The following is a 72,089-nucleotide window of genomic DNA, read 5'->3' on the forward strand; positions in this document are numbered from 1 at the left end:
ATCCTCAAATAAACTTTGCATTTAGAAATGATTGTTTCCATTGTGCAGGTGAGGGAACAAATTCAGAGATGGTATGTCATTTGGAAGGATATAGGACACAGTTGTTGTGAGTATAGGCTTTGTACTTGGACAGACATGGAGTTTGTTTTGTTTTTACTACCTGAAACATAACCTTTCTCAGTCTCATTTTTACGATCTGTGACATGCCTCATCATGTCACTATAAAGATTATGTATGATCATGTCCATAAGATCATGAATGTATCACTGGACCCATGGTAAGCATTCATACATGGTTGCTCATATTAGGGTTAAGCTGATGCATCAATAGTATGTCAATCTATATTAAAGCGCACATTTGTCTGACTCCAACCACCACCATTATTGACAACCATGTTTATCTACTCATAAAAACATATTGAAATTAAACATTTTTATCAACCATTTCTTTTTTAAATTGATTTCTAGAGAGAAGAAGAGAGAGAGAGAAACATTGATTTGTTGTTTCACTTACTTATGTATTCATTGGTTGCTTCTTGTATGTGCTCTGATTGCAGATCGAACCTGCAAACTTGGCATATCAGGACCACTAACCAACTGAGATACCCTGACTGGTGCTTAATCAGCCATTTCCTAATTAAGATTTAATTCTCAGGATATAAAGTCTTCTGTGTGTCTATACATTTATAGCATCAGACTGAATTGAGAAATCTGTGAAACAAATACTCTTACTCTCTAGTGTTTCCTACTGCAAAATATGAGCTTAAATATGTGCCAAGGTGATGGCCTTGACTTTGTTCTCACATGGAGAGCAGGTGCCCACAGACCACTTAAGTTTGTTGTTTTTCTTTCTAGAATAGAAATGGCTGGAGAGAGAGCTTTGATTGCAATTTTTGATGTACTATGAAGCACTCTTTTATACAGTGGGTAGACCTTAACCCACAGGAGGTTAATGCATTATAACATCAAATCAAGAATGACATACTCATTTTCACACCAAAAGCATAGCAGCAATATTTATCATAAAAGAATGATTGATTTACACTGGATAGAAGCAATATACTTTTTTACACACAGGCACTCACTCTCATATAAACTTTCTAAGCTTTAACATAATTATCTTCTAAAATATTTTCAATGAAAAACATTCTTAAACAGCAAAAACTAATAGGGAATGTAACTATAAAATGTTTTATTTTGTTATATTAATAGATATGTTATGAAAATATTCTTCAGGTAAATTTGTCAAAAATGATGTTTCCAAGAAATAATCCCATCATCTGGAACACTGGAGTCTACTCTGACTCATGCTAAAATTACTCAGCATATGACATGCCCAAACCATTTTATTTATAGTGCCACATCACCATGATTCCTCCCATCAGTGACTTGAATTCAGAATACTCGAATAAAGATTGATGTCTCAATAGTTTAGTTTTGAAAAATTCATACATCATAAATGATAACATGCTTTTGTGAAATAATCCATTTCAGTCACAGATGTACCACCTTTTTCAATAACTCTGAAATATTCAAACTTTTTTCTACCACCATTGTTAAATTCTATACCTTCTTATAAATACTGAACATTGAAATGATACTTAGAAATGAGTGAATATTACACTATCTTTCCTTATTTATTAACAGTTTCCTTTTTTTTATATGTGACAAAGGAAAACAGTCATAATCAGGAATATTTTTAACTTAATTAATATTTTCATATTCCAAGTACTATGTTACTTGTTGAAACTTTCAAAATAAATTACCTATTGTTCTTGACCCTAACTTTTCTATTTAAACCAGCTACAGAGAAACAAAACAAAAAAATCAAATATATAATATATATTTATTGGTAGAATGCAAATTTACATCAAAATTTAAGTATATGAATACATATTGCTTCAAATTAAGTAAATTATATTATGTACTTAATATAATTTAATAACAGAAGTAGAATGAGAAAAGGGCAAAAAAAATAAGAGAACTGAGGACATAATACTCAGATTCTTTTGCAAACTTACAAGTGGTCTAGACAAATCCAGCTATAGCTGTAAAATGTAAGCATGCCCATTACAGACCAAACAGACCAATTAATCTTTTATGAGAAATTAATGAAAGGCAGATATTTTATTTAAATTTCCAAAATATTTTGAAATATTATGACATATTGACTTGTCAACTATCTGAAATTTTTGCACTTAATTTTGCAGCTTCCTTGAATGCCTTATTTTCTTAAATCACAATTTGCATTTTGAATTTTCCCTGATGTTGAAAGCTCAAACTATAATGAAAAATAGAACTGGTATACATGCTCCTCAATTAAAAACATTCAGAATACAAGACTGGACTCAAAGTAAATATTGGAAAGGAAAATAGAGACAACCTACGCCTGAGATTTTGAAGAACTAATCACTGGGAAATACCTAAAGGATTCCACAGCCATATTCAGGAAATTAAGCCATGATATTTGTTCTTAGGTAGCTCATTTGCAGTTAAAATGTCAAGGAGATTTTTCTATTAAAAGGCAAATGTTAACAGTAGAGAAATTAAGGGGGAGAAATGTCTAACCCTTGCTCAGAACCGATAGTATTTAGTTTTTGAAAAAGACAACTTTGTAATTTTGAAGTTTCTACAAATACCCTTTCAAATCAAATTGGAAAATGATGCCGATATATGTAGTTTTTGATAAAACCTTAGTATTTCCAATGAACCGATACACTTTGGTTAGGGGGAAGATGTCTCCCTCCCGTGATGCAAGGGGCAAACTAAGACAGAAGATGTTGAGTTTTTAAATATGATCACTCTGGCATATGAATCTGTCAATTCAGTAAATAAAATAAATCAATCAGAACAATGTAAAGTTTTATTTGGGTAACTTTTCTCCTCCAGTTGGTCAATGTTTAATATACCACAGCAAAGCACCCACAGCTCCGGAGTAGTTTTCCAACTCAAAACTCTCAAAAGGAGTCTAATATCCAGATACATTTAAGGGCACAGCATGCTCTATGCCCTTTGAAGGAGTACGTTGCACATGGTCTCGTTCCAGATCTGAGTGGCTCAGCTGTATGGACACTTCGTAACCGCATTTGATATAATCCTATTTGACTACATGACTGTTCTTCAAGTTAAAGGATCAGGATCAACATACTATAGAAACTGCATTCTGTGAAACATTTCTGAGATATGCTGTTTCAAATACAATCATCCCGCTAATAAAAAGAGGTATGCCGCGCTTGAAATTCCAGATCCTTCCCTTTAGTTCAACATTACTGTTTTCACTCCGCTTCCCTAAGTGGCTGACAGGCTCTTCACGGAAAGCTTTCTACCCCCTGACTTCAGGTTAGCCAAGGGTGGACGCCAAGAGGAGCTCAGAGAATGGGAGAAAGGCTCAGCTCTTAACCCGCCTGTCTCCTGACCAGATCACTGCGGGTTGGCCGGGCCCCTTTACCAAAGACCAAATCTGCTATCAGGTGGTGTTTTCCTACGATATCCTCCCTGGGTTATCATCACCACACCTCCCGTTTCCCCTCAGACCTATGAGTAGTAACTTTTGTCCACTGTTGTCAGACCTAGGGTGCTTCACCACTATTCCTGTAAAACCTGCTCAGTGCAAACCTTTGTAAAGAGTTCCTCTGACTGGCTCATCTCTTTCCTATTGTATCTATGAATAGCCCTAGGAAATAGATACTCAAAAGGAGAATGGGATTAAGCGGCTCACACACTAAGGAGTCCATGAATAATCCTTTACAGAGGAGAAGTAGGATCTGCCAGGTCATGGCATCACAACTGTTGAAATTTTCACAAACTTTACAATATAATGTATCGGATGAAGCACAGACAGATGTTGGGAGATCAGCTGTCTTTGATCTTCAGGCTCTGTGGAATAGAAATCTGATTATTTATTTATTTGTTTAAAATTCCTACTTTCTCCAATCCCTCAGAGCCTGGCCCAGGATCAAATACAAGATCTTCACTTAATGTACAAAGATTCTGGTCTATGTGGGCAGTCCCATTTCCTGTCACTTTCATGAAAATGCGCTGTTTTAGTTTGCTCTGGGATGTGCAAATTACTCTTGAAAAAGTCACCGTGTTGTTTTCCAGGGCCTGCTTCACACATGCTCAGCCCTCGGCCCAGGTTGTGCTTCCCCTTTGTCCTCAGTCTAGCTGTCTGTGTTTATTCCACAGTGCGCGGCAATCTAGGCGATGTCACTGCCTCTCCTTGCATCCCCCAACCGGCTGGGTTTCTTTCTCCTCTGTGCTCCTTCAGCTCTTGCACAGACCTCTAACACTGCAGTTCTGACACTCTGCTTTTAGTCCGTTGTTCCCTGTCAGTCTTCCTTGCTGGACTAAAAGATCACTGGTTATGATTGTACTGTTTTTTTGTGTGTTTTTTTAAACTGTGTATCTTCTGTGCCAATCCCATTCTTTAGCATGTAGGAGAAAATCTAGGGGCTGGAGGAATGATGTTGATTTAAATAATAAATTAGAATTCCATTTTATGATATGTAAAAATTAATATATGTATGATTTCTTTATACAGTGTTTATATGTGGGTAAATTCTCATTAGATTTAAACATTTTTAAATATACAAAGAAATTTATATTTACATTCATAATACAGTGAGACTTTGTCTAAGATGATTTTCAGGAAATTTTGTGCCAAACAAAATAGAATGCACTATTATAAAGAAGATACTTTGGGCATTATTGCTTGGCTGGCAGGAAATCATGGGCATATTAACAATAATTGTGCTTTGGAGTATAACATCGCCATAGGGCATGGCTTTCTTAACCACAACAGACCGAAAATATGTATGAGATGAATGATTCATGCTAAGCTTTGGCTACCTGGTTGGATGCTCTACATCTTATGTGGTTAATTCTAGATGTACTATGTGGTTGTTTGTACATTACTGAATTTGGTGACTCTCTAGCTGCCTAAGACTGTAACTGAAAACATTGACAGGCTGTTCCAGATGCAGGTCTTCCACATCTTCCCTGGTTCTCTAAAAATACACCATTAAACTTAAAAACTGCTACATGTAGGCATATTTTCACATGGCTGTGAGTGGTTAAAAGCATCGTAAAAGCCAAACAAACATTCAAAGTCTCTAAAAGGACAATGGATAAATACATCAATGTCACATCGTATTTCTTGGTTTGCTCACTAGGCCACATGTGAAATTTGAAGGGAATAGAGGAGGAAGCAAGATAGGCAAGATATTTTGCACCTGTTTTTAGTGGGGCACTGTAATGTACAGCTTGCTGCGGAACGTGTAAATGTTGAAAATCCCGTCTTCAATATGGAAAGTCTATGCAAAGCATTTCCTGAGAACAAGCAGGAATTCGGCATACTTATGTTTGAATACTGTGATTTGCACTGTTAGTCTAATAGAAAGCAAGGGGACAGCTCTATTAACTACTATGTCATGAAATTCTGATTTATGTTTCATGCTCTAATTAAAGTCCAAGAACCCTAAAGCAGAGATATATTATGTATAAATTTACTTTAGCAATGAGATGTCTATTAGATGATGTAAATGTCACGGTGTAATTGGAAGACCTTTCCTTCAACATGAAAAACAGAAATAAGCTTCAGCACAGACAGAACCAAACCATTTCCAAAGGACAGACAGAAGGACCCAAGAAGCCTGAGCACCTGAGGCAGCAGCCTGCGCAGGGGTTCATGTATATTTCTATGGAGGGAGCCAGCAAAAGTTACTTATGTGCCCCCTCAAGCCATAGCTGGGGAAAGGGGGCAAGCTGGTGTCCTGGCGATACGTTGGCTACACGAAAATCCTCAGAACAGAGTCCACTTTAATTCAGCCTATTCATCGAGGTCACTGCCATATTTAATAATGTCGTTAGCACTGTATATTACTAGGCTTGTTTAAATTAAGGTATTCAGCTAAGTCTTTCAATGGGAAAGGAAAGAAGTGTAAATAACAGAGAAGTTATTTTTAAAACTAAATTCTAAACTCCCATCTCTAAATTGTTTCTAACTTTGAATCAGGAAAATAGCCCTCCTCACTTTAAAATAGCAATCCCAGTTCTCTGTTTTTAAGGATCCCCACAAGGTGCTTGGCTCTGATTATACATGGAAATATAGAGGGAGAAAGAAAGTCAAGGGGAACTCAAGAACAAAGAGAAATTGCCTGGTAGGCAAAAATAGGAGGTTTGTCTCTACACCTACGCCTTTTTTGTACAAACTGCATGTCACTCACTAGTCATGCACCTTGAAGCATCTCAGTCAAGGATGGATGGCATATAGTACAGTGGTCCCCTAAGATTATAATGGAACCAAACAACCCTATTACCTACATCACAGCACAAGGCATTGCACAGGTGTTTGTGTTGATGCTGGTGTAAACAAACTTATTGTGCTGACAGCCATTTAAGAGCATAGCAAGGACAAATACCTAGAATTGATTTTAACTGAAGTATAAACAAATGATCAATAGCTCCTTAACATGCTTTTAATCTTAGTAGATATGTTTTAATAAAATCCCAAAATACAAACTGAAGAAAAATTACTCTTTTGGTAGAAAGTCATACATGTCTTCTAAGTGATGGTTGCTTCTCAAATATTTTCTAAATCCACCTGTGGAGCCTGAGACTGAGCATTAATAGAGGTAATGGCAGATGGGAGCACAAATTAATCCATGTCATGTTGGGTCATAAAAAATATGAACATTAAGGTAATCATGCATTTTTTACAATGTCTGTGTATGCCATTTTGCTTATTAAGGCCCCCTAGATTTTTATACATTTTTAACACATTCCAGTATTACATTAAATAGTCACTAGAGCTGTCTCAAGGAATTAAGCTCTTAGTTTATAAGACAACAGTAGAAATGTAGGAGATTTGGTTGAGTTCCTCAATTTGACCATAATCTCCGAATCTTTTTACATAGCTAAATTAACACTTTGGCCCCTGGAGTATACTATTTGATACAACCTAGAATCTAACCAAAAGTCACCTTACACTGAAAGAGTTGTTTGAGTAAATTACTAGGGGACTTTGAGATTTGTGAGTAAGAAACTGCATGTGTGCTTAATTTAAACCACAGTCATTTAGATTATATATCACACGATCCAATGTTATTGAGATCTGTATGCTGCTGAGTCCTTAGTAATTTGCTGAAATGTCTCGAACTCAGCAGTTTAGAGATTTCTTGCTAAGAATGCTGTTCTTCATATCACAGACCCTCTCTCATTTCTGCCACTTATGGGAAACCCTATGAATGAAGTGCACAGAGCGGGAAAGACATTCACAGATCTCCATGTAGGACAAACGGAGTTAATTGAGTTCCATGTCCCTCATTCCAGTGTATAGCTTCTGATATACATCTGTAGTCTGTAACCTCACCCCAAAGGTCTGCCTGGAATGTAACAAGATGAAATCTACTATAAAATACCCAATAAATTGAAAAGGAGGAAAATAAATCCTATCTAAACTAGTTATATTTCTCAAAGACATTGGTATAGAACTCTTTCAAATGTAAAGCAGTTCCATTTTTAGACTGATCACTCCTTCCGGGTGCCAGTAATCATCTGAATAGCAGCTATTGCTTCTTAATAATGACCATTACAGGTCTCTTGTTCAGTTCTTCTACTCTCAAACACAGTGTTCAGAATGTCAAGGTTGACTGTTTCATGAATAATTCAGTATGATCAGTTCCTGAATTGCTTTTTGTGGTCCAGGGGTGGGTTACCTTTCAAACTAGTTCAGTGAGCAGCTCACCAGAATACATCTGAAAGCGAGCCAGGATTCTGGGTTTGTTTCTTTCTCTTTTTTTCTTCATTTTTTCTTTCTTTTTTTATTTTATTTTTTTACTAACAGTGACATTGTAAAAAAGAAAGAAAAAAACTAGGCTCAGAAGGAATGGGTTTTCTTATGGAGAAAGGTTTCAACCACTAACAGCATCAAGCAGCGCACATGGATTTTTATATAAACAATCCCACTGCACCATACTCATGTTTTCCTCCCCATGCTCCCTCCTATGAAAAATTCCCTGGCAGTCTCTGCATGACCATTTTCTCAACCAGGGGTCTATAGCTGCAGGTCCAGGCTCAGCAACTGAAAAAAAAGCACTTACTAAGAAAGAAACTCTTTCCAATAAAAGCAACAGGGTTTAAGTGGACTGGCCAAACCAATTTCTGTTTTGTATAACTGCTCAGGTTCAAACAGTTCTTCTTAATTTTTTCTTTTTTTCTAATAGATTGAACAGCTCCTTTTTACTGCTGAGCTATAGCAATGCAATCCAGTAAAAATAGGCAAGTGTCTTTCTGTACAACCTTGTAATTTCCTCTTCTCTGAGGTTATTTTCGAAATAAAGGAAAGTTATAAATCAAAGAAAACTATTGTCTTCCTCTTTCTTCAGCCCCTTCAACCCTAGTTATTCTTATAGCCTTAAATTCAATCAGTTTGATAAAATTCAATTTAAGAAGGTTTTATTAAACACTTGATACCTAGGGCTTAAATAATCACAAAATATAGTCTTCCATTTAAGCTTTTTTTTTTAAAAAATATTAGGACTATTTCAGGAAAGTAAATCAATTCAATTAGACTAAAGCAAAAGCAAAGTTGAAGTGAGAAAAATAGAAACCTATAGAATCAGGACACTGAGAGGTTCACAGACTATGAAGCGGATGGAGTTTAATAGGGAAGGCCCGTGAAGATCAAGATGCTGCTTTGTCCAATAATGCCCTGAGAAATTTAAATGCCTTTAGAATTTTATTTCTCCGTGCTTTTTATTCTCCCCCCCCCCCCCTTTTTGCAGTTCAACCTCTTTTGAACAGGAGAAAAGCTGGCTTTGACACCTGTCCAGATTTACCTGTTAGGCTCCATTACCCCCAGGGAAAGGAATGACTGGTTTATCTACGATCAGGTGCCCCTAAAATTTAAGTCAACTGAGAGGAGTCACACAAAAACAACACAGCTCGCACGGGAAGTGATGGCTGAGAGCAGAAAGGGGTTTCCTCTCGGAAGGAGCCATGCTTTGTTGCCTCGATAGTTACAGCACAAAGCAGTAGGTGTTCGTGCCCAGTTATAAGATTAGTGGTCAAGCCTGAAGCCTATTTTAGATATAATCTAACATTAGGTCCAGTTGAAAAAAATTCACAGAATCAACCAAAAGAAAAATTAGGGATGACTTTCTCTTAAGGAGCCTCATTTTGCCAGAACAATAGGATCTGCCGCCCTGATGATAATCGCTGCTGTTACGAGTGATCAAGGTGCTGGGTCTCATTCTCTGCATCATATCAACACGTGCAGCAAGTGTGTTCAGGAGGCAGATAAACAGAGTGAGTCTGACCCCTTAAGACGATGCCCCAGGGAACTGCAGAAATGACAATTTTAATAAAAACAATAATAATATCAAAATGGCTATCATTTACAACTGCTTTTAAGTTTGAATCAGTGTGTATCACTTACTGGCTGTGTGACCCTCAGCAACAAGCTGAACTTCTCTCATCTTCATATTTCTTATAGAAAATAAGTATAGTAAGATTGTCTCCCTCATAGGCAAGATAAGAAAATTAAATAAGATGGTATATATGTATGGCAATGAGGACTATAGTAAGTCCACAATAAATGTTTACTTTGATGATTATTATGACAGGATAATCAATATGCTGATGATATATCTACTTAAATTTTTGATTTTCCATTTACTTCAAATGGAAGAAATAAAACTTAGAGTATCTTTAAGGTTTCTTTCCTTTTAACTTGTGAATATATATGTGTGTGTCTGTGATGTGGTGCCTGTTAATAAAAGTAGCATTAACTGAATGTACCAAAAAGCAAGCTTATATGGGAAAAAATATTTTAAAATTGTATGAAAAAAATAAAAAACCCAAAAGACTCAAGGGCATTTGGAATGATAAAAAATTGTTTTTGAACAAAACTCACCCTTAATTGTTTTCTATTATTTTGACTGAAGTAGTAACTGGAAACTAATCATATTTGTTTCTGATCTCAAAAATAGAGATCTTAGTTTTAATAATACCAGTTAGTCCTACACAATAATCTTTCGCCATTTCCAGTCAGTTACTAATACTAATAGTGACTGATTCTTTGATGGTGCTATTAGGTATTCTGCTCAGCGTCAATCATTAGAAAGTACAGTTGAACCTTAAACAATGTGGAGGTCAGCGGTGTCAACCGCAACTCCCTCACACAGCCAATATTTGGGTATAACTTTTGACTCCCCAAAAGTTTAATTTGGGGGAGTCAAAAGTTTAAGTTGGCCTTAAGTATTCCCAGTATAGAGGTTTCAGGACACCTCCAGATAGCAAAATGCATAGATGCTCAAGTTCCTGTGTAAAATGGCATAAAACAATGAATACAGTCAACCCTCCACATCTGTGGATTCCCTACAATGAATTGAAAATACTCTTTTTGATCTGCAATTGGCTTAATCTGAGGATGTAACACTGAGTGTATTTATTGAAAAAAATCCACGTGTAAGTGGAACTGCACAGTTTAAGCCCATATTGTTCAAGCGTCAACTGTGTTTCATGAGTATCTAGAAGAAATGAGAGAGACAAAAATATGTGAGACAAGATCCATGTCTTCTGGAAGTTTCCCTAATATAATGAGAATTATTGTCCACCATCTGATTCAGAATATAATTGCATAAAAAAAAAAGAATTCAACCGATATAGATGGAGAAATTATTTCAATGAAGAGTGGAAGTCGAATAGGTTGTCCTTGGCTTGGTGAGAGTTCAGTGTGTAGAAGGGAGAAAAGACAAGATTTAAAATAAGGAGATAAATAGTATAAATGAAGACATGATGGCAGGATGAAGCAAGGTAATTGTACTTAGTTTCACTCAAATGTAAGTACATGGTGTGTACTGCAGATTGCGGGAAATTAACTTGGGGGTTATTGAAAAGCATTAGGTACAAAAGATGTTAAAAACCATCAGGGGAATTTTAAATCAACCTTTAGGTAATGGGAGGAACTGAGGTCTCTTGAGAAGGAAACTGTTTAAATTAGTCATCTGCGTCATTAGGCAGAATTCTGGAGGCAGAGAAATGAAGGCGATATTTAGATCTGAGAGTACAATGATATAGACCAAGGTGTTTTGTTGCCCTTCTGTATCTTTCTATCAACAATTTTAGTAATAACAGGTGTTTAATTATGAAATTGATTTGATCCCCAAGTTATGTTCAGGTTTCAAAAAAGCAAAAAAAGAGGTAGTTTCTCCCGTCAAATGTGATCTTTATTTCTAGCAAGATTTTCCCCTAAATTATCGTACCCTTTTTAAACTTGTCAACCTTATGAGCAACCTAGGAAAAAACCCTGAAAGTTTAAAATAAATCTTTCCATTAAAGCATTAGAAATTATCAAGCTGCTTAATACTTTCCTCAAGAAAATACCCTGATCATTTTATTTTTTTCTAATCCAAATATCCTAGAAAAGGACAAGCTCTTTCAATTATGAACATAATGATCCAATTCTTTTAGTATATAGAATAATATAAGAAAGCCCAAAATGCAAGGGAATTAGAAATATGAATAAATAAAATGGAGAAATGTCAAATTTAAAGCCAGAAAGTTCATAAAAGTATGTGACTTTATTAAATGGTTTAACTCTAGAGAGAAGCACTGATCTGTTGTCCCACTTACTTATGTGCCCATCGGCTGCTTCTTGTATGTGCCCTGACTGGGGAACCCACCACCCTGGCTTATTGCGATGATGCTCTAACCAACTAAGCTACCCAGCCAGGGATATGGTTCTATTTATTTAAACTTAAGAGGCAAATAGCTTGTTTTATAATTGCTTACTCTCAAAACATATGTTTTAAATAATGAGTATATAATATAGCATGTCTCGTGATAGTGTCTTATTTAACTGTAGTTGGATAAATAGCTTTACAAGAAACATATTTAATAAATTAGATTCATCGCTCCAGAATGACTATCTACAATGGAGGTGTAAGATCATTTGACATTTTTCTTTTTGGGAAACAGTAGGGCATATTCATATTACCTTGCTTATTCTATTACATCTCTAATAAATCTCATTTCAGAAACCTCTACCACCACAAATCAAAATTAAATAAATCTCTAAATCTGAGAAGACGTCTTTGGCAGTCAGACATGCCCGTTGCCTGAAACTAGACCTTGGTTCTGTTTATAACCAAGATGTCACTTCTATTTCATGACAGTTCTAATTTCCTTCATTACCACTAGAGTCTAAACTCTTGCAAGGCACGTATGTGTGGTCTTTCTGTTTTTCACAAGACTTGGAACAATGCTTCAGAGAGTAATCACTTACTGTGTGTTTACTGAAATGATTACCTGACTTTTCTCAATATCATTACTATTTAGACAGCTCATTCTAGATAGCCATGGGAACAAAATACAGAGAGGGCTAACAACCATTATTGTCAGACTGCTATCAGCTAGATAGTGTAGGATGATTGGGAGACAATAAATTAAAAACTGATTCAATGAGTTTAAAGCAGGAGAATGGTGTATATGTTTTGTTTTAAAATTACAATTTTGGCTATGTTAATATTAAATAGTTTAGGGGAGAGGCAAGAATAAATAATGATCAGCAGAATTTCAGGTGACCCCATAACCTTTGACACTTGGCCATTATTACTGTGACTGAGCTATTAAATGGCAAGTGATATCCAGTTGTGACTGAAGCTACTAATAAATCTCCTTAACATAAGGATGTTACCTGGGTGAGCCTAATCTATTCGCATGAACCCTTTCAAACAGTTTTCTAAGAAATAAATAAATTTAAAAGGTGCATTTTAAGATATCTATTGTTATTTAAGTAACATTATCAAGCAATCAATTGGGTACTCCAATCTGGAACCCAAAGGTGATGTCTGGCTAGAGACGTAAATTTGTAGTGATCATCCCTGGCCAGTGTTGTCCAGAGGTTAGAGCATCAGCCCACAGGCCCATGTACCAAAGGGTCGCAGGTTCAATTCCCACTCAAGGTCATGTACCTAGGTTTCAGGTTCTATCCCTGGTCTGGTCAGGGTTCGTGTGGGAGGCAAACAATCAGTGTATCTCTCTCACACTGATGTTTCTCTCTCTTTCTCCCCCCCTCCCTTCCAGTCTCTCTAAAAATCAATGGAAAAAATATGCAAGGATTAACCAAAAATATTGTAGTTATCAGTTTATAAAGAGTTTTTAAAATTCTAAAACTGGATGAGTTCACCAAGGGAGATAGGATAAATAGAAAAAAATGTGTAAGTCCAAAGTCTGTGTCACCGATTATCTAAAGATTTGGTGGAGAAAGCAGAAACATTGGTTTTCATGAGAATAAAAAGAAGCTGTTAAGAAAATAAATGAGGCAATATGTGGTGTTATATAATTGAAGAGCAAAGAATGTTTCGAGACGTGGGAAGCTATAAATGAAGACCAAGAATTACCCATTGTATTTGAACACAGACATTCAAGAACTTTTTCAATAGAGTGGTAGGTAACGACGGCAGTTTGAGGTAGGTTGAAGAGCGAGTAAAAGATAAATAAGCGTAGACCACTTGATAACTGACTCACAAAGAAGTAATTCTGGGAAGGGTTCATGTCTATGGCAGTAAGTGATACTCAAGGAAGGTTTCTGCTTGTTTATTATTTTTCAGAATGCTAGTTTCCTTTGCCTTAACTGGCAATAATTTTTGAGGCATTACCAAAAAGAAGATTTGGCACAGTGGAGCCAGCGCTGTGACAGTCAACTTCAGGTGTGAATTCTTGTACTGCTGTGTGTCCTGTGCTAGTTATCAAGTTACTGGAGTTATCTGTTTCAATTTACTGAAGTATATGATAAGGATAATAATAGCTACCTCAAAATGTTGTTGTGGGATTATAGATTGATTATTACAGAGAACATCACATAACAGATACTCAACAGAATGTCAATTTTATTTATGTATATAACACATGATATTTCATTTAAAATTTTTGAGGGGACCTAACTAAATTTAAAAAATATGTGTCTAACCTTGAAATTACATGCTCTCTGGTCCATACACATTCAAGAGGGGACTAAATCTAGATAATTTTCTAAGTAATTCCAAAATTTAGAGAAAGCACTTTATATTTTTAAAAATATTATAAAGGCAACTTAGAAATGACAGATCTGGTCTAGATGATCACAATGTATTTCTGGAGCACAAACAGAAAGAAAAAGAGAATTCTTTGTCTCGAGGATCATATCCTTCCAAGACTTCCCGAGCTTGCAGTAGTTCCACTCCCTGGCCAATTATCTTTTTCCCAGGTTAGGCTGACAAGCAAGCTCCTTCCCGGTCACCCTGAAGTCACTGCACATGCATCCGTTTCTCTTTGGTGAACCCCTTCCCCCAGTGATTCTCAGGAAATGGACCTGCGGTACCCTGCGGAGCATGAAATTGCAGCTTCCTGGTGAAGCTGCCCAGATGACCATGCTTATAACGCCTGGCCTTCCCTTTGCTTTCTTCCTATTATTATTAGGTAGCTATGACAGTAACAGGTAGAGCAGATACTTTCTGGAAATTCACCACTTGTCTCTTCACTGTGTTCAAGGTAAAGTTTATTCCACCTACCATGTGCCTCTCTATATTATGAGTTTATTAGAATGGGTTTATTTTTTAGTTCTATATGGTTATTTTTCAATTTAGAATAAATTCATGTTCCAATAATTGACCCTGCAAACTGTTTTTGTTAACATTAAATGAGTTTATAAAATGTGGAATTTTTGTTTTAACCTCAGTTTAAATGGGATTTTTCTGGTTAGTTTGTATGTTTTGGGTTTTTGGTTTTTTTTTTGTTTTTAATCTCACTTCTTTATCTAAATGTTGCCATTGCCTCAGGCTGTATAATTGATTTGTCAGTCTAGATACAGGTCATATGATGGCCTTCAAAGCTTATCTTCTACAGCAAACTTGGGTCCCTGTTGCAGTCCCCTTTACTCTAAATAATTCAAACCCTCTGGAGTTAATGACAAATGCAGGGGAGCAATCTATGTGATTGAATTCCTGTGGGTTTTTTCCCATGTGGTGATTCCAGAGTAGACTAGGGATCGCTCCTACCATTGATTGCAACCTGTTAGCAAAAGAATAAATACAGCAGCAATCTGAAATGATTCTGAATGTCTAATATGTAGGTTCAAATTAACTCTTGTGACTTTTTCAAATTTTTTTGGGTCTAAAATACAGATCCTCTTTAGATTTTTCCCCCCAAAGTAAAAGGGGCCAGGTAAAGCGCTAATTTATTTACATTATGGCTTTTTTAAAAAAAATATATCTTTATTGATTTCAGAGAGAGGAAGGGAGAGGGGAAGAGAGAGAGATGGAAACATCAATGATGAGAGAGTCATTGATCGTCTGTCACCTGCACGCCCCCGACTGGGGATCGAGCCCGCAACCCGGACATGTGCCCTGACTGGGAGTCAAAGCATGACCTCCTGGATCCTAGGTCGATGCTCAACTGCTGAGCTACACCCTGCTGGGCTACATTATGGCTTTTTAAAAATACTATAATTTTATTAACAAAATGGATGGTCATAGAGAGTTAGGATAACATGTAGTATTGACTAGAATTGACTTGTGTAGTTTTGATTAAAACTAAACATTTGATCATCAGATTCTCATTATGCTTTTGCCTTTCCTCAATCTTTAGGTTTAAAGAATGTCAACTATTTAATGATTCTGCTTGGTGTCTCTTCTGTTGGTAGTGGTTGGTTGCTTTACTGTTTGTTTGTTTGTCTGTTAGTTTTTTCCTTTCTTGAAGTGAGGTGTTGCTGACCAGAATAACTTCTCCTGACTTCACCACCTTAAATTCTTTCAGCACTAGTAGTTAAGCTACTACCTTTCCTGCCTATTTAGTGTAAACACCCCCTATGACCAGTATTTCCTACTCAAATGATAATATCGAGGCTATCGCAGGTCCAGCTCCGTAAGTCGGGAAATATTTGGATCCGTTTTGTGCCATCAGGCTGTGTATTTTCTCCACCTCTTCTCTATGTTCTCAGTTGACTGAAAACTAATACACAATGAACAGCCACATTTTTTTCAGCCTCAATCCACATGCTTAGACGTCCCACACAAGGTCTTGTGCTGTCACCAGCTTTTGTAGAATCCCTAATTCTCTACTCCCCGCACGTTTTTTACCTCGCAAACACTGAGGAGCTTCCATCCACCGCCTCCGAAGATCCACAGACCTTCACATGCATTCCAGCACCCTGGCTTGAATTCCTAACCCACAGAGCTGTGGGTCTAATTGTGCAGATTTTCTCGTTTGACCTTCATCACTGTAATGTCTTGAGCCTGAAGGGCTGTGCTGAAGTTTGAGCCAACTTCCTAGAATTGCCCTGTACCTTATTGAGTGCCTATCATTAGGAGCTATCAATATTTGCTTTTTTATTATGACTCCTCTCAGTCCTCTGTCCACAGTTTGTTACCTTTGAACATTCCTAAGGCACCCTTTCTTTGACTGTAGGTACTATATAAAATATCCACCTTATATTTTCTACTTTGGCCTATAATTCTTAGTTTTCTTCTTCCTTAGACCTGGGCTTTATGATTGAATGTTTAATTTAGTCACAATGCAGTGTATTTACATGCTTCTATAATTTATATCACACAGAATATACATGTACAGTTCAAGGTCTTATGTAATTTAACTGTGTAAATATTCTTGAGATGCAGTGTATATGAAAATATGTTATGTACAATGAAGTTATCTTGGTTTTTATACAGCCTAAGAATTTTTTCTTTGATTAATGATTCTCACTATGAAATTTAACTCATCTGAGCTCATAAATATCTGTACTCATAAAAATTGTTTCTCTTTACCTTCCAATATAAATCTGTGTTTGTCTATAAAAATTTAACCCATAAGAATGGTATGTGTCTTCTAAGGTATCTGTCTTTGCTGCTATTGATTTTGTGGAGTGATCTTTTTTAAAAATAAAAAGTTACTTTTACATGTTTTGTAGGAGAAGAAAACTTTAGGAAGGGAACTAATATTTTACAGAACATTGCGGATAAGGTTTGGTGTACTCATTGACATTTTAAAATTTTGTAAAACCTAATTTTAGGTCTAGAACTTTTACCATTATCTTTTAAAACCTTTTATAAATGCCACCTCCCACTGATACAATTTCTCACTAGCTCTTTATTAATAATCTTTTAAAAACACCCAAGTGTGTATAAGTTTATAACCAAATCTACTGACAACCTAAATAAATGCAGTATCATCTGTTGGAGAATTTGCATATTTAATAAGTGTTATTTCCCCTCCTCTTCAAGATGTACCCATATGTTATTGTGTTCTGGTATAATTTTGTCTTTTCTACAGCATAAAACTTCTTACTACATTTAAAGCTTAAAGACCATAATAGAAAGGACGATTTTATGTAGTTTATTTTTTGTCCCCCTATATTTTAAAAGAATTAAAAAATAAGCATTCAGGATAGTTAATCATTATATATTACTTTGGGTAAAGGCTACATGTAACTGGTAAAACATAATTTTGACAGAATTTTTCTAAACTGGTAATGGTATCTCATTAAAATATACACACTGAAGTCTGATCAATATCTTATAAATTCATGTGCATACTAGTCTTCTAAGATACTCATTACGTATTCATGTTCCTGATGAAAAAATGGAATCTGGAACTTTGCATGGCATATAAAGGTGCAGCTGAGATTTGAATGTAGAACTGATACTGAGGACTGTAACGATGACCTGTGGCGGTGAACACACAATACAATATACAGATGATGTACTATAGAATCATATACCTGAAGCCTATATAATTTATTAACCAATGTCACCCCAATAAATTCCATAAAAATCAATCAATAAATTAGTTTTGATTTTATAAAATTATATGAAAATTATGTTTTAGAGAGAAATGCGAAATAGTCAAAACAATCTCTTTAAATGCACCCCTTCCTACTAAAACTTGCGATGACTTCCAAACACAGTTGATAAAAAAACCCAAGCACCTCGCCTGAACCTTCTGTTGGCAGATTTTCTGCCCTCATCTTTCCTACTCTCCCACTATGTCAGTGGACTGAGGCCACACTGTCCAACGGATATCAAATACATCCTTCCCTCTGCCTGGAAAGCTCTTCCTATGGGTCTTCCCATCACCTGTTTACTCTCGTCATTTAGGTGTTTATGCCTTTATTAGCTTATCAAAGTTTGTCTTTGATCATTCCATCACTTGTCACTGTCACAATCTACCTATCACTGCATTTTAATTTTTATAACATTTACTGTTATAATAAATTATAATATGTATTCTATTATTAATATGTTTACTGTATATCTTCCTCACTAGAATATAAAAGCACAGACGTTTAGTCTGTTGGAATAACTTCAGTAATTCCTAAAATAATGTTTGACCCATACTGCTATTCAGAAATTATTTTAGGGAGTACTGACTATTCCCAGAGAAATTATTCCCAAGTTTTCCACTTGGTTAATTCTCTTGCTACCCTTGTGATTTTGGTTAGGTCTCATAGGCTTTCTATTCCCAAAATTGCTCTTTCATAAAAAGAGAGAAGATAAAGAAATAGTGCCTGTACTACTTATTTCCTAGATTTATAGAGAGATAATTTGGGGAAAGTATTTCAGAATTATAAAACATTATAGGCATTTAAATTGCATCATTGTCTAGATTTGCCATCAACTTGTTACATGTCCTGCAGTCATTCCCAGAATCCACATTTACGCAGTTTGGGGACTGTGAATGCCATAGAGCTCCCTGTCTCTTGAAAGGCTTATAAATCCAACCATTATTACTAAATCTTACTTTTCTGTACCTGGCTAGTTTTATATTAAAAGCTAATGTGCAAACAATTAGCCTTAACAATGACAGGAAAAATATAAGGAAACTGGGGGCTATGGAAGAGCAGCTGTGGATTTTTACATTTGATCAGCAAAGCATTTACTCACCCCAGAGGTACTGGTAATATATCTAACATGCAAGTTTATAAAAGAAAGTATATGATATATTTAACAAGCACTCTCCCCTAGGAGGTAGGTAAAGAACAAAAAAGTTGTGGTCATTTGGATGTAATATATATCAACCAGTATTTAAGGGACGAAAACAGAAAAGATTACATTAACCAGCTGAGTTTTATCAAGCATTTATTTTCTGGAATATATAATGATAAGTCTCTTGGATTTAATTCAGTAGGACTTGATCAGTTATATTTTAAAAAATTCTAACTACTCATATTTTTCTAAACCTTACATGATAGTATTACTAAACTGGAAAAAGTAATTTCAAAAGAGCTGTTGTTCACAACAGCAATGGATATGCCATGTGTACTGCTTATTATTTCATTACGAATGACTTATTGGACTCATTCTGCCTTAAGATTATCTAATGGTACACCATTTTTTAAAGGGTACAATTTTTACTGACAAATTAGCAAAGCAAGAATTAACTTTTTTCCTCCAAGCAAGAATTAATCCTTTTACACTCAACATTTTTATTTAATATGATCCTTTAACTATATATTATTTTTTAAATTGATTTTTACCTCATGGAGTGCCAAGAATCCATTCCTGTAACTGATAAAAAAAAAAGTGTAGTACATACCACCAATGCCTGAAAAGAGGTTAGAGATGTTTGCTTGGACTCATTTTGGGTAAGTTCAGGCTCTGCTTTCCCTCATCAGCTAAACACTGCCATGTGGTCTTGCGCTCGGCTCAGATGTTCATTATACCAACCAGGTCAAACCTTAAGCCATGATTTTTCTGCTTGGATGAACTATTTTCCATAACTACTTCTCCCAACTAAAGCCTCAGTATTTTTGTTTATTGTTTCACAGATATCATGCTTGCTTGTCTCTCAAGCTATCACCATCCTGTGGAAAGGTCTCATCTGGAGTACTGAATACCTTTTTTTTCCTTTCTCAAAAAAGGTATTGTAAAAGCAAATTTCACACTTCCTGAGTGTGATGTTTAACTTTATGTGTCAAGTTGACTAGGCAAAGGGACGCCCAGAGAGATGAGAGAACATGATTTGTGGGTGTGTTGCTGAGGGTTTTTTATAATAGATTGGCATTTGAATTGGTAGATTGAATAAAGATCATCTTCACCAATTCCAGTTGACATCAATCAATCTATTGAGGGCCTGAGTAGAACAAAAAGACAGAGGAAGATAGACTTGTTCTCTCCTTTAGCTGGACATCCATCTTCCCCTGCCCTCCAACATCAGCACTCCTGGTTCTCAGGCCAAGGGATTTAGACTAGAACTATACTTGCTTTTCCGGGCATTCGGGTGCAGACAGAAAATTGTAAAACTCAGCAGCCTCTATAATTGTGAGAGCTAATCCTTCATAATAAATTACTTTCTATAGATCTATATTCTTTTAATTCTGTTTCACTGGAGAACCTTGACTAATATACTATCCTTTATGAAACTCATTTATAAATAATCACCATCTGCCTTGGTTTGTTTTCCAGATGGGAGTTGTTGATAGCTTTCTATTTACCAAATTAAATGTTCTTAGTCCTTTCTTATTAACAAGGTTCAAATCAAAGTTCAATTTTCTAATGCAATGGTATCTGCAGATAAGATGTTTACAATGAACAAAAGGAAATGCAAACTCAGTAAATTCTAAATTTTTGTAGAAGTAATGTTTTCTATGGATGAGAGGGCTTTTCATCAATTATTGAATTAAAAATATTACGGAAAATCCGTCTTTAATACTACTGGTTTAGATCTAAAAAAAGACTGTTAAAAGTTTAGTCTTTCAAGCATTAGATCAGAGTCAGTAGGATTCAAGGAAATGGTTGAGGTTTCATGGATACATCAGGCCATAAGCACATCTATCATGGGGGGGGCTCATAACCTGAGCACTTTGATGGGCTTCAAGCACTGGCCTGGCTGCATTCCCAGAGGCCGCTCCCACATTCATGTATAAGTTGCTTACTAAGTTATACTAAATTAATGATTGCTGGAGGAAGGCAAAGCAGAGACTATAAGAGAGAGGCATGACTTTGACAAGGGCAAAGACGTTACAGGCTTTGCATTTCTTGGGGAAAGAGAATTGGGGAGCAAAGGTGAGGTAAAGATCTTACCAAGGTGCAACCTGAAGAGATGCCACCAAGGTGAAGTGCATTTTATAGCTCATGCTTCATGCTCCCTCCAGCACTTTCATTTTTAGCAGTGTTATATTCTTGGGAGATATCCTTTTATACTAACCCTTGTATTGTGTTCATATATTTATATTTTATAACCCGAAACATTAATGCTAAGTGTCAAATGAACTCTAAGAAAAGAATAACAGATGAGTAGAGAAATATTGGCTGCATTCCATATTTTAAAGCGCCCGATGTCTAATTATATTCAAGTCTTAATAAATACTGCCCATCAATACCATTAAATTTTGTGTTAATTTAAGTATACTCTTACAAAGTCATTGATAGATTACCTTTCTGTTCTACTGCTTAAAAACACAGTTAGATGTAAAATATATAAAGAAGTAAAAAGCAACTAACACATGAACAAGCATTTTACATATTGTTTTAAACTCAGAGTTCTTCTAAAAGGCCAATCAGTTACAGGAATAAGCCTTAGTTGCTGACCAAGAGAAAAGCTTTGCACCATTTAATGACAGCCCTCTGACTGTAATTTAGTTTTCCTAAGAACATTGTCTATTTTGTTCCTAATTTAATATACTCCATTTTATAATTCTCAAATTTTTATTTGCTGGTTTTCTCCTAATTTTCTAACCTCTGCATATTTGATATAAATACATTTGTTAGAATTAGTTCAGCCTGCTATGTATTTAGAAATGAAGGTAAAAAGATTATATCTTTTAGACTAATTTGTTTAGAAATCTTATCTTGCCACCTGTATTTTTGTTGTGTTAATTACATTTTAAAATCTGGGTTTCATAACATCAAATCTGTGTAATAAATGGGTTGTAATCTGTGTAATAAATGGGTTGTATTTTACCTTTTTACTTATTTTTTACTCTCCCCTGGGCCCCTTTTATTTTGTGATATACCTAGTTATTCTTGATGGGATGCTAGGTTGCATATGTGAGAAAGTGAAGCATCTCTGAATGATATTAATACTATCGTTCTTTGGAAGTCTGCCTCTCCAAAATGGGAATAGAGAAAAATCACTTGAATTTAAACAAATACTGAATTTATTTGAGTCTAGGTGCATTCTTTGTAATGTAGGTTAACCTACGCATTGATGCTGAGGTGTAGCCTGCAAGGTTTCTCAGTTGAGGGACTGGGAAGTAGACTAACACTTTTTTCTCCCGGGGAGTTCCTGAATTACAAATTAGTCTAAAGTATGAAATAGTAGAAAACTTGACTGTGCTTAAAGCAGATTTTTGGTTGGCTTCTTAGTCTCTTGCTTTGTGAAGCTTAAGAATTCATCAAGTGCCTCAGGAAAAAAAAAAAAAAGAGTTGAATACTTTCCACACTTCATTATAGTGCTCTCCTCCCCAGTGATGGCTGCTTATATAGTATGTATCTTGACATTTCAAAATTTCTGTTTTCTGTAGACCAGGTCAACAACATAGAGGGAAATTCTGCAAGATCTCTACACCCTGCCTGGATTCTTAAATTCTGGCCCCACACCAAGAATCACCAATGCCCAGACAAGAAAAATACTTGAAGAACAGGGACTCATCTCTTTACAGTTTTCTCTTCTCCATGGTCTTGTCCTCGAAATCCTGGCTGCCTCAGCAGCCCTCAGATGCTTTGAAACAGATTTTTCTCACATATCATCTAGCTTGCCCAGTTGTCCCTAAAGGGATTCTTGGCCTTACAATTTAAACTGTTATATTTTTATGTCCCAGGACACACCAGAGGGGCTTAGGAAGATTAATGATTTATGAGACTTTGAAGTAGTTCATGTTGTATATCTCATTTAATCTCATTTTATCTTTAATCAAACCCGGTTTTAAAGAATTACTGTTCATATTTTACAGCTTTTAAAAATGACACATTCAATATCTGTCCTCCCAGAGTTCACTGAGGCAATAAGTAGCAGGAGCCATGTTGCTACCAAATCTGTCTGACTTGGCCCTGGATGCCATCCACTACATCAAGATTTCAAATTTAGCTACACTGGGCAGCACCGATTCCAACAAATATGCTCCGTCTATCCATGCATTATAGAATGACCTTGAAGTGACCTCTATTCTCATGGAGGGCAAGAGGACATTTGGTAAGTATTTCTTACCCAGGGACCTCTGCTATGTTAACCCCAGTTAAATATGATTATTTAGTTTAAACTTTATTGCTCCATCTCTCTCCCATTATTGTTAATGAAGAAAGAGTATAAAACATACTCTATTTAATTTTCTTTATTACTTCATTTTATTTTATAAAATAAAATGCTCTAAATACTATTTTTATCACAGAGTTAATTTTCTACCCATCGCCATTATTGTTGTTTTGCTTCTCCATCAATACATGTTTTTTTTAATTATTAAACCCTAAAAGGATATCAACCCCACTTACTGCATTGAAAAGATTAATATAAAGTACTATTAAAGAATTCAAATATATACACTCAGATCAGACAAAAAATAAAGAACATTTTTTAATTTATTCACTCTAGACCCTAGATTCTGCTTAAAATACAACTAAAATTTATCAAAATAATGGAACCAAAAATTGCAATAATCCTTTTGGATTTCTTCATATTTATACTATTATGCCTCTATGCTGAAGTTATAAGAGGGATACGAGAATATCCATCCCACTGATTTGCAATCAGACCTGAGGCGTGATTTAAGCAATATTTTAAGCTATTTTATAGAAACCATATATTACATTTTTAAAAATTACCCATTGTATTGGCAAATTTTTTCATTCTCTTTTATTAAGATTCACTGTATTGAGAACAGTACATTTTGACAAATAAACATGTTTTTAATCGACTTAAATTAGTTGGAAGGCCAATAGGTGCTTCATAAATTATCTTTCAAGTATACATCACAAAGTTTCTCCTTCAATTATGTTGGAATATAAGTTTCAAGTATAAGTTGACGTTGCATATTTGATTGTTTTCTTTCCCTACTCATCCTCATAGGATGACTGGCTTTTACCCAAGTAACAGAGTCTGTCACTCCACCTGCTTCAGGACAGGGCAGAATTAGACTGTTGGGGACAAAGAAACACTAATATTTCCTTTAAACATTCCGTTTCCCAAAGGAAATTTGCTTTTTTTTTTTTTTTTTGCCAAAATAAAGTTATGTGATCTCCTATTTCTTTATATTTTCAATATTCCATTCTGGAGAGAGGTAATCATAGAAGAAAAAAATCAGAAGAGGCATCAGATAAGAGACTGACTCACATGTCATTCACACCATTACCTGAAATCACATGTAACAGCCTTTTAAAAATTATGAAGGCTGTACTCCAGTCTCCGAGTGCTTCATTTTCATGTTCCGCTAAACACAAAAGGGTGTTTAAAACCAACTGTCTCATATCACTGCATTTTTTTTTTTTTTTTTTTTTTACAGAAGGCTTAAATAAATACTAGTTGGGAGAAGAAATGGCTTTGTCGTCTGAAATAGAAGACTAAACAGCATTTAGTTAGTGTTTTCTTGTTGCAAGTTTCCAAAACCTTCAAAGAAAAAAAGAGATAAGAAGAGACTCTCCATTCCATTGAGTGCCCATAAATTAGTCAAATGAGCAGACCTAAAAATCACAATGCTATGTGATAAATGTTGCAATATTTATGTACAAATTCAATAGGAAGATTGGGGAGTGAGATTGCTCTGCCTAGGAAGTTAGAAAAACGTCATGTTTGAGTTGGCATGAGAGTAAGCCCGGAGGTTTTTCATACAGTAAAGAAAGAGGTAGGGAGGGTGCAGATAAGGGTTAGGGTTAGGGTTAGGGCGTGGGTAAGAACTCACTTCATTCAGTGGGACATCATCAGAAATCACCCTCACTACATACTTTCTACGGTAGCTCAGGAAAGCTAGAAAGGCGAGAGGGATGGTGTAGGGTCCTGGTCACGTCAATCCTGCTTTTGAATATCAGGCTATTGCGAACACAAAACCCATCAAAACAATTTCCTTGGAGACTTGCACATTTCAAAGGCTAGAGACACAAGGCTAAATGCAGAGAACTGGCTTGAAGAACCAAGAAAATAGCCAACCGTCAGAGCTAATAAAATATCTTAGCTATTAGTCTCACATTTTCACTCCAGATTTATATAATCTTAATGATCAAAAGAGAGGCATGCAAACTATTATTAGCAAAATCTAGGACACAGCTAAGGAACAACAAGATGACGGAGTAGGTAACAGCTGCACCCTCTGCCTCCTGAAACCGCATCACAATTACAACTAAAACACAGAACCACCATCACTCTGAGCCTCCTGAGGTCCAGCTGCACAGAAGCCCCACAACCAGAAGCACCGAGACCGGGAGGAGGGGCGGAGACTCGGGCGGATCAGGGGTGAACTACAAAGATGTGCCGCGGGCCCACACCCAGTGCTGCAGTTGAAACCCGGAAGGGAATCTCGGCGGCGGAGGTTTCCTGCAGGAGGGAGAGGTCCCAGCCCCACTGCAGGCCCCCAGCCCAGGGCTCCAGGGCTGGGAAGAGACGTCCCCACAACTCCGTGCTGTGAACCCAGCGGGGACTGTCCCTGAGGGTCCCGGAGGCCGCGGGAGCCCCAGCAGCTCCTCTAAAGGGCCCGGCACGGACTCACTCAGACGCTCCCTCTGAGCCCAGCACCGGGAGCAGCCTGAAAGGACCCGGGACACTCGGGGGGAACTAACCTGCCTGAGATCCGGGCGAGAGGCGGAGGGCGGCTTCCTCCCGGGCAGAAGGGCTGGCGGAGGCCATGGCTCCTGTGGCGAGTCCTCCCCCCACACAGCCCGCAGGCAGGCGCCATGTTTGAATCGCCAGCAGCTGACTCACCTTTGGCCCCGCCCCGTGATTCCCGGAGGCCCCGCCCCTCCCCACCTGTAGCTCATCCAGGCCATTTCCAGGGGCTTTTCTGTGCAAGTGGCCTCTCGAGCCTCATGCTTAGGACTTTCCTAAAATCTCTCAAACAAGCAGCAGCTGCCCCATACGGCTTGATAAGCGGCCCCAGGCCTGGCACTAGCGGCAGCTGCATTGGCTCATAGCTTGGCCTCTCCTGGACACCTCCAAGCCCAGCACAAGGAGCAGCCAACTACGGTTTGCTGTGCAGCTCATGCTGGGTGGCCCTGGGCAAGGCACTGGCACAGGCTGACTTTGCACACCCCAGAGACAGTGCACCTGGTGGGAAGACTCGACCACGCTGGATTACAACCCTACCACATCCACAAGTGACACTCAAGGGGCGCACTAGGTGAACACCAAAGCCCCACTGAAGTAAATCCTGCTCCATAGGGGTGTCTCCAGCACAGCAGCTCTTTGGCTGTAGTTGCAGCTGGTCCTCACAGCCGATTGGCCTGGGGGTCAGTTCCTCCCAGGGATGCCAACAGCAACCAAGGCTCAACTACAACAGGACAGTGCACACAGCCCACACAGGGGAGCCCCTAGAAGGCCCAGCTCAGGTGACTGGGGAGGCTGAGCCACTGGACCCTACAGGACACCTACTACACAAAGCCACTCTACAGATTCCAGGAGACACAGCAGCTCTACCTAATACATAGAAACAAACATCTGAAAGCAGCCAAAATGTGGAGGCAAAGAAACATGTCACAAAGGAAAGAACAGAAGAAATCTCTAGAAGAGGAACTATATGAAATACATCAAGCAAGCTAACAGATAGAGAGTTCAGAATTTTGTTTAGAAGGATGTTTAAGCAGACTGTTAGGGAAATAACTGAGAAAATAGATAACATAATAAAGTACCAATTTGAAATGAAGGCTACAGGAACTGAAATGAAGAATAATTTACAGGGAATCAACAGCAGAGTAGAGGACGTTGAGAATCAAATCAGCCATTTGGAACGTGAGGAAACAAAAAACACCCAACCAGAAGAGCAAAAAGAAAAAAAAAATCTAGGAATATGAAGATAGCATACGGAGCCTCTGGGACAACTTCAAGAGGCCCAACATTTGTATTATTGGGGTGCCACAAGGGGAAGAAAGAGACCAAGGCATTGAAAACCTATTTGAAAAAATAATTACAGAAAACTTCCCCTGCCTGGGGAAAGAAATAGATTTACAAGTCCAGGAAGCACAGAGGCTCCCAAACAAGAGGAACCCAAAGAGGCCCACAGCAAGACACATCATAATTAAAATGTCAAAGGTTAAAGACAAAGAGAGAATCTTAAAAGCAGCAAGAGAAAAGCACTTAGTTACCTACAAGGGAGCACCCATACGACTGTCAGCTGATTTCTCTACAGAAACTTTGCAGGCCAGAAGGGAGTGGCAAGAAATATTCAAAGTGATGAAAAACATGGAACTACAACCAAGATTGCTCTACTCAGCAAAGCTATCATTTAAAATTGAAGGTCAAATAAAGAGCTTCTCAGACAAGGAAAAGCTAAAGGAGTTCATCACCACCAGGCCAGCACTACAGGAAAAGTTGAAGGGTCTTCTTTAACAAGAAGCTAATGAACAAAAGAATCTGATGAACTAAATAGATCCAGAGACATTGACGCATGCAACAGACAATCATATTTCAGAGGAAAGAGGGAAGAGGGTGGAGGGTGGGAAGAGATTAACCAAAGAAGTTATATGCATAACCCATGGACACAGTTAATAACGGGGTGAAGGCCTGGGAAGGGGGTGGGAGGGAAGTGGAGGGGATCAATTGGGGGGGGAATGGTATACCTGTAATGCTCTCAACAATAAAGATAAATTATAAAAAAAAAATCTAGGACACGGATCTCATCATTAATGATCTCCTCATTGTCATTTTGTCTTGCAATGTTGTTCAACTCATTTTTGATTAACCGGAGTAGAGAACTCTCTCAGTCCGTTAGAAAAGAGCCCTCAGTTTAAACCAATTGGAAGGCACAGCTTACATGCAAGCAGAAAGTTATCAAATGGATGGAAGCGAGCATGTCCGCAATTATGGTGTTCCTCTGCGACTGGAGTTATAAATGTTGAGCCATGTCTTGAAAACATCAATTTCAGGTCATTTTTAGAAAGAAAGGCAATAAGTTGAAACATTTCCAAATAAGAAAACGTGTGTGTTTTATAGCAGGTTAGCAGATTTCACAGCATGCTAGGTGATTAACAGCATGTGACATAATGATGTAAGTGTCATGAATGTGTTTACATTCTCTAATGTCAATATTCTATATTGCTGCTGCCTGAACAAAGAAACCGAGTTTACAGAGGACATTTGGAGTGTGTCCACCCTCTTTCTAATTAGCTTGGCTATGCATTATTCTTTCACTAGAATCGTATTTTAAAATTCAATTGACACACATACATGTGTGTAGGGTTATGTGCTGTGTGTGTATTTAAGGTATTTGTTGATATAAATATTTGTGATGAACTAATCATGGGAAAAGATGTGATCTGTATAGTCAGTGCCTCCAATTTAGGAAAATATGAAAAACTAGCATTATTATCTTCCTTGCCTCATTTACTTTCTTTTTTCCTTTATTTGATCACTTCTGAGAAATTTCAATCTCCATTACCCTGCTTCTCTTTTCATTTAAAAATATACATATATTCTTCCTTTGTTCCCTTTGACTCTACAATTTGGATCTTAAAATCATCAATGGTATATGACCAGAGGCGTGCGCTCAGAGACCAAACATTTGTTGGATATGGGGAGTTGCGAAGAGCACATGGGTCAAGTAAATTTATTTCATTGCCCATAACTCTGTATGAGGGCCCCTGTCTTAATGTGCCTATTTTGTCTTGCTCACCCGTCACTGGAACTGATCATACTACTTTTGCTATGTTTAGTAGACTGCCAGATGGCGATGACAGTGTGCTTATGTTTCCCTCTAATATTTCATTTTTCTGAATCTCTTGGAAAGGGAATCTTCCAGAGTAAGTGTATTCTGGCCAGTGACTGTTTCAAGTTATCATCACCATCTTGCTTTTTTTCAGACTGGAGCTAGAGAACTTTGTGCCAGAAGAGTTTCATCTTTGCACTTGAACGATCTTTGAATTCCAGAAATAGGCATCCCCAGAAGATCCAGCTAATAACAGTGGGAAATGTGCTGCTGATGCCAAGTAAACCTAGAAAGTGACCTGATTTTAATTCCTTTTAGTCACAGAATGATTCACACTAGTGTCCTAACTATGAAAACTTCACGTCTTTTTTTTCTTTATTGTTGAAAGTATTACAGATACCCACCTTTTTCCCCAGTTGATCCCCTCCACCTGGCATCCACCCTCCCCCCCCCCCCCCCGGCCACCTCCACACTACTGTCTGCGTCCATAGGTCATGCATATATGCATCTAAGTTCTTTGATTAATCTCTCTCCCCCCCACTCCCTACTCCCACCTTCCCTCTGAAATTCATCAGGTCTTTTTAATCTTCCCAACAGCTCAGTTTCTGGGAAAAAGATCAGTCTGATGATGGCAACTCCAAGGCATTTCTCCTGTGGTTTGGGAAGAACCGGTCTCAGGTGTTCTAATAAAAGCACAGACTTATCAGCAACTCAGAAAATAAAAAAGTAATTGAATTCAGCGAGTGCTATCAATTGGGTAGCAAAAGTTCTTTGCTACATTACTTTGGAATTATGTTCACATGGAGTATTGCAAAAAACTATAAAACCTGAGCTCTCAGAGCATGAAAATCTTTCAGATATTATTTTAAAAGTGATAATATGTATCATTTACAATAAAATTAAAACAAGGTGATCTATGCGTATACACATGTATCAGTAATTTTATAAATGTATTTTTCTTGTATTTGCATTTTCTTATGAAATTGTCCACTTGTAGAATATTACTTTGTATTTTCCATATGGAAAACAGTTCACTTTCCACCTGTAATAAACTGAAGTCATTGGTTTTAAGAAGTAAATTATAACCTCTCAGAGAACATTCTATTTTAAAATATTGTGATAAGAATAGATATTCTACAATAATATGGATGTCTCCCACGATAATTCATACTTGAGGCTGACAGTTACTGAGGAATTTGCTTTCATATAAGTTTTGTTTTATACAAAACTGTTCTGTTTGTATTTTTATGCCTTAAATATTTGCTAAAATGCATTACATAGTTCACAGATTTCACACAGCCACTGCTGAGGGATAATTCGCTCACATTTGTATCATTAACTGCTGTGGAAACTCTAGTTCTTTGGCTGCCTTTAGAAGAGTTTATGAGTGTTTTATGATGTTTCCTGGTCATACTGTATTTTTACAACTGTTGCAAATAGACACAAATGTCATAAGTTACTGAAGAAAAAAAAAGTTATCCTCAATCCCTGCAAGTTTAATGAGGAACAGTTACAGAAAAGGGAAGTTTGCAAGTGCCACTAAAGTCAGCCTGATGGATTCCACATGTAGAGTAAGTTCAGATCTTGGATTCAGATTGGTTAAACTCCTAATGCACTCTTTATTTCTTTCTTCTCTCTAATGCACCCTTAACTCTGGATAAATTGACTACTTGCTAATGAATACAGTTATTTGTTTCAAGTAAATGGTCCCAAGTAGCTGTCTTTCCAGATACAGGTACATATGTCAGCCTCCAAATCAAATAATTTACATAACATGTGTCTAGAAATTCCCTATAACTAAAATCTTTAAAAATTACTAGTAGTCTGAATGCTGTATTTGAGACACTGTATACATTTAATGCTCAGTATAAAATTTTAGTGTTATCATCACACATATGTTACTATAATCACATACCTATTATTAGTAATAAATATTTATTTAGTGCCAAACATATGCCTGGAATGGTGCCAAGTACAATGGATTCACAGAGGTAAAAAGTGTAAATTAAAATATAGTAGAAGACATATTTGTAATTAGCAATAAAGGATAAATCTAAGTACTTATATTTATGCTACTGATGATAAAGGTAACTGTTATGAAGAAAAGTGGCCTAGCAAGGAAAATATCTTTGAGGAAGAAAGAAATTGAACTATAAATTTTATCAAAATGGAATCTTAAATAACAGTCCATGGATGCATCACCTCTACCAGAATATACAAAACCACGGGCAACCTAGAGTAATATGAGAAGCTCAAAAGAACAAGAAATCACCAAACTTTCCAGTATTCAAAGAGGTTGAACATATTGAACGTTACTTAATTCCTTACTAAACTTGGTATTAAGTGGGGAAACTAATTGATTAACATGCCCAGTTTAGAAAAATACTGTAAAATGGAGTAGAGTGAGGTAGACTAGATAGTATAAAATGCATAACTTATTGCTCTTAAGAAATTGAACATTAGCTGGCTGTGACATGAAGGCAAATATATTGTGTAATACCTTAGATTAATTTTCTCCTACCCACCTAACACAACCCAATAATATAGATCATGTTGCTATTCTATGCTTTTTAATTAAAGAACTGAGCCTTAGTGATAGAAACATTTGCTGGAGGTCAAAGACTTAGTCAAGTGATGGAGAAAACCTTGATCCAATGAAATCTGACTCCAGGGCCCAGGTTTTAACAAATACTCTATAATGGGATGTAAGTATGGGGTATATTGGAATTCAAGTTTATTACTAACTTTGATCTTTCTGTATACTCACACATTCTCTCTTTTTCTCTGTCTTATCCTAATTCTTAGTCAAAATCCCACATTAAATTTAATTAAGGATTAATCATATTCTTAATGAAATCTAGTATCTAAGAGCATCATATAGAATAACTTTCAAAGGGGATCATAGATTTTTCCTACATTAAATGCTTCCAATACTTTGGTAAAGTTACCTCAACTAAACTTTTGGACTAAGTCTGTTGCCTTGTTCATCTAACACCACGTATAACACCACTACTTATATATGGTAGATTTAGGGGGATAACCGTAGACAACAAATTCTTAAGGCCTTTCAGAGGATGAAGCTTTGAAGAATTAATTCATCTTAATATGAAAACTAATTTTTAAATATTTCTATTCTTTTACTAGAAATATAAAACAATTATTCCCCTGAACCTCCTTTCTACTCATGGAGCATTATTTTTTTCAAACCTATACACTTGCCTTCCCCCACAACTAAAAATAAATGGATATAACTCAGGCACCAACATTTCTTTTTCTAAGTTTGGTACTACAGGTAAAAATAATATCTGATTTTCAAAAAGGTAGAACTTTTATAAAGAATGCAAATGAGACAAACACCCATCACTGAAATTGGTCTGTGTTTTAATGTGGTCAAGGGAACCTGAAAAGGTGCCTCACGGGGAATGCAGTTCATGTCCTCCTTGCTCCTGTCGTCGCCGTGCTTGTCCTACGGCCGCAGGTGTCGTCACCCTGGTGTACTAGGTTCCTGCCCGCGGCCAGGCAGTGGCCCCGGCTCCTAGGAGGAGCCGCATCGGGACTGCATTAGGGAAGGAATGTTTTATTTAGGGACCGCGCTGGTAACGCACGACCGTATTTCCCTTTACAATTTGCTCTCTCTAATTGTTAAAACATTTCCTGCCGTTTCAGGAGAGCAGAGACCACAGAGGCCCACAGGGGAAGCACTGCCAGGGTTACACTAAAGGGACACATTTGTTTCGTGCCTCCCTTTACAGGCATTTGAAACACGTCTTGCATGGCTCCTTCCTCTCTGTCTCTGTTAGCGGCTCAGAATCGAGCATGAGAACTTCTTTAGGCCCTGAACCGAGTAATTAACGAAGCATCTGTGTCCTGAGCTGAGCGAATGTCGGAGGGAGGACAGACGCGTCAACCCAGAGGGGACGGGCACGGAGAGATGCGGCCCCAACTACTTCGGGTTCGAAAGTGGACCTGAGATTATTCCACTGTTTCTCCTGATTGATAGCCTGACTCTACGCAGTCAATGCTGTACCATCGTTAAATAGCGGGATACCTAAAGGGCTTGTTATTGTTAAGTAGTAGGAACTTTTCTTAAAAAAGACATGCTTTATAAGAATCAATTAAGAAAAAGTTAGAAAGGAACTGATAAAGTATAAAATTGAATAACAGTTTTCCATTATATTGTTAAAAGTTTTAAATAACTAAATTGTATTTGCAGTATTAACAGATTTCTAGAGGATATGTAAGATGTTATTACTTATTTCTGGTAATTATTACAAGTATCATATTAAGACAGCTAAATTCCCTTTGCCTGGCTGGCGAGTTCAGTGGCGGAGCATCGCCCTAGGATCCAGGAGATCGCAGTTCGATTCCCGATCAGGGCACATGCCCGGGTTGGGGCTCGATCCCCAGTCTGGGGAGCACAGGAGGCAGCGGATCAAGGACTCTCATCATTAATGTTTCTCTCTCTCTCTCTCCCTCTCCCTTCCTCTCTCTGAAATCAATAAAGACATATTTTTTTTAAAAAGGAAGCTAAATTCTCTGTCTACTCTGTGAACCCTCTGTGTTCAGGACACCTTGTACTTCTCACAGCTGTTACATGATAGGTGAAAAATGTAATTAAATTAACACATAGATCAAATATATTTTAATCAAGAATATACAAATCTTAATTTCTGAACTCCTGGAAGTTATTATCCATGTATTCAGTATCAGCAAAGCATCAAATATTTTTTAAAGCTTACACTTTCATTTGGGGCATAATTTCAACAATAATTAAGGCTTAAATCAACATCTCTGCAACATCACAATCACGGGGTTGCCTGTAAGTAGGGCAGCAATCCTCATGCTAAGTCAGGATCACTGTGTGTAGAAACTAGGAATACGCCTTTTTAACATTTTCCCAGATAATTGTTATGAGCTCTAAAATGTGTATATTACTCGTTTTAGCACTTTCTGCCAAAATCATTAAAATTAACCAAATAGCTCTACACACAATGATTTTGTTATTTCTTTTGTTTTCTGTGTTTCTGTGATTCCCAAGTCACCTGCTTGACCAGGCCATTCTCTTCATAACTGTGATTTTCAAATCTGATCATGCATTAACATCTCCTGGGGGCTCAAATACAAAGTTTTTATTGTATTTTTCTGTATACAGAAAATTTCTATCACCCCAAAACATCCCTTTATTCCCCTTTCCAATCAATCCTTCCCTGCCAGAGGCATCCATTGTTAGTTTTGCCTGTTTCTGAACTTCATAAAAGTGAAATTTCATTCCATACATTGGTTTAGGCAATGCCAGGGGAAAACAGTTCTTTAGCTCCCCCATAGATATTGTAGCATTTCAAAATCAGGTCAACACCCATTATGGGAACTTTTTAAAAAGTGCTGTCTAACATAATCTCTATTAATTGGCATCAGTTTCTTGTATTCAAGCATTAAAATATCTTGATAAATTGAAAATAAATCTGAATTCTCCCCACTTAGAAACATTTTGTAAAAGAGGAAAAGCATCCTTGTGAAAAATACTTGCCATTTCAAAACCTCTATGACAAATGGGAAGTGCTATTAGAATGACCTTACGCCCAACATACATTCCTAAGGAAACAGTTCCCCTCTCACTGTCTATCCAGGGGAAATTATCCAGACTTCAAAGGCTTTGAAGCCCCTGGGTACATGCTAAATTCAGTAGACCCTTTATGTCTTGTATCCTTTACGCTACAAATTGCAACTGCTTAAGAGAAAGAAAAGAACATCTAGCCCTTGGCTACCTTTTCAGTCTCACCTCCTGCCCCTATCTTCTTCCTCACTAGGCCCTAGCTCCAATAGTTAGCAATCGCTTGAACCAACCCCAGCCTTTCTGGACCAGGGTTTTAACACACTTGCTGGGTGATGTCCTGCCTCTGCTTGTTGAAAAATTAACATCTCATTCTTCCATTATCTGTATTCCTGTCACCTCTTCAGAGAGGCCTCTCCATACCCTTCTTACCTCTGCTTCTGCTTTCTCAGAGCACATAGGATCTAATTCATTAAATGCATCCTAATGCTTGCTTACTGATTCCATTTGCTAGATTTTCAACTCGACAAGGCAATGATACCAGACATCCTGCTCAGTTTTATATATCCACAGCCCAGCATTTTGTCTGAAATATGAAGATTCCTCAAACAAATGAAGGCTTTGCCTTTCTAAATAAGAAAACAGGGACCCTTATTTATAAATTAGAACCTGCTTGCCCTGGAGTCTGAACTCCCAGGCTCTTCTCTCTTGTGGCATTTCCTCTTGGTTCAGAGTCGTTGGGCCTCCATGGAAGAAGGAAACTGGAAACTGCTTCTTGAAGCTTTCCTTGTATATTAACTCTACTGCTATGAAAATGGTGATCTCCTGATTAGTAGTTATGCTTCACATGCTATCAGGGGCCTGAGAACACATTTTCTAGTTTCTCCTTTCAAATAACAGAACCTCTTCCTTCAAAAGACTGAGTTATCATGCATGCAGAGGCCTCTATCTATCTAATTTTCTTCTGAAGACCTCAGCTCTCCACATTCCCGATGCTCTATCTCACCCAACTCAATGGATCTGAGTAACAGGGGAAAAGGGACCTTTGTTCTCTGAAGAGCACTGATGTAGGAGACTACACAGTGTTAAATACTGTCTTAAGGTCAGTTTCATAATACATTGCCTGCCTTCAGAAAAATCCGTATCTTGGGGGAGCAAAAATCCACATCTTGACCGTCTTTTAATTTTGCTGGATGCCCCATGTTATGAGATGTCTATAGCTGAGCTGGCAGAATCAGGGACCAAGTAATGGAAGATGTTTCTTACAAGCACTGAGCATTTCTCTTTCCCTCCTGACAGGAGGCAATCAAGCACTGTGATGCACTAAATTAGAAATGGGAGGTGGAGCCCATGTCTGTGAAAGGCAGATTTGCATAATTCCCCATAAATTAGAAGAGAAAAATATTTGAGCCTTTTTATCAATGAGGAGACTGTTCTTTCAATGACTGTTGTGGTTCTTAGACCAGGAGTACTACAGCCAATGATGGTGTGACTTCTGCTATTTAAGTCATCAAAAACCTATGCAAACTCCAGATGTTGCCTATGAGGCCAGTTGTTAATGGGGCAAGAGAGGGTTCATTCCATGCCCATATTCTACTTCAGTGCTGAAATGCGAGCTTGTCCATGGTCTAGATCCCACCCACGTGCCAATATGCACCTGCAAAAGTCTTCAATTTGGGTTTTTTTAAGTCACACGCAGACACTCTGATTCAGCTTACATATTAAAAATTCCATAGCAGGGAAAATACTCCAAAAATTCAGAGCTCTAATTCCTTAATGAATTACGTACGTGGTGCAAGATACACAGACAGACATAACTCGATTCCCTGTTGCGAATACTGGAGAGCATACCGTCATGTGGGCCACATCCATTTCAGGGCAGGGTTTCAGTTGCCCTGTGAGTAACACAAAATGTTATCGAGGTTTGTTTTAATTGAGGAAACTGGGAATTGCAAACTATCCATAAAATGTCGCTGACAACATTCTAGCTCAAGATGAAAATGGAGTCTACTTTCTACAAGTTAACGCAATATTCTTTGGAGACATAGTGCATGTGAATAGACAGCCACAGACTGGGGCCTATTTTGGGCGGATTCTGCAAAGGGCTTTCTTCTTCCTAGAAGCATGCCCCCTGCAATGGCCAAGTTTCATTTTAGACTCCCAATGAACCAGAAACCCAAAGCTAAAGTCATCTGCAGTCACCAGCTTTCGTATGCTTTTCACCTGGAATCATAAATCTTTTCTTTATATCCTTTGGGAAGGAGTGAGTTCTCCTGGAAACTTGGGCCGTGTTCACCTGACACTTCTCAAGAGCCCCATTTAGGGCTTACTTAGAAAAAAAAAAAAGTTAAATCAAAATAATTTTTTACCAGTTTAGAATTCTTTTATAAAACACACAGACACATGTGCAATGTCCCAAGTCACTCATTTTAATAGTAATCTGGAAGACAGGAATGGCATCAGTTTAGACTGACAGGACTAACCTGAGAAACACGCAGAAGACTCAAATCAATCTCCATAACCCTAGGTTATCTCTGAAAATGAGACCAAAGGAAGTTTCATGGTGGAAGCTAAAAGCATGTGTGAACACTTAATAGTCAATCATGTCATTGTGATTCATGTTGATGTAAACGCTCTTGAACCTGATACTGTGAGTCCATATAAACATGAAAACAGTTCATGTCAGGTTTACTGACTGCTGTTATCCAAGCTGGCTTGCAGGGTACCTTTAGCATAAAGGCTTAAGGGCTGGGAGTTGATCATGAACCATCCAGTAGAGGGCCCCAGAGGTAAGTATTGTCTAGGAAATGCTCAACTGAATCTCCTTCCTAGAGAATCCCCTCCTTCTTCTGCTGCAAACTCATAGCACTGATAGAGAAAATGTGAAAAGATAGAACTGAATAGCTCTCTTTATCACCTATATTGCAAGAAGTGAGAATAGCTTTGGGAGAAAGACATAACTAGTAAGTAGGGAGGGAAATGAGGGGAACTTCCAGAATTCTGGTAATATATTATTCATTGGTATGCTTAGTAGTCGTGTGGGATATTTTCTTTGAGATGATTTATTAAGGGTAAATTGATTATATGTGCTCTTATATGTCTGTAACAGTTTTAAAATATTTACTAAAGAAGATATTGTTGTGCTGTGTCCTAAGATATATCTACTTGGAAAAGTAACACAAAATACTGAGCAGGGTTGAATCTGCAGGTTTGCAAGAGTCTAGCTGTGGAAGCTGGGAAAGTAGGACATGAATCAGACTGTGATGGAGTAAGAAATGAAAAGTACACTGTGAGCCCGGCTGGCGTGGCTCAGAGGTTGAGCATCACCCTAAGCTCCAGGAGGTCACAGTTCGAGTCCCGGTCAGGGCACCTGCCCAGGTTTCGGGCTCGATCCCCAGCAGGGGATATGCAAGAAGCAGCTGACCAATTACTCATCATTGATGTTTCTATCTCTCTCTCCCTCTCCCTTCCTCTCTCTGAGATCAATAAAGATATATATATATATTTTAAAAAGTACCCTGTGAAAATAAAGAAACTAACTAGAGCTATGATCACTGTATAAAATTTAGGAGTAAAATAAGGCTCAAAAAGCTGTTACTTCTCTCTGGAGCCATAGCCAACTTAAAATTTCATACCCAGGGAGGCAAGAAGAAAAATGCAGAGCCTCATAGCCTGCCCCTGCTCTAGAGTATTTAATATCTCATAGATTAAACCTGCCAGAATCCAAATCACACCAATGTACAGATGCCCTAAGCTACTCGTACGAGACCTGGAACTAATATAACTAATATAATATTGTATACCAACTATATTTAAATAAAAAAGGAATAAAAAGAGGAAAATAAAATAAGCCAAGTAGCTGCTCATATGAGGTATAGTGTTTACTATTTAGAGAATCAAACTGTGTTATTATTTGAAAACACAGATTGAAAAAATATGAAGTATTTGATATGCTGGTAAACTTTATTTAAAAACAAGGCAAAAAATATTAACAGTAGGAAAACTAAATAATATATCGTGAAAACTAGGAAAATTTAGAGAGTGAAAGGGCTATTAATATTTAGACCAAAATAATAGACATAAACTGGATTTGTACAAAGCAATTCAAGAAGTATAAACATACTAATAAATGATATCAATCCAGAGAAATAAAGAGCTTAGGAGACTTTTCATACAGACTTGGATTTAAGAGCTGATTGTGCCACTTACTCTTTCAATTAGGATGTAGTTTAAAGACTAAAAACTAGTATCATGAAAGAGTCCAAGATAGTGGCAGATTGAGTAGAAGCTATAATGACACTCTCCCAGGAACCAGACAAAAAAATCAACAAGGAAACAGAGACTCTAGATGACACACTAGATCAGATGCATTTAATTGACAGTTACAGAACATTTTACCCCAAAACTGCAGAAGATGCAGTCTCCTCAAGTGCACATAGAACACTCTCAAAGATAGACCACATGTTAGGACATGAAACAAGTCTCTGCAAGTTCAAAAAGATTGAAATCATATCAAGCATCTTCCCAGGCATTTATACCATGGAATACTATGCAGCTGTAAAAACAGAAGGGTCCCTTACCCATTGAGACAGATGCTAGGACCTGGAGAGTATTATGCTAAGGGAAATAAGCCAGGCAGAGAAAGACAAGTGTCACATGATCTTATCACATGTGGAATCTCATGAACAAAATAAACTGATGAACAGAATAGATCCAGAGACATAGAAGCATGAAGTGGGAGGGGCAGAGGTGGAGGGGGGATAGAATAACCTAAAAACTTATATGCATATACGCATAACTCATGGACACAGACAATAGTGTGGTGAAGACCTGGAGGGGGATGCAGGTTGGAGGGGATCAATGGGGGGGAAAAGGGAGACATTTGTAACACTTTCAACAATAAAGATAAATTTAAAAAAAAACACCTAGTGTTATTATATATAAAATAAAATCATAATTATACGTTTCTCTTAGGTTTATTATGTGTAATAATACAATAAGAGATTTAAAACAGTTATCATGGCTACTGGCACCAAGTGAGTGCTCAGAAAGGGGTAGTTGTATTTTTATGCTGGTACTGGGAAGTTGCTAAGAAACAAAAAAAAAACGGGGGGGAGGGTGAAAGAAGATGACGTAAATAATCTGAATTAGAAGATTTTGAGAAGCACGTCCCAGCACTATAAAACAACTATACCATGTGAATGTTAGAAATTCTAATTTTGAGCATTTATTTATTTTTGCTTTTTAAATTTTCCCCCTCTTAATGCAAATAATTCTGGCAGGAATACATATTTTAAGCATTTAATAGTTATTTATCTTCATTATGTATTGCAAATAAATGACTACATAAAACAATAGACTATACTCTGTTTAGAGCTCTGTCGTTTTCAGAGCAGTTTCGTACATTTTATCACAATTGAATTTCTACACATTAGCAAGTACTATTACTAACCTTGCTTTCCCGATGAGAAAACAATGATCTATTCAAGCCTAGAGAGTGAGAGGTAGAATTTGTCTTGAATGCAGGTTGCAGGGTCTGATATCTAGAACTCGAATTCTGCAGGATTATCTAAAAACATGTTTTCACAGTGCAGAGGCTGGAAGGGACAGTGTGTTGTCAGAGAAAGAAAGGCTTCAGAGGCTGAATCTGGTAATCAAGTAGCTATTGCTGGATGGCAATGGGCAATGGGTGGAAGAAAACATGGGGAGGGAAGACTACAAGGAGGTATGATCAGACAGGTGGATGGAAGATATAATGGACGACTTCTTTGTGCCATTTCAAATACATTTTGACACCCCACTGTGTTGGACAGAACTGCAGTGGAGAGTTTCCTCCAAGGCCCGTGCAACATGCAAGTTCGTTACTGCCCACCCCACGGCTCCGCTGAAGCCACGCATGGAAAGGAAGCTGGAACCCCTCATCGTGCGTGCAACTCAGAAGTTCAGGAAAGTTCAAACCAGTGAAGCCATCATTCACACACTTGGGAAGAAATCATTTCTTTCTTTGAGTGCAAAGGTCTGAGAAGCATTTCATAAATCTCCTCTAAAGATCACAAACGATCAAGCAGAGTTTGGTTTTTCTTCTCCCTCTGTTTGACTCTCTCTGTCACCCATTCTTGTTTTAAGGGACCAGGGCTCATCACAGTGCAGCAGGGAAATTGATCTCTGCTCTGGAAGGAAATTATTTACAGATGAATAAATGATGGGAGTACCAATAGGTACCAGAAAGAAACAAGGAAAAATAAGTGTCTCATGGGTATTGGTCCAGTGTGTCCAAGTAAAAGATAATTTTATTAGCCTAGAAGCACTCAAAGCCTGTCTTTGATGGAATAAATTTTTGTAGCTTGGATGTAGCATTGCCCCTTAAAGGGTCATCCGCAGAGCAGTAACATCAGAATTACCCAGGAGCACATTGTAAATAGGAATTTTTTTTGTCTCATCACATGTACCGAACCAGAATTTGTATTTTATCAAACCCCAAATTATTAGTATCATATTTAAGGTTAAGAAACATTACCCCTGCCCAGCTGGGCATAGCTCAGTGGTTGAGCATCGACCTAGGATCCAGGAGATCATGGTTCGATTCCTAGTTAGGACACATGCCCGGGTTGTGGGTTTGATCCCCAGTCAGGGGCGTGCAGGAGGCAGCCCATCAATGACGACTCTCATCATTGATGTTTCTACCTCTCTCTCCCTTCCTCTCTCTGAAATCAATAAAGATATATGTATATATATGTATATATATATATAAAAGAAACATTACCCTATATGTAGTAGATGAAGTGGAGATGGCTTAAAGTATTGAAGAAGAGGTAGTTCCCTTGGGGGGAAACAGAGAACAGTCTCCTTGCTAAAGCCCTGAGAGATGCCCAGGTGAGGGTTACTGGCATCGTGAAAAAGCCTGATGGAGGTGCTCTTCCTCAGGGCAAGGTTAACCATGGGGGTGTGCCAACTGAGTGGAATCGGAGGTGGTGGGCTCTGGAATGGCAGAGACCAGGTGGCAGCACTCCGTGGGCAGGGGCAAGATGCACTAATGACCATAATAGATCACAAGGTCAAATGGTAATTGGGTTGCTATAACCTGCAGAGATCTGTGAAGATGATTAATAGATCTCGATGTTTCCAGGTGTGAGGGAGATAGACAGCTAAATAGGTGTTACTTGACTTGAATAACTAGGGAAAAAGAAATGAGAGCTATTTTGTAGAAAGGTGACATCGGCGACCATGGTGAAAAATCGCAACCCCTCAACCAGTTTGTAAATGTAAGTTTCCTTGCTTCCGAGGCCACCAGCCTATGGGGAAGTTGAGGAAAACTCTTGCGATGTATTGGGTGAAGGTGAAATAGCCATACTCTTTGAAGGATGTTGGACATAGGCCTGAAATGGCACCGAGAGCAAGGAACTAAAAGTACTGTCATAGTTTCCCAGGTAGAATGGGGATTTAAGAAGTACAGGTTATAAGTGGGCTCTGGCTCAGGGCCATTATACAGTTGCTCTAATGTATTTATGGACTAACCCTGTGGCTATTTTCCAGTACCTGAGTATATAATTGGTACAGCTATACTTGGTAACTTGGAGAAATATCATCACATTGAGATTTGGCTGAAAAAGCCAAGTGGTGGACACTAAAGCTGACTCCTCTAGCCCCTTGAGATGACAGTCAATTAGAAATCATACTGTCTCCCCGGGGGGATTATGAGATTGCAACCACCGTCTAAATTTTGTAAAATACAGAGGTATAGATGCCTATCAAGTTCCTATTCAAACCCTAGAAGTGTGTGTGGGTTGAGGTGAATTCACAACCCTTTTCAATGAGTGACTGGGAAATGTGGGGGAGTTAACATCAACCAAGAGGAGGGGAATTTGAACAAAAATGCTCCCCGTGCTTTTATCCCACTGAAGGAGAGTTTTGAGAAGCATAACATATGACTTGTGGGGGAAAGAGAGTGAATTACTTTAATGAATGAAATAGCACACTGTTGGTAAGCTACCAGCTAATAGTGCCTGAAGTGTGATAAGTGCAAAATGCATGACTTAGCAATAGAAAGAGAGAAACCAGGTCCTGCTTGGAAAGCAGTAGAACCAGCCTCACTGTGCCCCTCACAGGGGCTTCACCATCTGGGCTGTGCCCCTCTTCAGAATCCTAACTCTGTAGGGTCCCTTCTCTGAGTCACTGAGGCACAAAACAGCACTAGATTGGCAGCCTCCCTCTGCACAAGCCTTTGCCTCAGTTCTGCAGAATCCCTCCTCAGTGCCGCTAGGTTCTCACACCTTCCTCTTCTCTTCCATCTCACCACCAATCGCCTTAGGGAGGGAGGCAGAGGGGTGGGGAGGTGTGTTGCTTCCTGCAATTACTACTTTTGAATTACCTCAATATTTCATTTTTTTCTTGCCTTTCAGGTCCCCAATATTTTTAATGAAGTCTTTATCTTAAATTCTTTCTGTTGAAACACAACATAATTTCTGTTTCTTGGGCTAGACTCTAACTCATACAATCAGCATAATTTATCTTTATCGGAGATCGTGGTAACAGTCGCTTCAATGGTTTTCAAGCCACTAGCCTCACCCCCTTCCTAACAAGTCTCCAGACAGCTGCCACTTACCACTTGAAAATCCATCCATTTCTGTCCAAATTACTCAAAGATTAACTGCCCTCAATGCATCATTAAGGCCATGTCAATTTCTCTTTGCCTTCTTTTTATGATTGAATTCTCTAACCTAGGTTTACTATTATTATTATTCTTTTTGTAAAGCACCAGATAGCAAATATGTCATGCTTTGAGGGCCATATGTTCTGTCTCGACTACTTCACTCTGCCTTTATAACAAGAAAGCAGCCATAGGTAAGAGTAATGGAATGGATGTGGCTACATTCCAATAAATATAAAACATGGTGGTGGGCTGGATTCGGCCAGTGCAGTGTAGTTTTCTGGCCAATGCTCTAACAGAAGTCTGAAATAGTATTTTGTTCCTTAATCGTGCTATGTCACTTCATGCTTCTGGTTTTATCCCCATACCTTGTCCTCTAAATCAGCATTTCCTTGGTTTGTTTGGCTGGTGAACGTCTAGTCAACATTTAAAACATCATCAAAGACCCACAGAAAGTATTACCTCTGAAGTGAAGCCTTGTTAGTATACATCATATCAGGGGCGTCTTCATCAATATATTCATTCCTCTGTTTTACAGTGTAATGACCTTTCTTTTAAAGAATATAATAAATTATTGGCCATCTGCATATCGCTTCTCTCTATAGCAATGTGATTTTCTTTAGAAGACAGAGATTTCATCTTTTAAAGGTAGTTCTTCTCATGCGTTTCCTGAAACTGTTTTGTCTGTTGAAGGATTGAGTAATGAATGTGTAAAAGAAATATGAATCATACCTTTCTGGAAGTTTGGTCTTTCTGGTTTGTATTTTTGGAGGAAAATTGTTTCCACTTGAGACTCAGGCCAAAAACAAACAAACAAAATCAAAAAACAAAACCAACAAATAAAACAAAACAATATTTGCCTGTGGTTACCTATTTTTTTTTGCTAGACATTCTTTGCTAAAATTTGAAGCTGCAGGGTGCCTCATTAGGAAAGATAACCAGAGTCACAACTAAGATTATGAGGAGAGAAATAATGGAGAAAATCTGAAAGCATTTTGTTATTTAATACAGCCTTGCTCTTTCAAAGTAAATGCTGAATAAAATAAAGGACTCTGAAAACCTATTCAGTCCATATGGTAACATATTATCTTCATAACATTAAGATCCCAACTTTAAGGTCATCGTCTTGGAAAGAAAATGCTGATAATAGATTTTATCATTTTTATAACTTTTCTGCCTTCATCCTCAGTACTCCTGACATAATTCTCTACTGACACCATGTTACAAAAAGTTTCTGTGAATCTAGTCACTGACTTTGGGACAGTGAATATTGTCATCCCTAATAATAATAATAATAATAATAATAATAATAATAATAAAAGAAAATAACTAGAAATAAAACCACCTTACACCATTAGCATGGTTTATACTTTCAGATCTTGCTTTTTTTTTTTTTTTTAAGTGATGAAATATCTCATATTTTCTCTACTAGATGCATCAGCCTCAAATATATCATCCTGGTGCCCTTCACTGCAGCAAGGTCATAGCGATCATTAGCTAAAACAAATCCTTAGGAAAAGTAAAACTTATCAAGGGAAAACTAAAAAAGTAACCAAAAACTCCATCAAAATGCTCAGGTTTGTTGCAGGTAATAGTTCTTATGAAAACAGATTTCAGAATTTGAGGGGGGAAAAAAGTCAAACACTGAATGACTAGTCTGCACATTGCATAGTGAACCAAAAAGCCGCAGATGTTTCCAGGTTTATGTCTGAAAATCTGGAAAGATGAATGATTTATGTGTTTTCATTTTTATGGTAGAGAGAATGGAGTGAATTGCTCTGTAAGTAACAAGTCATGAGATGTTGGAACATATGTTGAAAAGCTCAGTGACTTGGATGCCAAAATTGGCTACTTTGCCCTGTCTTCACAGCTAAACATATTTTACTTCTAGTTCATACATTTCTGCTGCTTTAATATGATTTTTATTACTTTATGGAGAAAATAAGGAGGTGACAAAAAACTTTGACCACTAAAAATATTGAGAAGAAATTTATGAATTGTTCTTAGTTGAAAAGATTGAATACGCAGGTAAAATAAAATCAATAATATGTGATTTTAAAATAAGCTTTCAGAAATCTATTTAAATGGTTTCTAAGGAAAGTTAAATACAATGCAATGAAACTCCTTCATATTTTGCTGGTATTTTACATCTATATTCTATAATCTTAATATATATGTATATATATATACACACATATCCTTAAATTTATACTCCTGACACCGGCTATATCAAGATACTTTTAATGTATTCATTGTGGATGATATTATTGACCAATAAATAATGTTGCAATCTGTAATCATTAAAATGGTCACAACATTCCTTTGCATAGGATTCAAAAGGTGTTTACATTCAAACATTTATTAAACCTTAAGTAATACTTTTCCTACTTTCCTGCCTCCTTTCCTCATACCCAAGAAACGACAAAACAGGCCAGCTGCTTACATCATCACCACAGTCCTTTCAAACACACCTGAAAATATATCCCTTCTAAGGCAGCCTTTGATATGAAGGATAATCCTGACATTCAGGTTAATATTAACAGAAGAAAACTCATGAGCAAATATATACTAATTGTTCAGCATGGTTGACTTCCCAGACATATCATGCTCTCAGTAGGAGGTACACACAGCTGCAGAAAGTAACCAGGACTTTATCTTCAGTCTCCCCTCACTCTATACTATCCCTAATTTTACATACAATGTGTTAAATTCCCACTTGTGCTAGTCAGAGTCCATTTAGGAGATATAAATCACACCAATTATTTTAACAGAGAGAAACTAAGGAATTTGCTAACTAGATATAAAGTTAATTAGGTAATTCAAAAGGTAAAAGGATAGCATAAAGGTATTACTGAATTAGCAACTTCAGGAAGCAGCTCTCTACCTGGACCTAAAATCCCACATGCCTCAAAACTGGGAAAATTGTCAGCAACCTTCCGCTCACTTTCCAAAGCTTTACCCTTTCTGGAAGACTGCTCATCCAGAGGACTTGGCACCTTTACATATGCATGCTCATCAAATCCATCCAGCTTTTTCCTAGCCCCTGAAGCAGAAGCATTAGCCTACTATGATCCACTACATTCTGGAAGTGGAAGTCTCTGACAATATATTTTTCTAAATTGACAATGTTACTTAATACATGTAGGATAAATCAGCTGCAATTATTTTAATATCTCTGGTAGTACTTATCAAGTGTAAACACACCTTTAGGTAGTTTTGAATACTCATATCTAGCTTTGGATATATGGAGCTAAGTTTGTTTTTAGAAATGCATATTTTCCATAGCAGATATTTGATAGAACAGATAGGTCCATGGATGAAATCTAAATACAGACACACAAGCCCTGCTGGCTTTGTTCAGAGGTAGAGCATCAACCTATGATCGAGATCGAGGTTTGATTCCCGGTCAGGGCACGTGCCTGGGTTGTGGGCTCGATCAATGACTCTCTCATCATTGGTGTTTCTGTCTCTCTCTATCTCCCTTCCTCTTGCTGAAGTCAATAAAAATATATTTTAAAAAATAGTAATAAATAAATAAATATAGACAATAGGTGGTAGATAGATCTCACATACCTTTATGTATTAACTAATAATTTTGTAATAGTGAAATAAGCATATAGATTTTAAATTATTCCCATAGAGACTAACATTCTGAGAAACTAGTTTCAAACATTATTTTTCAATAACAAACAACTTCTATAAGATATAGAACTATGACATATTATAAATGTATATATTTTAATGTATATAAAAATCCATTAAATTCTATGATCTCTCTTCAGCAATATCAAACAGTAAGAACTATGTAAAATTAATCTTTGATTCCTTTGTCAGATGATACGATTATACTGAGAAAAGTATTGTTGTTGTTGTTTTTTTTTTTTTGCTCTGAAACCTTCCTAATTATGTCTCTTAGCACACAACAGGCATATTCACCAAAACAACTTGATATTTGTATATTAATACTTTCTGGTCACATCCATTTACTTGAGCTCCCTGGGGTGGTTCCATTCCGTAATTCTTTCCTGACCTCTGGATAACATATCTAACTGACTCGCCCATACCTCTGTTTGGATACCTCCAAGGTATCTAAAATGCATCAATTTCAAAATCAATTTCTCTCCTCGAGCTTGATCCACTTAAAATACCCCATTTTTCATAAAACAAAAGCAAAAAATTCTTAGCATGTCATATTATGCCTCCATTAGTGCTCTTCTCCCACCTCATGACTCATCGCCTGTTCCTTTGAGGCACCCACACTGACGCTCAGAATTTGAAGTGCGGTTTCCTGTGGCTGCTTCAGGGCTCTGGCTTTTCCAGCTCATCTTCCAGGATGGCACCATGTCCACCACACACTGCTTCCCTAGCTTATCCTGTTTCCACGGGAATGTTTGCCATGTCTCCAAAGGTTAGGGTACATCTTTTCATGAGCTTGGCATACCCAGTACACACTGCTCTTTGTAATATATATATATTATATATAAAAATATATATATATATATATTTTTTTTTAATTTTAAATCAACATCTGTTTCCTCCATTAGGCTGAACTCCCGTTTTATGAAAGCAGATGCATCTATTTTTGTTGTGTTTTTTTGTTGTTATTATTATTTTTTACTATTACCTAGAAAAATGCCTGGCCCGTCATTGGCACTCATCAGACATTTGTTGAAGGAAAGTTCAAAGAGCAGGAGGGAGGGGAGGAGGGAGGGAGAAACAGATTAATGAATTACCAAAAACATATTTATTTTTACTGGAAAACATTTCAAATTTTGAATCTAATTAAAATAATTTCAAACTCTGCCTCCAGCAGGAAGAAACTGTAACCTGAAACACTGTATCATATTTTAATAGCTATTCTAAAGAGCACTGTTCTAATGAACATTAAATGAAAGTGCATGTAGATCACGAATGCCAAGCTATATTCTATGCAGACATTCTAAGAGAAGTCAATCCCCTCCCTCCCTAAACAAAGTAACAATGGAATAACTACATTTGCAGTGATTTTCTGAAAGTTTCACAGCATCCAAATTTTTGACATTTGTAACAAAGTTTTTGACATATAATCACAGTTTTATCATCAGATTCCTTAACACGTTGATAAATCTTTAGAAATTTTAGAAACATGACTAGCTTTCCACAAATTTAAATCTTATTTCTAAAGCCCCGAAAAAGCAATGAACGGTTTCAAGGTAAATTAGATTAATCTAACTTACTTGAAACTTCTTGAAATGTGTGTCATTAAAGGAAAATACTTGGGTGCTCATGGTGGGTGAATGTAAGTTCACCAGCTGGGGGATATTGATATTAGTGGGAGCTCTGCATTTGTGGGAGCAGGGGGCACATGGGCAATCTCTGTACTTTTCTGTTAATTTTACTATGAACAGAGAATTGCTCTAAAATATTTTTAACAGTGATAAACATTGTCATTTGTTAAAACTGAACTGCTGAGTGAAGGTGCATGAGACTGTCAGCCAGGGGCTAGGGGACATCACACCCCAGCTCATTCCTGTCTCAACACCGCGGTGCTTCTGTAAGATCTGGGCATTAGTCAGGGACATTGTCACCATTAGGAGGAGGGCTCCTCGGACAACACAACTGGGAAAAGGAGACCTCTACTCCCCATCAAGGGAGAAGTCCAAACCTACACAGTAATATCGTCTCCTGTAGAGAGGCGTCCCCTCCTCACTGATCACCAGCACCCAGGAAATGTAAATGTAGAGTGCATTTCCCTAGGAAGCTAGAACAAAAATTGTTATCAACAACATTAGATTACTCTTCACACCTGCATTTTACCTTTAAAAAGCTAAGATGTGATAGGGAGTTTCTTACATTCCTGTTGGACGCTAGTGTGGAAGAAAGGGGAGGGGAAAAAATGAGTCAGACCTTGAGGTTACTCTTATTTTTCAAAGTAAAAAGATATAGTTATTAAATGTGTAAAATTATTCTAAAGCTTTTCTAGCTCTCAGATTTAAAAGACAGCATTTGTGGCATTTATTCATCAGCAAATTTGGAACAAATCTCTACTCTTAAGGATTTAGTGTTCAAGACTGATGCCCTGAAGCTGTGGCTACTGTTTGGCATATTACATGTGCCAGTATCAGAAAGAATGAAGTCAGTGGAAAATGCCAGCTTCTAGCCAGGAAATTCAAAGAAAGACAGAAAAAAAAGAGAGAAAATCAGCAGCACATAGACCTTAAATCAGCACCGTCGGGAATGTGACAGGCCCCTTTTATTTCTCCTGCGGCTTTGGTGTGCAGATGACCTCCGAGGGGCATTTGTGTCGTGAGGTTGCACTTAAACAAGGAGAGAAATGAACTTGGGGCCCAAATCACAAATGGAGTTCAGCTTAACAAGCAGAGCATGAGTGAATGAGAGAGGTTCTGGCCTATCTTCCATTAGATTCACTGTTTTCTTATAAGTTCTCTTTATCTGAGGGTTCGTGTTTAACCCTCCAAAATGTTTAAACTATATTCTTTAAAACATAACTAAGATATCCCGTTCCAACCAAGATGAAACAAATCTATTTCCCCAGATCCACTTATCCATTTAATATAATTGAGCACAACCTCTCGTCAAACGTTTAAAAAATCAGCGTGATGGACGAATTTTAGCCGTGTCTTCTGACATAGCGGCCCTTAGCGTATCAGAAATACCTGTGTGTACGCACAGGACAGTGTTCACAAAGGCCACCGAGCTGCAGTTCTTCCAGTGGGAGAGGGGTTAAAATTCTTAGAACTTACGGCGGCCACAGGCCTTGCCAGAAATCCAAACCAGTGACTCCAGTTCATGACAGCAGTGGAAAGTTCTACAGTTCTCACGAAATGGAAGGCAGGCCAGTGTCATGCCACAGAGGGAACAGAATTCAATTCATACAAAACCAAAGCTGAATAATCTCACACTTAATAACAGGGCGTCAACTTTGCCACATTGCACGTGGGCAGTTTGACCCTTGGCCGCAGAGTCTCCCCTCCTTTATTCTTGACTTGCCTTTCTCCACTATTCCCTCAACCATCTCCCTTTCTCCTTACTTGCCACACACCATTATATTTCCCCCTACAGTCCTAGTCTTTTTTCTTGCTCTAAGGTTCTAATATAATGTTTTTTCCCCCCCTTGTCTATACATTCTAGCACTGGAAAAAATCAAAATGTAGTGTTTAGAGATGGCAAAACTGTTTTTTAAAAATCCTATTTATATGGGGATATTTTTATTCCCCTATCTCTCTATTCTTTAGTATTATTATTTTACTGGGTCACACAATTTCAACTATATAGGATAAAACCAAGGTTTGTATTAGGCAATTGCATACATAAAAATTTCCCCCCACGAGAGCCCCTTGACAGAGGAGAGAATTAATTTGAGAGGAAAAGTGTGAGCACATGAATTAAATCTTTCTCAATAGAAGTCTCTCATCTTATTTTTTTAATTATCTCCCTCTGGGTTAGATTATCAATAAATCTCATGCTTAAAATAATTTTTAATGCAAAGTTGCATATATCATATTTAAAGTCTACCACTGGCTTTGGCTTATGCAAATAATGAAAAATTCTCTCTGTCTCAAAAAGCATTTGCTCAATACTCCAGCATTTGCAAAGAACTCTGGGAAAGCTTTAGGGGAGCAAAAAAGAAACATCTACCCATGTGATGAGTATCTGATTCAACAATTTGGTCTTTGCCTTGTGAGAAATTGTATCTGTGAATTTGGGCTGCTATAACAAAATGCCATAGACTGGTGACTTATAAACAGCAGAAATTTATTGCTAATAGTCTGGAGGTTAAAGACAAAGGTCAAGGTGCCAACAAGGTCAGGTTCTTGTGAAGGCCTTCTTCCCAGTCGCCAAGTGCTGTAACTTTTTGCTGTGTACTGACATGGTGGAAGGGGCTAGAGGATACACTGAGGTCTCTTTTATAAGAATCCTAATCCAATTTAGAAATCTACCCCTTCATGATTTAAGCACCTTCCAAAGGTCCCACCTCCCAATATCATCACATTGGATATTAGGATTTCAACATATGAATTTTTGGGACAAAACAATTTTACACCTACTCATCCAAAATCCATGCCTTTTTCATATGTCAACTCAAAAATCAAAGTTCAAAGTCTCATCTAAATATCGTCTAAATCAGACATGAGTAAGACTGAGACTGTCAACTTATGAAGTCAAACATGTCATGTGCCTCTAAAATACAGTGGTGGGACAGGCATAGGATGGACACTCCCATTCCAAAAGGAAATACTAAAAAAGAAATAGGAGTAAGAGGTCCTAAGCAAATCCAAAACCTTAAGGTCCACTGGGGTGGGGAGTCCTGCCTTCTGGACATACTGGGGCAGAGATCCCACTTTCTAGATGCACTGAGGTGGGGATCCCCTTTTCAGAACACACAGGGATGGCTCCTGGTCCCTGTAGTTTTGCTGGGAGCAGACAACTCTGAAGCTCTTATGGGTTAAAGTCATGAGCCTATAGCTCCCCTTTGACTGGAATCTCACACTGGTGACTCTACTTGTTTGGGTTCTTGGTCCCAATGGTCATTGCCATAGTTGGGATGCTCTGTGGTCACCCCACCTTAAAGCAGCCCTCTGCCTGCATCCAGCACCCCACAGCTATGGGCAGCTACATCCTTACAATTCTAGGTGGAGGTGTAGAAGAAATATCTATACCCATGATGTGTATCTATTTTAGAAAATCAGCTGTTCCTACTGGGAAATATACAAAGAACAGTCTTTTATCTTAGGGCACTTAAAATACAGTTTGAGAAAGGAGATCTCAAAGTGAAAAACACTTAAATTACAATTTATATGTAATTTGACTATAACAATGGAATTGTTCTAATGTCATGCATAATTCATATTCAAAAGAATTGACCAGAAAATGATTGCTGTCAAAATTTAAAAGAGAGCAAGAACCTTGGTCTGAGGACATTTTCAAGTAGGTAGGATATGAACTGCATGACAAAGATTAGGTCATATTTGAACAGAAACTAAACGTTCAGAAAGGACAAAAATTAGCCATAGTTAAATTTTCCACCAGCAACTTAATTGCCTGAAATAGAATTAATAGAATTGACTTGAGGACAGAGAAGGAGATTATAATTTTAAAAATAAATGCTAAGGGAAGTTAAATTTTGCTTGTAGCACACTTATGGAATGACTATTCCTTTGTATTTTTTTCTGTGACTTCTGTATGATTACTTAATGGCTAATGTCTTGCTTGTATTGAAGACTTAATAATGAAGGAAGGTATAAAAAGGTAATAAAAAGCATGGGAACAGAGAAGAGTAACAACTTTATTTAGTGGTAGATAGTATTACCATCTATTTAAAAATATTGGATAGTCTAATGTAAAATTATGATAATTTAAATAAAATTTTACAAGCACACTTAGCTCACATTTTACATAGACCTATTGAGCTCCTATGTATCAGTAATTACCAATTAGAAAATATAAAATAAAAAAGAACTATTTTCAATAGCAACAAGAACATACTATTACTAGAAGTACAGGTAATAAAACTGTGCAAATTTTTGGCAAAAATATTTTTAAAACAATGGAAGGACACAAAAGGAGTTGTGGACATGTTGTAAAGCTGCCGTTTCTATACAGATTAATCTATACATTCAATAACATTGCAATAAAAATAACCCATTATTTTCTTGGAATTCAACAAGATATTACTCAAATTTATATGAAAACAAAGTGCGAAAAGCAGTCAAGATGATGTTGAGGAAGACCAGAGAAGCTATGAGACTTATACTAGTAGCTATCTAGTACAAACCCCATAAATTTATATAGTTTAAGACTTAAACTATGACAAGATTATAATTAAGGCAGCCTAGTTCTGGCACGAAAGAGACACAAAAGGTAATGGAGTCTGAATTATCTTTGGAAACAGATTCACACCGTTGTGCAACTTGATATGTGGCAGAGGTACCATTGCAAATATTTGTGGAGCTAATGGTTTATTTAGTATATTGGTGTCTCCCTTTCATAAAAGTCAAAAATAAGTAAGACTTTCCCAGGTGGAAGAATCCAACATAAATCATTCTTTGCTTCTCTCCTCTGGAAAAGCAGCCCCTAACAAGGTGAACAGGAACAGACGCACACACACAGATCGGTGAGGCAGCCAGGTGGCAGCCAGGTGACAGAAGGAAGGGAACAGAGAACACACCAGCTACAGAACTCAGAAAGGCCTAGCAAGGGGTGTGGCCCGATGGACCGCCTTCGCCAGGAAGGCCTGACGCACGGGCTGGCCTTAGGAGTCTCCCAGAGTGACTGTGGTTTCCAAAAACAACCGGACCAGCTGAGTTTAGAGTTGCTGGAAGATGTCACGCTCTATATAACCCACCAATTGCCACTGCACTGGAAACCATTGCCCAGGATTAGTGTTCCATTTGTACCAAACTTATTAATGTCAGTGCCTTTCTAATCAGAGACATGCGTTTTGACAAGATTCTACATCCATAAATACAGGGATATATAAGTGAACCTTAATCTTTTTCCTCTAAGACCCTAACTTGGAGGAGAGAACATTGAGAACATTGGGGAGCTTTCCCCACAGCAGTGCCTTTTGCTCAGCTGTCTCCTGGGCAGAGGCTCAGTGGGGGAGCCTGGCATGTGTATCCCCAGAATAGCTGAAGAACGTCCAACAGGACCAAACATATAAATTACTGAGGAAATATTTTTCTTCATCTTCTTTTATTTCCAGGTTTGTGGATTTGTAGCAATTTCCCCTGGGAGAAGAGAGGCAGCTGAAGAAAGTCTACCAGCCAAAGAATTATTTCTACAAAATATTTCTCTGTCGACACCTTGATTCCAGTAGAGACTGTCCCTGCCACCAAACCAACACCAGGCCTTGTAAGACACACCTAAGAGCAGGACACGCAGGGCTATACACCTTAAAAGAAATCTTTGTCTTTCCTTACCAAAAAAAAAAAAAAGGCAAAAGAATCGGGAATTCAGAAATTCCGGAAAGTGCTTATCACATTCAGGGAGTCGCTTTGATTGGGTCCTTGCTCACCCTGTTTTCATTGCTCCATAAAGGGTGGTGAAGCTCCTGCAAGCGCACATCTCACCTCGGTCCTAAGTGCCTGCTTCATCTGACGAAAACGGTTCCTTCTGGGGAGGGGGGTGTTTGCACATTTTCAGATGTCCCTGGTGTCTTCAATCAGAAAGCACTCATGGGTTACAGGACGACCTCTCTCCACATGTAACTTCCGTTGCTTGTGCCTTTTGGTCTTGTCTTAGGATTTGTCTCTAGAGGGACTACCAGCACCCGGGGGGGCGAGTTCAGCAATGCGGCTAAACGTCCTACACGCCCCACGACGAAGGACTGTCTGGCTCCAAATTTCAATAGTGCGAAGGCTGAGAAACTTTGGCTAAAAGAATTACCCAGTACCAATGCTATGGTCTGAATGGTTGTGTCCGCACCCAGACCCATACGCTGAAATCTTAACCACCCAATATGACAGTATTAGGAGGTGGGCCCTTGGGAATTGTTTCATTCCTGAGGGGGGAGCCCTCATGAGTGGGATTCATAAAAGAGGCCCCACGGAGATCCATCACCGCTTCCACCGTATGAGAAAGCCCCATCCCTGAGCCAGGAAGGAGGTCCTCACCGCCTCCACCCTGAGAGTGCCAAGGCCTCGACCTTCAAGGTCGCAGACTCCAGACCTGTGAGATGAAGGTTTCTGTTCTTTTATTTATATTTCACCCAGTCTGTGCATTCTGTTACAGCAGCCTGAATGGATTAAGATGGCTAGTTAGCAAAGTATCCCTGATTGATAATCATAGCAATTCTCCACTTTCCCCCAAAGGAATGACCAGAATGTTTTCCGGTTGCCCTGCACTTACTACGCCACGATCCATCGGTCTTTCTATTATACTTTCTCCTGGCCGCACTATTTCTGTTTAACACCTGCTGCAGTAACACTTAGGAGCTGTTAAGTTTGTAATTCTGTGTTTGCGTTGGCTCGCTTGTTGGCATGAACACTGGCACACTGCCCCTGGCCGTGAGCATCCACTGTAGAGTCTGACTCATCAAAGAAAAATTATGCGTGAATGAAGGCTTTGGTTCCAAATTCTTAGTAGATTAAAAAATATTCTGGATTTGCCTTAATCATAAAATGTATATTTACTAGATTTTGATAAAACAAATAATGTCTTCTTTGGCTTAGTTCATGGAGTTATGAGTGACTCTTGTTTCTTCTGAACTTAAACCTAAATACTTTTTGTGGTAATGGCTGAGTCAAAATAATGTAGTATTGTTTTTTTCTCTTCTTTTTTTATTGAATAATAGGAGGTAGTTCTGATCAAACTTGATGCTGTTATGAAGTGGCATAGGAACCCTTAAAGGTAATCGCGATTTTATATGTATTTTTTATCTATATTATAATATAATCATCTTTTAGTTTGCTCATTTCAGAAACATTTTGCACTATCCTTATAATCTATATACTAGGTATTTTCTAGAATATTTTAACAAAACTAAGCATTCTGGAAATGGGTGAAAATAGGAATTTTTCATATCAATTAATCAGGTTGACTCTTAGTTAAAACTTGGACATTGATATTTTATGCATTTATAATAAAAGTATAAATATATAAATGTAGTGATTATTTTGACAAAGTGTAATATAATAGTAAACAATAAGGAATAATAATATATATTATAATAAAAATAGTTGTTTTTTGGATCACTAACTTTGTGGCAGGCACTTTCTAAGAATTCTGTCTGTGTTATATCATTTAATTCTTACAACAGCCGTGATACAGTAATTATGCCCAATTTTTAATGAAGAGATGTAGATGAAGCTCACCTAAGATAATACAGGTAGTTAGTGATGGACCCAGTATGCATACTCATTTTACAACTGAAATGTTGCAGGATGTCAAAATACATGAAGAAAAAGAGAAGCAGAAAGGATCTGGTGGTAATCGAAAGACAAGAGTGGGCCCCAGGAGCATGTGGCTTCTGGCTTGCTTCCCAGAGCCAAAACCACCTACAGTTTGAGAGCCATTTTTCCTGATAAAATGTGTCATTACTGGGTTTCTAAATATAAACCAATAGCCACATGCTATAGTTTATCTATAACTAAGTATGCATAATAAATACGCTTGCTTTTGCACTTACTTATTTTAGTAGTATGAATGCTACATCTTAGACTTTGAAAAAAAGTAACAAAATAATAGGGTTTTGAATTTGGACTCGCCATGTCTGCACGTAAACTTTTGCATTCCCTGGCTAGTGAGGCTATAATAATACTTAGCATTCTGGGGACTGCTCACCTGTAAAATGTAGAGATTTGCCCCTTCCTCAAATATTTGTGTTACTCATATGTGAAGGCCCTAGAACATTGCCAGGGTCATAGTTACTGATAATGAAAGCTATTTTTATTATGTTGGCAGTCAGTTAGTAAATCTCAATAATTATTAATGTTCAGTTTCAGCATAGTATTAATGTTACCTTTACTATCTTCTACTTATATCAAAATTTTACTATGTAAGAGTTTCTGCTCATCAGATTATGTGTTTAGTTACCTGGCCCATACATGTTGGTGCACTTATAGGAGTATTTGCCAGATTTATAGCCTAGCTACACATGACCATATTGACTTAGAGAAAATGTAAGCTACTTGGGATGTTTACATTATTATTTGCTATTCTAATTCTTAATTTTATTAAATAAGATTTTCCTTTTTCAAAAGATATTTAGATCTTTCAAGTTGTATTCCACATAATTCAGATTTTCTAAATGTTTTGGATGAGAAAATAATAAAAATACAATGTATAATAATCTTAAAATTAATTACTTTGAGATAGAAATACATTGCATGATATAATCTAGCAAATTTGAATATACTCTAAAATGTAGACTACAGGGTAATTATATTAGATAAATATACCAGCTCATTTAGTTTAAATGTGTGACTAATGAAGCAAACTCATAGGTTTAATTGCATTAAAGGTCAATCAGCTTTGCTTTGCTCCAAGCAAACAGACTGCATTGCAAACACAAGCTAGCCTCATCACAGACTAATGAAAATAACCAAAAGACATGGCAAGATGTTGAAGCGCTTAGTTGAAGTTCATTATGACAACTAGATAAAGTCTTTTGAATCTTAAGTCAATAATACCATCAAAATAATACACAAAATGTGTATACACTTAAAAAATATTTTTCAAGTAAATAGTAATACATTTAAAAGTTTCAATTTCTTTTTTTTCACTAGGATGCTCATAAAAGATTTACTTTGTAGTGGGATTCCATTCATAGATATAGAGCTCCTTATTACACATGACATGAAATGTAAACAACTCTACCTCATATTCAAAGTCCACTCGGAACCTGATGTTCTACACTTCAGAATCTCTCCATATGTTTTGATTGTGTTCACTTCATGATCATGCCTAAACAGGTTCATATTATTTGTGGCTTTATTTTTTGCTTATGTTCTTGTTTTGTCACTTTCTTTTCCCCTCACAGCTCAAACACTTTATTTTTTAATACAAAGTCAATCAAAATTATTATCAGTGACTATAATTTATTTATTCTAAAATTTAAACTACAGAGTAATTATGTTAGATAAATAGACCATCTCATGTAGTTTAAATATTATATATATAAATATATATATATTTGCCATCATTAGAGTGGTTTTAATCTCCATTCTAGTTTATATGTTTCTAGAAAATGACAGGGATTTTAGTATTACTTATCTGTTTGATATCATAAGTGTGGTAAAATTAACCACATTTTCTGAGTAAGTAATCAGTGTCTTCCCACATCAAGTTCTGTGTTCAAGGGTAAGTATTTATTCTCTATCATGGCCTCTGAAATTAACATTACCTTAAGATGAGACTAAAAGTTTTGGTAATATGCAGTTTCAAAATGTGCTTGATAACTTTTGTTAATTTGACATCTACCATAAGACTAACACTACATGCCCTTGTAATTTAAACCGTGACAAGTGCAGAATTACTTTAAATATCATTCACTGCATAGAATAGATAGACAAAACAGTAATTTACATAATTATGTAAAACACAGCATAGTTGATTTGCTAAATGACTCCTTTGATGAACTTCTTAGTTCAAGTTAGATAATATTAAACAACATAATCTTCCTCAGTGAACTCATTATAATAGAGTGAATTTATAAACCACCCGGTGATGTCGATTAAGAAATAAGAGAATTTAACTTTTCAAGTCTGATCATGGCCAAGCATAAAAGTGTGTCTATTTCCTAACCGGTGAAACATACTACAATTTCATGATCTCAGAAGAGAATGAGAATAAATGTTGGGTCTTTAAATGGAAGGCAGTAATTTCTCATTCATGAAAACCAAAAGAAAGAAACAACAATATATTATCTATAAGTTACTTGGGTTACAAAAAGTTAAAATATTTACTACCATTCTTTATTTTATATATCTGTGTATTTCATATCATATTTAGAAAATTGGAATTTTTATGCAGGCTAAAGGCATTGGCCTTGCAGCAATACCATCTGGCTTAAAATCATGACTCAGCTACACAATTTTACAAAGTCCCTGATCTCAGATTTCTCAACAGTGATATGTAGACAATAATAACACAACTATTGTTGTGCTTCCATTAATTAACATATGCTGGAGTTTAGAACGATATCTGAGATCTAATAAACTCTCAACAATGTTAGCTGTCCTAGCCAAGATCATCGCATGCACCTTTGAATTCATTCTATAGATAATTTACCCAAGGCATGAAGAGTTTAACTAACTTGCCCATGGTCATTTGACTAGTTATTTTTAGAGCAATGACTCAAACAAGAATTTTAACTGTGAAATTGTATCCCTCGATTCAATGTGATAGTAAATACAGCAAAAGTCTATAATTTAGTGTAGTTATCCAAATAAATCATAGATCAAAATTATAAGTAGATCACAAAAAGGTTAATAGTGGAGGTGACATTTAAATTAGAATTCAATGGACAGTTAGGAATTTCTAGGAAGACCAAGTGGGAAAAAGTTAAGCGTTTCTAGAAGAAACAACTTGTGGTCTTAAGAAGGTACGGATTATTTTTTGAGGTGAAACCAAATAACTCATTAGGATAGTACCATAGAAAAAAATACAGCGGAAGTCTTTAGACTAAGGACTTTGCATTAAATAGAGGCCAGGGTACAGAGAGCCTCATAAGCCATACATATTTAAATTTAAAGACTTTTCCCCCAATACTAATTAGCACTTATTATAAATTGTGGATTTTATGTGCTATTTCAATTTTCTTAGGCCTCATGGCTCAACTTGAATAGAAGCTCTCTGACCATACTTTCTTCTCTCTCTTCCACAGCACTTAGCACAGTGTCAAACAGGAAAATAATTCTTCTCATTTACTGATTTTGATTGTTTACTCTGTTAAAAAAATAGACAAACAAATCCCAAATGTCCTAGAAACTAGCCAGACTCAGACTGCGTCCCACCTAAAGACCAGATGAGTCCAGGGTTAGACTTAGAAACCAGAGTGGGCCAGGTTTGGACTAGGTCGGATTTAGAAACTGGACCAGGTCCTGGTCAAACTAAGACTAATTTAGAAGCAGACTGGATCAGGTTCTGACTGAGTTTGATTTAAGCTGTACTGGGTCCAGTGTGAGGCCTGAGGTAAATAACATTTTGTTTTAAGGATTAACAGTTAACCTTACCAAAAATAATCTTAAATTACAGTGGTCATAGTGGACAACATTTAAACAAGTTAAGCTTATCTATTATGTGATGCTCTAGAGAAAGGGGGTCAGAGCCACACACTCACCATGAAGAAAGGAGGGAAAATTCTGTTTCCCAGTCACAGTTTCTGGTAACCAGGAACCCCCACTTGCTCTGGAGCTTGCAGAGAGGATCCTGGGGGAAATGGAAGAACACAGCAAGGTGAGTGAGGGTTCTGACCAAAGTCAGCTCTTCCAGATCTCCATCTGAGGTGCCTGGGGGACAGAGGAAAGTAAAATTTCACATTGTACCTTCCTTTCCAAATTCAGGCTGGCAAGCAAAAACATTTTTAAGAATTACATCTTTGAACTGTGACGTGGGTTTGCTCTCAGGTACCCACTGATTGCCAGTCCTTTCTCTCTCAGTGACAACTTACTGCCTCCCTATTGTCTTCTTTTCTGTTTTGTGAACTTGACTTGGCAATCATCAGATTAAGGGCCCCCAAAATACAGCCAGACAGAAATGTGGTTTAGAATATATGTATGTTAAACTTTTTTTTTTTTTTTAATAGCAGGGTTGTGTAGACTCACATAAATAGATATTTCTCCCTCTCTCTTTCTTCGGTGCTGGCATGTGTATAAGCACACATACGTACAAACACACGTGCAGATACAGATTTTATAAAGCACTGCTACCAGTAAGACTCTGAAATGGAAAGCTGTAATCCATCACAATTTCCTATCTTTCCTGGAACTCAGCGTCATTTCCACTCTGCAAATACTAAATTTCATTTTAGGTCCCCTATTATCATGTTTATAACCTGATCTTATGTTTTCCCCTAGAGTAGAATAACACTGCTTTTTGAAAACTAAACTACTCTATTTGATATTTGTACATTTCTTAGAAGTATAATGCTTTGATTTTTCATCATTTAAACATATTGATTTTTCTAATGATTCCTGTCATCTCCCATTTCGGTTTCCAAGCCACTCTTTCCTCCCTTATGGCTTTTGTTCTTACAGTGATTAATATGTCCATTTTCAAAGATATGGAGAAAAGACCTCTTCTCAGTAGGCTTATTTTCTTCCAACACTGAGTGTATTATTACCTTGAGTGTTTCAGAGAGAATATATTAATAACTTACCTTTAAAAAATCAACAACTAAAAAGATTTAAGGGCATCTAGACGTATAAATATGATGTGAAACAGAATAAAGAGAAAAACAGAACTAAAACAGTAAGAAAGTATGCAAGGAATAAGTGTTATCAGCCATCTGGATCTTAATTTGCTATTAATTGTCTCCTGGAAATTAAAGCATCATTGGGAAGCAGGCAGGGTAACAAGAACTAGCTAATGACAACAGCAAATATGTTGTCTACCAACAATGTCTTATTCATAGTACAGGTATTTGCTCTGCAGATATGAGCTATTGGCTAAAGTGCCAGTTTCATATTTGAGATCCCAGACATACACAGGATGATGTCCTTACTCAGTTATCAACGGTTTTCAGTCAGACTTGACTCTGTGCCCTAACTTATAAAATATGTTAGTATCTTGTTAATCACATGGACAAACTCTACCTTCTTTGACATTCACCACAGAAGAAGAAACCTAACTTGAAAATATTCATGAAACGTAGAAGGAACTGAAGTCCTCATTATGGTAAAGGTTCTCTCCTTTTAGTCTAAGAGCACCTTGATAGACCTGCTGCGAAGTTTCCACTACCATTAGCACAGCTGACCAATCATTTTGTCATTGGGAGGGAGGTATTTGGGAATGTTGAAGTGTGTACAGAATAATATCTTCGAGACAGAGTTTTACATGGGCATAATTTTAGGAACTGCTGGTCCTGAGAAAAACAATCAGTGGATTCACCTATATCTTAAGATCCCACCTGGTCACAGGTAGCACATATGTATCTGTGTACATAAAAATAGGGAACACAGAGAGCGCTTCTATGTTTTCTGAATTTGACAACTTGCATGGCATATAACAGAAACAATATATGAAGTGCTCTCTAAATTTCAGACACAGTCACCAACAATGAATAAGCAAAGACAATTCAGGTGATTCAAGCAAACAGCTAGTATTGTCACAGAATTTCTGGGTGGGGGTGGAAACAGGCACTTACTGCAACCTTTTAGTAACATACAAATAGCTAAATAATCCTAAATAAATCAATATTTAAAAGAAAAAAAGCCAAAATTCCAGTGAAAGTCCACCAAAGAAAAAGGCATGTAATATAGCACACATATTGCACTCTTTTCCATTAGCAGGTTCTTGGTAGGGTCTAATAAATGTTAGCTCCTTCTCTTCCCCCAATGCTTGTAATTCATCACAGAAAGCTTGGGCACAGGCAATTTCTCTCCAAAACATTGCAAATACAAAATTGTTCTACATATTCTGTATATGTATAATCTCAAATAGACCAAATATAAATCCATGCTATTAAATAAGACCTGTTCTTCACTGTCCATTTCTTGCATCCCCTTAGGTCATGGCATTCAGTGAACGTCTGAACAGAGACAGCATCCTGTGTACATTCAGCACTTGCCTTAAGGTGACCTGATTTAAAACTCCATTTGTGGGAAGGTATATCACCTATAAAAGGGAGCAAATACAGGAGAAAGAAAAGATTCTTTATTCTTGCCTGGTTTTCTATAAAGAGATGTTACACTAATGTGATCCTTCAACAGAAATATAAGAAAGGCAAGGGTAATTTAGATGAGAACAGAGTTTCTAAATAGCTCTAATTGATTTCCTGATGGCAATTTCATATGAATTTGTGCAAACAAGACATTTCAAAATTATGTTTCTAGAAGTTGAATCCAACTTCTGGTAAAATTCTAAAATAACTTAACCTAATTACTCCTTCACAAAGTACTGCATTGTAAAAGTCAGTTTTTGTGGAAGTGGGTGGAAAAATGCAAATACATAGTTTCCATGACTGAATATTATATTTTAATATATTCTTAAATTAATAAGATGGCTCAGAAGAGTTTCTAAAGCTAATCTTCTTAAAAGTATTAACTCATAACTATATAAATATCACCTTTAAAAATATTAATTACAATAAGATCAGAGGTATAAATAACAAAATATAAATAATTAAAATGAATACTGTTGCCCTGTTGGGCGTAACTCAGAGGTTGAGCATCGGCCTAGGATCCAGAAGATGGAGGTTCGATTCCCGGTCAGGGCACAGGCCCGGGTTGCGGGCGAGACCCCCAGCAGGGGGCCTGCAGGAGGCAGCCGATCAATGACTCTCATCATTGATGTTTCTCTCTCTCTCTCCCTCTCCCTTCCTCTCTCTGAAATCAACAAAGAGATATTTTAAAAATAAAAATTAGAATTAAAAAATAATAAACCGATTACTGTTATATAACTTTTAACAAGGTATTTTAAAACCAGAGATAGCACTGTGATTGGAGGAACAAAATAATGTCAGCTTTCTTAATTCGTTTATATAAACTCTACTACCTGTGGTTGCTAAATACTGAGTCATGAAGTAAATAAATCAGACTTCAAAGTCTGCAATTTTGAACTTATCAACCTTACCACCACTCTCTTGTTTAATTAGCTAAGAACTTTTCATGTTGTTTCTTGAGTTATCCAAGTATTTTATTAAGGTTCCACTTTACTTAATATCATATTGACAATTCAACTTCATGACAATTTATGAAAGATAAAAGCAAAGCAGAAAAAATTACCATGATATCAAGATATGAAAATAGGTAGATATGGATAGATATGTATATATGTATAATAGCAAAATGCAATATATATTGAAATGAATCTCACAATTTACCTTCTTCCTCTTTATTTGATATTTAATGAACTAAAAGTGACTTTAATGTACTTTTATTCACAGAGATAAGAAATAACTTTCAGAAACTCAGTGTACCTTGGATATACATCTTTATTATTTGCGACTAAGAAGCATATTGATATTTATAAATCTTCTATGGATTTTCTCTTGTTAGCAATTGTTGCAAACACCTTCTAATCAATGCAAATAAAACCATCATGATTTCAAATAAAACTTTGGTTTTACAACTGCTAATTTCTGTCACTTCTACAATGTATACATACGCTTATATATTTATATTAAATAAACATGTAAAGACACATTTATATATGTAATCAAATATTAACTTACTTATTTACATTAACTTGTGTATTCAAACAATAATAGCCCTTCTGAGACTGTTAAACAGATTACTTCCATCAGTATTGAGCCAGGAGTCCAGGCTGAAATCACCATCTCAGATGCTTAAATCAACCTTTTTAATAAATTGACTATCAGTCGTTAAAAAAACAACAACACAAAGAACTGACAAGATAAACACATATATGAAAGGATATGCAAAAGTAAAATATTATTAAATATTTTAAACCAATCAAATGAAGTGGCAAGAAAAAAAGTGACAGCTACTGTTATCTGTAACAATAATGTTACTACTAATACTAATAATTTATCAAGCAAATAATTTACAAATAAATAGTTTCAACATTATTTATAATAATTTGAATGATTTTTATATGGTTAGTCATGTATATTATCAGTTTCTTAAGAATCATTCATTTACACTCTAAAAATGTATTTATTAAACTGAAATATTAAATAATTAGGCATATTGAGACATACTCTATTCACTATAAAAATTTTCCTTATGTGACAACATTTACTGAATGAATGAACTGGGCAGTAGACTAAAGAACTGCCTTCATACAGAGGTATACTTTTGAAAGCAAACAGTATCCTTTAAAATTTTATGAAATTAAATATATTGTACCTATTTTTATTAACATATATTTCTAGTATTTTCTAACATCTACACAGAGCTAACTGATTTTTATGTTTTGAATTGTAAATGTCAGTTTTGTAGAAGTGGGTGGAGGCACCATTGTTCCATGGGTGGGGGTTTATGTTAATGCTATACCTCAAGTGAATCACTTTTCCCCCTCTCAAATTTAATATGCACTATTTAATATGTATTTTCTATATCGTTTTTTCAGTAAAGTGGTCACTACATTTTAACAGTATATACAGCAAAACATATGATTTCATGCCATCTTCTACCTTCTGCTTAAAGAAACAGGTGACCTACAACCTGATATTTTCTCCCTCAATATCTCAGTTGCTGCTATCAGTGCACCATTTAATTGTGCACAAAATGTACTTCATAAAACACATATCTTCAAAAATGATAAAAATATTTTAGGTAGATGTTATATATAAATTTAATTGTACATATATATAAATATAATGATATAATACATATATCAATCACAATTGTACAAAGTACCTATTTCAAATGTGAGGGTTAATCATGAGTGTCCATAGGAAAATATGTTCATGGTACTTAAGATGTATCACTGTGAAAAGTCCCTCTTTTTTAGTTATTTACAAATATTTATTAAGTGAATAAATAAATGAATGTATGTTTAAAAATTCCCAGGAATATTCCCTACTTGATTTTAAACTCCATTGGGCAGGAAACATACCTCTTGTTTTCACTCAGAGAAAGACAAGATGTGTGAACATTTGATAGGATTTCGGGAATAATAAATCAGGTTTAGAATGTTTAATCTACCTACTATTCAACATGCCTGTAAATTATTGAGACTACATCTTTAAAAATGCAAAAATTTATACACTTAATATATAGAAGTCACAATATGCCCAATACCTACCACAATTCTCTAAAAAAATACTGACAGAATGAATGTTCAATATATATATATATTTTTAATTTGACCATTCCCTTTAAAAGTTAGACATTTGTCCCACCGGTAATGCTACTTAAAGATATTTTGTCATTTCTCTTTGGAATTGTTATTCAAGCTATATCATTTCCCAGATATGTAATGTCATGAGAAATGCTTACGTGGAAGGATACTTTACTGTATCTTATGTGGCAAAATCATAAAGGTGAGTAAACCACATTTGACATAATTCATTGAATTTTCCATAAATTTTAAAAAATATTTAGAGGCAGATGACATGTTAGATTTAATGATAATATCCATATTATTTGAAAAGTAGAATTGCCCAAATTTCATCTTTGACTAATAACATCAATTGAGATAAAATTCTAAGACAGGATGAATATAAACACAGAAAAGAGAAATATTTCAGAAAATTGTCTTTGACGTCTTAGATAATTAAGCCAAGTATATATTCAATGATTTTTATATAGGCGCATTTAACATTCAAAATAAAAATCTCATTATACAAATTTAAAAAACAAATATAAGGTTACTACATTTGGAAGCAATTGATAGATATCTAAAATTATTGGACTGTATTGGCCATCCTAGGAGAAAAAACAGTGGGGCTCTAAATACTAATGACTAGTTGATTCAACATCTGAGCAATACTTATGTTCTATTTATCTTGCTAAATTAGAGAAAAGTGACAGAGAAAAATAGAGTGGTATTTACAAGTCCTTTGAAAAAGGTCATGGTTACTGTGATTTGTTAGTTATATTTTTATGATTTATTCCAAAAATATAAGGTAGGCTGAAAACATTTCAAAATCCGAAGCTTCTTTAAAACCATGGTAAGTACCCCTTTTCTTTCCCATTATCTGACTTTACCCCTGGGGATGTGGAAAGGATAAAAGTTTGCTTTTATTTTCCCCCAGAAACTTGTAGTCTTCTGAAATCGATTGTTTCATAACTGTTTAATCTTTAGGGTAGAAAACTAAGAATATCTCTACAGCAAACAGAATGAGATTCTGATTCAAATGATACTGATTTTTTAAATCATTTTGCCTATTGAATATAATCATTGAAAAGGCAATTAAATCAAATGGAATCATCGAAGTGGTGACTAGACTCAATGTCCATTTCAATCAAGGGCACTGGGCCTGTTTCAAATACGTAGCCTCACCTTGGGTTCAAGGACCTTGATTAAAATGGTTATTCCTGAGGCAGAAGTCCAAGGAGAATTCGCCAGGGGCTAATCCATTGAACAACATGATTTTAGGGATAAGTTGCATCCATTGACTGAGAATCCCTTAAAATATATTTGCCAGAATCAGAGTTATATATTGTATAGACTTATATACAGATTCCCAATTGATTTGAATTGTATGTAAAAGCTAGAAATAAAAGATAATGGCATGGCGAGCTTAGTTCGTACCACTGAGGTGGCGTCATGAAGATGACAGCGACTCTCCAACTACGAATAGGTGAGTAGGGTCTCTGTTCTACTTTTGTAAAATACGTGCTTGGGTGGCTACTCTTTCCTTAGTGTGCTTTTTGACTTTCCTCTTTGTGAATACCCCTGAAGTTTACTATTGACTTAATTACTTCTTTACTAAACTCGCTCTGTTTCGTATCCTTATTAGGCAGTTTCCATTGCTTTATAGCTTTTTTTTTTAAACAAAACTTTACCATTGGAACTTGTTTTTACCTGTAGGTAACAGGGTTTCTCTGAAAGCAAAGTCTTACGTGATCTCTCTCTCTGATATCTGTAATCTGCCGCAATTATCTGCTATGAATGTTACTATTTTTTAATATTTGTTTTGCTTTCTTTATTTCATTCACTTTTTCTTTTCGACTGTGGGAATCTACAAATTTTTATTTTTCCACACCCTCTGCTATTTCTGACACAAATTGTAAGTACAATGGGAAAAGCTATTTATTTCACTTTTGAACATTAATTATTTGGGGTAAAAATAACACACTTTATGGTATAGTTATACTGAAAGATATTTATTTAAGTAACTTTAAAAATGCATAAATATAGTGTTTAAGCATTTAAGCTTCATAGCAAGCTCATAAGATATATACAATTATTATCCTTTTTTTTTTTTTTTTTTGATGAGACAACTGAGATTCAGAAAGGTTGCAGGTATTACTCAAGATAACACAGGTAGAAAAGAGAGAGCTGAGGTTTGATCCTAGGAATGCAGTTCATGTCCTTAAGCACAATGCAATGCATATCCTCTCAGTTAAATAAATAACTCATTTTAAACAGTCGCATAAGGCAAATTTACCATTTATGAATACTAACTTATAATGTTGCAGTATTAAATCTTTGCTGTCAACTACACATGGGGAGCTATTCCTTTGTTATTTTCCATGTGCTCAATGACATATAAAAACCACAAGCATAGAGGCTTAAGTGGACACACTTATTTGTTCTCACTTCCATGGGGCAGGAGTCAGGCACAGTTGAGCTGGTTCCTCCGCTCAGGGCTCCTAAGCTGCAGTGAGGCTGGGAGCGGGGCTGCGTGCTCACCTGGATGCTCCGATCGGGAAGCACTGCTTCCAGGTTCCCTCGGGGGTGGCAACATTTATTCTCCTGCAGTTATAGGACTGGGCCTCCCATTTTCACTAGCTGCGAGCTCCTCTAGGCTGGCTCTTTTCCTTGCCATGTGGACCTCTCCACAGGCAATTCATGACACTCGCCTCTTCAAGACAGGCGAGGGAGTCACTACGTTAGGCCAAGACAGAGTCTTAGAGACTGTGGAGCAATCATGGGGTGACAACTCATCACATTTGCCATGCTGGTCAGAAGCAACTCACTGGTCCCCACATCTACTGAAGTAGAGATTGCACAAATTCCTGGACCCCAGAAAGTGGGAATTTGTTGTGGGAATCCTCTCAGGATCTGTGTACCAAGATTAGTATGGTCATTTTTAATTTTTTTTAAAAATGTGTCATTATTGATTTCAGAGAAAGGAAGAGAGAGAGAGAGAGATAGAAACATCAATGATGAGAGAGTCATTGATCGGACACCTCCTGCACACTCCCTGCTGGGGATTGAGCCCAAAACTCGGGCATGTGCCCTGACTGGGAATCTAATCAATATCTCTTGGCTCATGGGTGGGTGCTCAACCCCTGAGCCACACTAGCCCAGCTATTATGGTCATTTTAAATACGAATACCAAATTCTATACCTTGGTTTGAATTAAGATGCATAAATTTGGGGATATTTACCCACCTCCTATGGTACCTTTTAAATCTAAGTAACTGTACACTTTCTGACAGTCTTCAGACAGGCCAACATCATAACTCTGAATGTTAGTATAGAGCATTGGAACAGGATTGATCAGACTTTGTCAGTCATGCTCCGCTCAGTCTCAAGCACCCACCCGCCAATTTATCCAATGAGGAAGACATTTCCTAATGAGCTCTGTTTTCTCTGTCAGTCTTCATGGCAGAGATGAAGGAAATAATGATTACAGTTACTTTCTCTGAGTATTGGAAACAAGACTTTGTAAGTGGAATATATATTTCAACTTTGATTACTTTATTGATGGTTTCTCAGCGATCGACCCACACACAATTGATCTTGGCAGCCCAACAGTAGTCAACTTATGCTTGTAATTGAGATTTTAATGAATAACACCTACTGTATTGAACATCATTTGAAAAAAAAAGAAACACTCCATAATACTACTTAAGTAACTTTTCATGCCATCTACTCTTAACCGTGTCACCCTCCACAGGGATATGATTGCTTCCGATTTAATCTCCAGATATATATGTATATATTATTTTTATTTATAACAGTTTAAGAAATTCATACAAGTCTAGAATTTGGAAAATTTTAAAGTATTAGCTATTGAGATGCTACCAATTGAAAATGAGATAACAAAATGTATTGTGTGGAAGTGTACACACAACAAAAATAATAAAAGATTCTGCCTTTAAATAAGTTCTATTTCTTTGATAAGGAAATGAGTTCAGATACATAAGAAAATGGAATTCAGGGCAGTTAAAAATACTAATGTGCTTGTGCTATGCTCATACATTTAATGCTTAATTTATTATTAAAGACAGCTCCAGGCAAAAGTTCTGCTCTGAAGACTGCAAAGGCCATTTCAGTGACCAAAAACACTCAGCGAACAAGCTGGCTTTTTAAAAATATGATACTACTTCAAATGTGTGATAAAGACTGCTTGATAATGATTCATACAGAGATATATTTTACTTTACAGGATGTTTAGGGCTTAAAATATATTGGTTGGTCTTCAGTCTGATGGTTTCAATTTGTGGTCTCAGTGGTTTTCTTGATGGTAAAAGAAAAAAACATCAGATCAATGTTCTTTGTATTTCACCAAGAGTTCACATATCTTACTAGACCTGCAAAATTAGTCTAAAAAATAGAAAGAGATTTAATAACTTTCTAGTTCAAAAATAGAAAAAAAAATTGGATGCTCCTGGAATTTAGAGATATAACCCAGTTCCCATGGTTCCTGTCACAACAGTTTTAGAGAAAATACAAATGACAGTGATCATCACTCTGCATATTGCAGGAATCATCTCTCAGTATAAGTATGTCAGGACATGAGGCACAGTATGACTATCAAACATTTTAGAATCCGACGCAATTGGTTTTAAGTCATGGTTTTACTCTTTATTAGATCTGGTAAACTGGGATTGTTCTTCAACATCTTTCTTTCATTCATCATTCAAAATTTCGAAAGACAAAGCACAAATAGTCTAGGTTGGTCATTATAACCACTATTTGGAATTGTCATTCCAATCAATTCTGTGATAAATGCGAGAATTTCTTGAAAGTAAACTGATGGTCTGCTACCACAGGAACAAGAGGATGATTAAAGAAGCCATGATATAACAAACCACAAGATAATTAGCAAAAATTAAACTAGCTGGCAAACACCAAATTGCACATGGAAAAATATACAATGTAGTTAGGAGTACTGATATTTATTTTCCAAAGTGTGTTTCTCAGTATGTTAGTAGATTGATATGACTACATATAAGAAGAAAAATATAGTTGTTTCATTGTCATATAATTTTGAGAGCTAAACATACTCTTTTTTTTTAATGTTTATTACATGCATCAGCAAACTAAAGCATTGAGAAATTGTGTATTAATGTGACCTGAACACAGTTTTTCCTAACCTATTAGAGAAAGAAATCTTTTGTTTCTAGATTTCTGTCTTAATTCTAATGAAAGCTCCAAGAGAATACATGCTTCCCAATTCTTTAGAGCAAAATTTCTGAGTGTTACTGAAAGTGGCATAACAGTCAATTGGTAGTATAAGAAAACTCTGAAAATTTATGTTGTGCATTTAAAGTAAAACATTCACTTCAAGATATTTCAGTTGATGGAGCAAAAGCATGGTCGTGGAAGGATGGAATAGTTTCACTGAAGACACGGCTTATAAACAAAAGTGATTATGTTATATAATTTACTGCTCTTCTGAAAGTTTTTTAAATATACTTAACTACGTAAGAGCAACTGTTACTCTATTTAATTGATACTGAACATAGATTTCAACAGCATTTCCTTAGTTCTGAGTCCTCAGTGATATATGTACAAGGGACATTAAGATTCTCTTATCTTCACCCTGGTCATAAAATGTATAAATTCTAACAATGAAATGTAGTTACAGAGTTATAGTGTATTCTTTTGATTTAACAACACTTTCCTTAACATTAACTTAATTTGCATTTGTTGGATGTGTGGTTTATTATTTAGGCTCTGGAAATAGATTCATAATGGGAGAAAGTCACAGAGCAAATCCAGGTGGCTTGAGAGAGTAATTTCAGTTTATTTCATTAATCTACATCACCTGCTAATATTTATTAAGCTGAACACAATATGAGGTTTTCAAGTCTCCTTTTGGCATTAGTTTATCAAATAGTTATAGCGCATAGGCTATGCATAAAATATCTTGTTTTTTATATTGTGCATGCAGTAATTAATAACATAGAGTCTCAGCCATGAAGTAGGGTAGACCTTTGAGGGACAGCTAGAAGAGTGAACAGGCAATTTTAAAACCAGACATAAAAGAGATAAAAGGTGTTATGAAATTTCAATAGCAAAAGGACAATTTTCTTTGTTGTGGGTTGAGGTGTTTTAAGTAACAGGTGTTTTTTTAAGTTAGTGTCATTGAATAGAGCAATGTTCGGTGAATTAGATTTTGACCAGTAAAGAAACTGATGTGCGAGGAAAAAGAATGTTTGAATTGCTAGTAGATAAAAAGAAAAGGAAAGGAAAAATAATTTGGGTGTTCTCAAGAGAAAGGGTTATTATAGTCCAGGTAGCAGGATATAAAATATATGAAAGAAAATTTTGAGAGAAAAAGCTGTAAAAGCTGCTTTAAGTCCATGGATCCTTGGACTTTAAATGCTCAGCTGACAAGTCGTTAAAGAATAGAAAAGTGTTAAAGATCGTTGAGCAGAGAAGTGGCATAATCAGTAGTACGCTTTTGGAAAATTATTGCAGGACTTTGGTGGGAGAGCAGTTGAACAATGGGGTGAAATCTAGCAGCACAAAGACAAGGTAGAACTATCTACTCAGTATATCAGGTGACCTTGAATATTACAAAGATGAGAAAACAAAAAGTATTGTAAATGGAGTGAGGCACAGACGAGGGCAATTGAATGAGCAGAATAAACGAGGGTCTGG

The sequence above is a fragment of the Miniopterus natalensis genome, chromosome 1 (assembly GCF_054644295.1).
Source record: "Miniopterus natalensis isolate mMinNat1 chromosome 1, mMinNat1.hap1, whole genome shotgun sequence".
Taxonomy (NCBI): domain Eukaryota; kingdom Metazoa; phylum Chordata; class Mammalia; order Chiroptera; family Miniopteridae; genus Miniopterus; species Miniopterus natalensis.